Below are 72089 nucleotides of genomic sequence, written 5' to 3'. Positions count from 1 at the left end.
GCTGAACTGGGCATTTGGCGCGCCGCGCGGCTGACAGATTTTCTCTTCTTTTTAAATTATATATTTTGAGGGCAATTTGGTAAAATCACTTAAGGGCCGAATTTAGTTTTGGAGCTTCATTCACTCCATTCCAAACAACCTTATCATCTTCAATTCAATTCTTGAGAGAGAGTGCATTTCTAGAGTGAGAAAGCTCCATTAAAGGAAGAAGGAGGTTGAATCGGGTCTTAGTGCGAGTTTTAAAGTCGTTCATCTAGTCGATAGCTACGTGGTGATTGTGTTGGTAAGTTATAAAACCCAATTTCTTACTTTAATTGCTTTAAGGGTTAGGTTTTGGGCTAGTGATGAACCAAAGACCCATTTTGTTAGTATTTTGGGTGATTATGGGTTATGAAGACTCATTGATGACTAACCTAGGGTTTGAATGTGTTAATTGGACTTTTGAGTCTTAAATTTGGTTAGTTAGTTGCTAGAACACTTTAATAATATGTAAATGGGTGTTATTGGGTATGAATGACCCAAATGGGTGTGTTGACCTTGAAATGGGTCAAATGAGTCTTTAATGACCTAAGTGGCCTAGCAAGTATGAAAACGAGTTAGCCTTGTGACCTAAATGTGTTTTAAACCCATCTTGACGAATGATTAGGGTTTTGGTGTGTGTTGACCCAAATTAGGGTTAAGGGTGCAAATGGGTTGAAATTGCACCTTGGGTCAAAATGGCTTAGAATGGTGAAAGGGTTTGGTTGACCGACTTGAGTTTGCGTTTGATGATGTGTATAATATGTTAGGTACGTTACTTTGAGGTCTTGCAAGCTCGGGTATCTTTTCACAAGACTTTGAGGTGAGTGGAATAATTATATGCGTATGTATATAATGTATCTATTTGTTGTAGCGTGAAATGTGTAGTGTCGAGGTGCTAAGACACCATGTTTCACGTGAAGAGTGTAGCATCGAGGTGTTAAGATGCCACTCGGGTGTAGCATCGAGGTGTTAAGATGCCACCTAGGAGTGTAGTGTCGAGGTGTTAAGACACCACTCCGTAAATTAATGAGTGATGCATCGAGGTGTTAAGATGCCACTCAGGGTGATGTGCCGAGGTGTTAAGGTGCCACCCTAGGGGTTAGTGGTGCGAGGTGTTAAGTGCCCTAACGGATGTTGTGAACACCGATGGCGTTTTCGCGAGCGCCGTTCCCTTGTACTATTGGTTAACCATGGTTATTTGTGTTGTAAGCATATTATATTATTCGAGTTATATTCATATGCGGTTATTATGCTAGCTTGTGGTATTGGAGATTTATAGCTTGTTATTGTGACGATAAGCTAAGTGTGTATGCTAGCGTGTTTGCGGTTTAGTGTGTAAGTGTATGCAAGTAGGTATAATTATATATGTATTCGTATAATTATTGCATTCACTAAGCTTTGCTTACCCTCTCGTTGTCAACTACGGATTTTGTTGGATTGTTGGCTCCGGCTTCGAAGTCACCTGACGAGGGCGATGGATTGTCGACTCCGAGGTACTACCACTGTTGTGTTCCTCGATCGACATATTTAGGGTTTGTATTGATTTGGGTTATGATTATGATTAATAGAATTAGGTTTCCTCAATCGACTCGATGATGACATATTTGTATACGTAATTTTATTTGAATATGAACAAGAATGTATATGGTTTCATTAGAATATGAGCTCACCTGGTGGGTTCTACAAAAGAGGAAGATAAAGATAAGGAAGCAAAAGAAGACAAATATGGAAATGACAATTTTACCCTCATGTGCTTTGCACATGTGTAATTTAACTGAAGGATCAGACGTCCGTTAGTGATTTGGGCCCCCCGTGAAACTATTGCAAACCACAGTGACCCCTCAAGGTGAAAAAATTCTTTTGGACTCCACTTGTTATTTCGAACATACCACAGGGACCCCCGGTGCAATTTTGTCTAATTGAAAGGATAAAATTCAGAGGCAATCCACAAATGGATGCTCCCTGCCTAATCAGAGAAGTTGCATAAGCAAACTTCTTGCCCAAGCTACTTTACAGCCGATCACCAAAAGACGTACATCCAAACATGAATCTAACCCTAAATGACACACTAATATATAGACTTTCAATTGGGCTATTAATTATTGTGCTGGACTATTCTCTATCAGAAGGACTTCCAATTTTGAACGTAAGGGAGTGTCATTAATCAAAAGATCTGGCCAAAAGCGAATATCATTCTTGTTACCCAGTTTATTTTTGAATGCGTCTTTGGGAATAATACGGGTGTGTTCAAGAAAAGCATTTAAGAAACATTATCAAAGTTACAATTTATACGAAGTCAACATGTGAAGAAAATCAATATCATTGTAAACTACATAAGCTATTGGTATGACAACTAAAGTTAATAATTAAAAATTATAATCCTCAAAAGTTATCATACACAAATAGAAATACGATAAGTTTAGTTTTATTCCATATATACAATATACAAATATCTCATATATTGGACCAACTGAATAACTTCAGCATGAGACCTTTGAAAGACCATTTAAAATGACTATATTCTACTAACAATCATAACCATAGCAACTATCATACCACACTTGTTATTTAATTTACATAAAAAAGAATATATGATGAGCACAATTATGACCAAAAGCAACAATGATGATCAAACTGGTTAAATTAGCCTTGTGACAAAAAAATACAACCATACCAATCCAATGATTGGTCCTATTGTTTCATTTTACTGTTGATAACTAACCATAAACTTAAGTAAAGTAATCAACAATAAAGAAATGGGTTAAGTTTGTCACCCATAAAAGGGTCGATTTTACTACAATTTTTCATGTAATACAGTTCACAATAATAAAATTAAATTACACATGTAACTTCACTACATTAAGTATGCACACGTAGTTAATATCTCGTATAATACCCATTTGACCCAATTTTAATATATCTCGTCTCAAATTATTCAAACGTAAATGGGTCAAAACACCACGTCTACACAATCCAAATCCAAACAGACATACCTTGAGACTCAATGATTATGTCATATTGTTGGTAAGTAGTTGGCTTCTTGGGGATGCATAGTCAATACAAATGGTTCTGCTTGAACAATAATGGTCGTTCATTGCTCTTGTACTCTCATTCCCATCACCAAACCTAACACATCCATAAACTTTGGAAAATCTAATATATGTATCGATAATATTTTTGCACCTTTGACTCGACAATTGTATATCAGCCTGCAAAGGTATCACACAACAATGTTTCAGTTAGATACATTAAGTGCCAAGTCTTCTATAAATATAGATAGATCTAAGCGTCTGAGCATTTCACACTTGTACTAAAGATTGCCCAGTTCAAACTGAAAGTTTGATCACTATTAGGCATCATAGCCTCTTCAACGACCCAAGTAAATACAAATGAGTCCAAATGAATTCTTAAGCATCACCTGTGACAACCCGGAAATTTCTGACCAAATTTAAACTTTATCTTTATATTATTCTGACACGATAAGCAAAGTTTGTTAAGTTAAATTTCAAAAATCTTAAACTGTGTTCATACATTCATTTAACCTCGACCAAATTCCAACGATTCACGAACCATTATATGAACAGTTATGATTATATATGTATATGTGTATATATATTATAACTTGAAAACATTAACAAAGTATTAGATGTATAATACTTTACATGAACGTATTTGTTTCAAAATATATTTAATATGGTTATCAATGAAATTAGAAAATAATATCAAATGATTGATTTATCAGATTTATTGTACGATTATGAATCTCTGTAAGAGGTCCACTTTGATTTAAGAAACCTTTCCTTTTAGCGGTATTCGGAATATTTGATAAAGTGATTTACATGTAAGAACAAATGTGTCAATTGACGAACGTTAGACAAAAGTTAGTGGGGAATTGGATGTCATAATATTCAACTGGCCTATTTTCAAATGTGAGTAAACGATTTCAAAAAAAAAAAAAAAACTGAATTATTATTATTATAATCTATTATTTTATAAGGATAAATTGATTTTATAGAATTAGAAGAATTTAAGCTTTATATTATAAATATATATATATATATATATATATATATATATATATATATATATATATATATATATATATATATATATATATATATATATATATATAGCGTTTTAAGAACGTAAACGTAATACGACATAGTAAATTCTATTATTTAAATGATTATATATAATAATCTTTGAAATATAATTATTTTGGAAAAACTAAAAATCTTATTATTAGATAAATATTTCAAACATATATATTATGTATAAATTTATAATTCTAAATGAAAAGATAAATATATATATATATATATATATATATATATATATATATATATATATATATATATATACTCATAAAACGTTTCAATTTAAAATAATACATTTTTGACAAAACAACGAAATATTGATTTATAGAAGCAAATGACCAAAACACTCAAATGAATAAGTTACACTTTGAGTGGAATTGTTTTTCATTGATTAAGTCTAATTATTGTTAAAGGTACGAATCACGAAACATAAAGTGCTAGTTTTCTCAGCGTACGAAATGGCGTTTGAAAAACCAGAACCGGCACGTAAGTCGAGCGTCAACGTACTATTCATTGGTGCTAAAATTACAAATCAACTATGCACGAGAATATAATATAATATTTAATTAATTCTAAAGATTAAATATATTATATATTAAATATTATTTATAAAGTTGTCGGTAGTCATAATTTTGCATATGTGAATTGTAATTAGGACTCATGCACTCGCATGAGATCCCTCTCACAAACTCATGTGAGTGCATGAGGGGGTAGGTGAGGATATATCTCTTTAAAAGTCGAACGATTTAGTTTTCTGAGTTCATTTTCATTCTATCTATTTATCTATCTCTCGCATTTCTCACCATATGTATAAATTATAATTATTTTTATTATTAATATTAATATTATTAATTATATTATTATTAGTAGTTTTAGTGTTAATATTATTAGTATTATTATATATAAATTACTATGACGAGGTCATGAGCGAGTTATTTCAAACGGGTTTTTCGAGTGGGATAGGGCTAAGGAAATTATGGGTTATAGCTATGGAGGTGATGGGTAATGTTCGGGTGTATGCTCATGAGGTCGATCTAGTGTTTATCATCTCCGTTGCCTCTACGTACCTTTCCTGCAATATTGAATCTCAATATTGATACGTGAGCACTCATAACTTAACTTTTATATATTAATAGTGTATCCCTGACTAGTGCTCGAGTATATAGGATTATGCATGCTTGTATTTTTGACATTATCGATAGATAGGTTATGTTGAATCCTGAATTAGTTACATATGCAGTTGAGATAAGGTATAAGATATGCATGTCGTTGGAAAGCTAGCGAAAAATTAAGAACTTTTCATTTAGATATCGAATGGTTTCGATGAACGGATTAGAAGTTATAGTCAATTGAATTTTTGTATTATTATTAAAAATGATTATTATTATCGTCGTTATTATCGTCGTTATAATTTTATCTAATTATTATTATTATTATTATTATTAATATTATCAATAAAAGGTATTATCATTAAAAATTGTTATTTTTTTTATTTATTACTATCGTTAAAGTTATAACTAGTATTATTATTATTAATTTCATTAAAATTGTTATTAGTATTATCATTAATATTATCATAATATTTATTATTATTAGTATTAATAACACCTAATTACTATGATTACTATTATTATCATTATTATGAACGCGATATAAAAGACGATTAAAACCTATTAAAAGAATCGATTAGGAAATAATGAGTATGGATATCATGATGAAATTTAAAATATCGTAAGATATTGATTTAGATAAAATTATCGTTTTTTATTATTTTTATCACCATTATTATTAAAAGTATTATTAATATTAAAACTATCATTTTTACAAAATTATTATTCTTAATAGGAATATCGTTGTTAATATAAAATTTCATTATTGTTATTAATAAGAATTATCATTTTATCATAATACCATTTTTCGTAAATAAAAATATTATTATTATTATTATTAGAATAATAATAATTATTATTACAAAATAATATAACGTTTACTTACTATTATTATTAATGATATTATTTTATCAAATAAATATGTGAAACAAAGATATTTTTCTACGTGTAAAATAATTACATTAATAATACCTATCATATTATTTTTATGATATTAAATGAACTCTATAAATTTATTTACTTAAGATATATAAAAGTATATTTTTATCATATATAAGTTTTAAATATAAATTTTATTAACAAATGACTTTTAAAAATATTAAATATATATAAAAACGACGATATTTAAGTTATATAATAATCATGTATGGATTTTGGAAGTCATTTTGGGTCAAATTGATTTTTGTTGACTTTTGAATGATAATCTCGAGCATTAGGATTGTGATACACTACGACTTGACCTGAATTTGTTAGACAAATATTGACCAATATATAAATATATATACTTAAAATAGGTTAGTGAATCCGATGCCAACCTTACACTTGTTCAATGCCGTCATATGTATTTTTACTACGAAATATAGTATTATGAGTTTTATTTGCTCCCTTTTTAAATGCTTTTGCAATATATATTTTTGGGACTGGGTATACATGCGATGCATTTATAATTGTTTTATGAAATAGACACAAGTACTTAAAACTACATTCTATGGTTGGATTATCGAAATCGAATATCACCCCTTTAGCTTGGTAACCTAAGAATTAGGGAACAGTACCCCTAATTGACGCGAATCCTAAAGATAGATCTATGGGCCTAACAAACCCCATCCGAGGTACGAAAGCTTTAGTACTTCGATTTTTATATAAACGAGAGGATTCTGTTATACAGACGAGAGGATTCTGTTTTGGGGATATTCTATATGCATCTTGTTAATGTCGGTTACCAGGTGTTCACCATATGAATGATTTTACCTTAATGCAGACGAGAGGATTCTGCTTGAGGATTATGTTTATGAAAAATAGAAATCTTGTGGTCTATTATATTATTGAAAATGATTTTACCTTTATGCAGACGAGAGGATTCTGCTATTGGAATTATGTTTTAAAAAAATCTTGTGGTCTATTAAAATTATGAAAATGATCGATTATGATAAACTAATGAACTCACCAACCTTTTGGTTGACACTTTAAAGCATGTTTATTCTCAGGATTGAAAGAAATCTTCCGCTGTGCATTTGCTCAATTTAAAGATATTACTTGGAGTCATTCATGGCATATTTCAAAAGACGTTGCATTCAAGTCGTTGAATTCAGTAAAGATTATGATTAAGTAAATGACAGATTAAATCATTTATAGATGGATATTATGAAATGGTATGCATACTTGTCAACTTTCGTTGTAATGAAAGTTTGTCTTTCAAAAAGAATGCAATGTTTGTAAAATGTATCATATAGAGGTCAAATACCTCGCAATGTAATCATATGTTATTGTATTCATTCTTATGGATTAGGACGGGTCTTTACATGTGGTATCAGAGCGGTGGTCTTAGCGAACCAGGTCTGCATTAGTGTGTCTAACTGACAAGTCGTTAGGATGCATTAGTGAGCCTGGACTTCGACCGTGTCTGTATGTCAAAAGTTTTGCTTATCATTATTGTGTCAAAAATCATCTACTTATCATCCTTAGGAAAAATTACCTGCTTATCATTCTTAGTCTAGACACGCCTTGCTGCCTTGATTGCATGAATAGTGTATAGACAAAATTCATATCTTAGCGTATCTGCTAAATCATATCTTATCGTATCTATTACTGTAAACTTTGCCTGACATATTCCGTAAAATCCTCCAAAATTTACGAAATCTTTTGTCCTATATATATGGATATTCTATGTAATTAGAATACCATCCGTTAGCCAGAAAATCATTTCATATCAAAAAATCCTGTATTCAATCGTACGAAATGGAATTCGGCATCAGTTCAAGTCACTCGAATTCCGATATGGAATCCCACTCAAGCTCCGAAAGCAGTGTGACCGGAATGGATCAACCAATAAGTCATCATCTATTCTGGATGAATTAGGGATGGGTTCGTAGACTCCTCAATCATTGGAGACAAGAAGAAGGTGATCCCTTCCATCCACCACATTGCCTTCTTGGCGATGAACCTGAAGCACTTACTGGTGAACCTGTTCGAAACACCATTTTCTCTATCATTTCCAGAGTATCTCGTCACGATTATATACTACATCAAATTTTAGATTTTATTTATCCGCTCGTTCGAACCGACAATCACCCCGGTGTAATAGAGGAAGTTAACGAGCTTCGCGCTCAGGTAGTGGTTTTGGAGAATATGGTGCAAAGGTTACAAACACCAGCAGCAGCACCAGCAGCATAACCAGTACCACCATCATCAATGCCAACAGTACCATTACCACCCCCAACCACAACCGCGTCGTAAACCTCAACTTTACAATCTGTCCCACGAGCATCGACGTCAGATACAAAGGAATACCAACAGCAACACATGATGTAGTGATGATTCATAACTTCATCGAAGAAACATTCTACAACAATTATGTAATTTCTAAAGTTTAGAGATTATCTATTCTAGCCTTAACCATAAATCGGATAGAGTAGAAACCCTGACCGGAATAGTGCGTGATTTACAAACGACACAAGTTACACAAGCATTAACAGTAGTACCGTCGGCATCATCAGCATCAGCAGTACCATCAAAACCACCAGCATTAGCAGTACCGTCGACATCACTAACAGTATTACCGGCATCAGCAATGCCTACTACACCATAAATTCCGTAAACTCTATAACCACCTCAGATATCGACACCACAATCATCAACGGATATATTGTATCAACAAGTTATGAAGTATTAACTCATTTCCTCTGAAGAATTTATATGTATATTTTATATATATGAATTTTTTAAAACCACAATGTATCTTTTCGTACTAAGCTATTATGTATGAATTGAATAAGGGGAGATACTTCTCGGTTAATTCATATTACTAATATGCTATGATATACATCCTTCGTCAGCAACTTAACCATCGTTAACTACAATCTCTGTTTCAATTCAATGAATTCCATTTCATAATAAATCAAGTGTATTATTCAAATATATGTTTGATTTTACACCTTCATTATCGATGCACCCGAAACTTTTCAGACAACACCATTCGTACCTTGCAAAGTTCACAAAATTCCACGAACACTAACACCATTCACTGAAGAAATATCAATAAAAATGAATAATGAAGTATTGATTCATGATTTCATTTATGTTGAAGAAATAATCCACGAAGATTACGTAATTTCTAAAGTTTTAGGAATTATTCAATTCTAATTTCAGCCGTAAATCAAATGAGCTTAAATTAATGTTAACTTATTAAATCTATATTACATCTGAAGAAAATATACATACCTATATATTTTCATAAAAACTGTAATAAAAATTCTTTTGTACAAAATATTAATGGTGAAATTTTTTTAACGGGTAGGTAATATCCGAGAAATATATAAATTCACAATTAATATGTTACATTCTTCAAATATGATTCAACAATCATCAACTATACTCACTATTTTCTCAATGATACACATTATTTCATAAAAATCAAAATAACCATACTCATTTAAATTCAATTACATATTCTGATTTTGAAATCGCAGAGTTCAATTCGAGATATAATCGGTATCATCCCTCTTAGATTTCTAAATCTTTCAAAGCTATACTTTGACTTCAAAACTGTGTTAGAACATCATATGTATATTAACGATTACAATATGCGTTCAAATCCTCCAAAATTCCTGAAGACACTTTAAATAATAAACAATCGAGATGATGATCCAATCACATGTTACCCACAGTTATGTACCTGAAAAACTCTTGAAACCAAAGTAAAAGTTTAAACACGTATCTGCGTCAGATTCTTTGGCATATATTAGCAAAAATAACTTTGCGATTCCTTTTCAAAGTAACCAGTTTTGTCACAGCTCCAGCAAGTCAACTTCGACTTTTCAGTTGAAACATTTTATTATAACCTCGATATATACGTGGCCCTTTCACAATCATTACCGGGGAACCGTTTATGTTCCACCACATTAGCAATAAATTTACCAACAACTCCACTGATCTTTGATTTTTTCGGGAAAAAAATCATTATATTTAAACCCCATCATTTATTCATCTGCACCTTATAACGAGAATTGCCATACGAATCATCGGGAATTAGCAATTAGTATTTTGAAACCTCGCAGCATGTCTACGCCAATAGTTATATGTGTACATATTACGGACTTACACACTTCGAATGTGAAGTTTCTGAAAAACACCCTGAACTGCGGAATAGTTCTTGAAATGTTGATGAAGTAGCAAAAACTATAAATGACCTTAACAGTAAAAAGTTTGATGATAAAGAATAGTGTGTTGGCAAAGCTCAAAAAAAGAGAAGGTTTGGAACTGGAAAACGAATTGAGCAAACTATGAAGGAGGCTGTGGACAAATCACAAAGACGAAATCTACATTCAAAGAATTCAAATGATTCAGTGTCTGCTGAAGTCATTAATGAATACATTTCTCCTGACTCTAAACTCTTGCGGATAATATTCTTCATCATCCTCTGATAATAGAAATTCTAAGATATCGTCGTATCTTTCATTATAAATATCCTCCATATTTCTGAAGATATTTTCATAGCTATTCTTATCTGAAATCAATTATCTCTTCGCGCTATCTGCATTACATCATAAAGGAAACTGTTTAGTTTCTATATCATGTAAACCTTCGAGTTTAAATTTTGAATGTTGAAGTAATGTTGGAGACTGAAGTATGAGTTAGTATAATATAATGACACTTGATCAACGTGATTATATTACAGTAAGTCATGCTGAGTTTCTAATGGAACATGATGATTCACAGACCCTAACGTTATTATGTGCCATTTTACATGACTCTTACATTCTACCTAATCTTTAAACATATCAAGAAATATTTTTCTTGATGATTCGGTCTTTTCCGAATATTCTGGTAATTTGACAAATCAAGACCGTACTATTATAATTTCCTTCTTAGAAAATTAACTATATTCATTTCGAAATCCATACCTACGAATTCTGGACCGTTATTCGATTGACTTGAAGTCCGGAAGAGGAGACAAAAGCATGGAATTCTGAAATACAAGGGAAAATATAAAGCCCGACGGCAATACATAAATTACAAACTGTGTATATCGATACGTATTGCAATGTAAAGATACGGGAGAATTAAAAGCACTATAACCCCAAGGTAATAGTAAAAATAAATAAAATCCTCCGGTGGTAAATGAAAAAGAAGAATGACAAATATGAAAGTTAGGAGTATATCAAGAATCAGAACTGGATGGAGCATATTGACGAATGCTTTAAGGTATAAGTTGAGGGAGAAAGAATAGAAGGTGTGAGTTGTAAGGAAACGAAGGGGGTGGATTTATAGTAAAATATCCGACAGAGCAATCAAAACGGATGATCGCATTTAAAGCGGATCCTAATTCCCTTGATTACCGAAGAATCAAATCTTATTACGAAGATTTTCTCCAAAATCTCTTGAACTTGAAAATTAATCCTATCTACGTCAACAATTATGACGAATCTACACCTACTCATTTCACTCTCTTGTGATAGCTTCATTCGTACTTTTCACAAAATCAAATAGTTTTATCCATATTACCCAATGATGATAAAACTCTCTTTATCAACTCATATTTGTCATAATAACATTCTTACTGTTAGCCATGACAACATCAATCAAATTTCGGGACAAAATTTCTTTAACGGGTAGGTACTGTGACAACCCAAAAATTTCTGACCAAATTTAAACTTTATCTTTATATTATTCCGACACGATAAGCAAAGTTTGTTAAGTTGAATTTCAAAAATCTTAAACTGTGTTCATACATTCATTTAACCTCGACCAAATTCCAACGATTCACGAACCATTATATGAACAGTTATGATTATATATGTATATGTGTATATATATTATAACTTGAAAACATTAACAAAGTATTAGATGTATAATACTTTACATGAACGTATTTGTTTCAAAATATATTTAATATGGTTATCAATGAAATTAGAAAATAATATCAAATGATTTATTTATCAGATTTATTGTACGATTATGAATCTCTGTAAGAGGTCCACTTTGATTTAAGAAACCTTTCCTTTTAGCGGTATTCGGAATATTTGATAAAGTGATTTACATGTAAGAACAAATGTGTCAATTGACGAACGTTAGACAAAAGTTAGTGGGGAATTAGATGTCATAATATTCAACTGACCTATTTTCAAATGTGAGTAAACGATTTCAAAAAAAAAAAAAAAAAAAAAACTGAATTATTATTATTATAATCTATTATTTTATAAGGATAAATTGATTTTATAGAATTAGAAGAATTTAAGCTTTATATTATATATATATATATATATATATATATATATATATATATATATATATATATATATATATATATATATATATATATATATATATATATATATATATATAGCATTTTAAGAACGTAAACGTAATACGACATAGTAAATTCTATTATTTAAATGATTATATATAATAATCTTTGAAATATAATTATTTTGGAAAAACTAAAAATCTTATTATTAGATAAATATTTCAAAAATATATATTATGTATAAATTTATAATTCTAAATGAAAAGATAAATATATATATATATATATATATATATATATATATATATACTCATAAAACGTTTTGATTTAAAATAATACATTTTTGACAAAACAACGAAACATTGATTTATAGAAGCAAATGACCAAAACACTCAAATGAATAAGTTACACTTTGAGTGGAATTGTTTTTCAATGATTAAGTCTAATTATTGTTAAAGGTACGAGTCACGAAACATAAAGTGCTAGTTTTCTCAGCGTACGAAAGGGCGTTCGAAAAATCGGAACCGGCACGTAAGTCGAGCGTCAACGTACTATTCATTGGCGCTAAAATTACAAATCAACTATGCACGAGAATATAATATACCACGTAATATTTAATTAATTCTAAAGATTAAATATATTATATATTAAATATTATTTATAAAGTTGTCGGTAGTCATAATTTTGCATATGTAAATTGTAATTAGGACTCATGCACTCGCATGAGATCCCTCTCACAAACTCATGCGAGTGCATGAGGGGGTAGGTGTGGATATATCTCTTTAAAATTCGAACGATTTAGTTTTCTGAGTTCATTTTCATTCTATCTATTTATCTATCTCTCGCATTTCTCACCATATGTATAAATTATAATTATTTTTATTATTAATATTAATATTATTAATTATATTATTATTAGTAGTTTTAGTGTTAATATTATAAGTATTATTATATATAAATTACTACGACGAGGTCATGAGCGAGTTATTTCAAACGGGTTTTTCGAGTGGGATAGGGCTAAGAAAATTATGGGTTATAGCTATGGAGGTGATGGGTAATGTTCGGGTGTATGCTCATGAGGTCGATCTAGTGTTTATCATCTCTGTTGCCTCTACATACCTTTCCTGCAATATTGAATCTCAATATTGATACGTGAGCACTCATAACTTAACTTTTATATATTAATAGTGTATCCCTGACTAGTGCTCGAGTATATAGGATTATGCATGCTTGTATTTTTGACATTATCGTTAGATAGGTTATGTTGAATCCTGAATTAGTTACATATGCGGTTGAGATAAGGTATAAGATATGCATGTCGTTGGAAAGCTAGCGAAAAATTAAGAACTTTTCATTTAGATATCGAATGGTTTCGATGAACGGATTAGAAGTTATAGTCAATTGAATTTTTGTATTATTATTTAAAATGATTATTATTATCGTCGTTAAAATTTTTATCTAATTATTATTATTATTATTATTATTATTATTATTATTATTATTATTATTATTATTATTATTATTATTATTATTATTATTATTATTATTATTATTATTATTATTATCAATAAAAGGTATTATCATTAAAAATTGTTATTTTTTTATTTATTACTATCGTTAAAGTTATAACTAGTATTATTATTATTAATATCATTAAAATAGTTATTAGTATTATCATTAATATTATCATAATATTTATTATTATTAGTATTAATAACACCTAAATATTATGATTACTATTATTATCATTAATATGAAAGCGATATAAAAGACGATTAAAAGCTATTAAAAGAATCGATTAGGAAATAATGAGTATGGATATCATGATGAAATTTAAAATATCGTAAGATATTGATTTAGATAAAATTATCGTTTTTCATTATTTTTATCACCATTATTATTAAAAGTATTATTAATATTAAAACTATCATTTTTACAAAATTATTATTCTTAATAGGAATATCGTTGTTAATATAAAATTTCATTATTGTTATTAATAAGAATTATCATTTTATCATAATACCATTTTTCGTAAATAAAAATATTATTATTATTATTATTAGAATAATAATAATTATTATTACAAAATAATATAACGTTTACTTACTATTATTATTAATGATATTATTTTATCAAATAAATATGTGAAACAAAGATATTTTTCCACGTGTAAAATAATTACATTAATAATACCTATCATATTAATTTTATGATATTAAATGAACTCTATAAATTTATTTACTTAAGATACATAAAAGTATATTTTTATCATATATAAGTTTTAAATATAAATTTTATTAACAAATGACTTTTAAAAATATTAAATATATATAAAAACGACGATATTTAAGTTATATAATAATCATGTATGGATTTTGGAAGTCATTTTGGGTCAAATTGATTTTTGTTGACTTTTGCATGATAATCTCGAGCATTAGGATTGTGATACACTACGACTTGACCTGAATTTGTTAGACAGATATTGACCAATATATAAATATATATACTTAAAATAGGTTCGTGAATCCGATGCCAACCTTACACTTGTTCAATGCCGTCATATGTATTTTTACTACGAAATACAGTATTGTGAGTTTCATTTGCTCCCTTTTTAAATGCTTTTGCAATATATATTTTTGGGACTGAGTATACATGCGATGCTTTTATAATTGTTTTACGAAATAGACACAAGTACTTACAACTACATTCTATGGTTGGATTATCGAAATTGAATATCACCCCTTTAGCTTGGTAACCTAAGAATTAGGGAACAATACCCCTAATTGACGCGAATTCTAAAGATAGATCTATGGGCCTAACAAACCCCATCCGAGGTACGGAAGCTTTAGTACTTCGATTTTTATACAGACGAGAGGATTCTGTTATACAGACGAGAGGATTCTGTTTTGGGGATATTCTATATGCATCTTGTTAATGTCAGTTACCAGGTGTTCACCATATGAATGATTTTACCTTAATGCAGAAGAGAGGATTCTGCTTGAGGATTATGTTTATGAAAAATGGAAATCTTGTGGTCTATTATATTATTGAAAATGATTTTACCTTTATGCAGACGAGAGGATTCTGCTATTGGAATTATGTTTAAAAAAAATCTTGTGGTCTATTAAAATTATGAAAATGATCGATTATGATAAACTAATGAACTCACCAACCTTTTAGTTGACACTTTAATGCATGTTTATTCTCAGGATTGAAAGAAATCTTTCGCTGTGCATTTGCTCAATTTAAAGATATTACTTGGAGTCATTCATGGCATATTTTAAAAGTCGTTGCGTTCAAGTCGTTGAATTCAGTAAAGATTATGATTAAGTAAATGACAGATTAAATCATTTATAGATGGATATTATGAAATGGTATGCATACTTGTCAACTTTCGATGTAATGAAAGTTTGTTTTTCAAAAAGAATGCAATGTTTGTAAAATGTATCATATAGAGGTCAAATACCTCGCAATGTAATCATATGTTATTGTATTTGTTCTTATGGATTAGGACGAGTCTTTACATCACCCACATTAATATATAAAGATACTTGTAACAACTAACACAATTTTCATGTTGATAGGAGATTAAGATGTGGCAAAAAAGACCAACCGATGCTATCATGTTTTTTAGGGAGATTAAGAAGATGTGCCATTTGCTATTTCATCTGTAATAACATACAAACTAAATACATCTTAAATAAATATATTATTTTGCCACAGTTCTAAATATAAGTATAAAAAAGTTAACTTTAACTTATGTCTTCATATTATAACTTTTAAATCATAACACCTAGATAAAACTAAACAATATGAAAATCAATAAACTGTAAGGCCATTTATTATACTTCTTGATTTATCATTTATATAAATCTTGAGACACATTATCATAATCCAATCTCTACTAAGATCCTCTGGCGTACCAAGCTCATTAGAACCTATTCACTTAAGTTCGGATAACTTAAGTGAATCACACGTACTACATATTCATCCACTTTGTTGATTATTCTTTAGCTTCTCACATAGAAACGGACTTTTCTTTGCTTGAATCTTTATGAATTGTGACTCAATAAATTTTTTGATTAGAATGATCTAGCGTTTCTCTATAACGTGCACCTAAAATGAAAAGGCTTTAATTGTCACCTACAAACAAAATTCCACACATTCAAAACAATATTATGAATTCAGAATATTTCATCGCAAATGATTCCCACTATAGAAGAGCATAAAAAGATCAAACTAAAATTATATGAAGATAGTTAAGAAATCTACTATATGCTTTATCTCATTATTTAAATAACTATTTAAAATATGCAGTCTATGACATTAGAGCCTAACTCACTGCAAACTCTAATTTAAAAAAAATAAACATAAAACATAAAAGAAAAGTAAAAAATCAAAACCCTAATTTCAATAAACATAAAACAGATAAAATAATCTAAAGTAAATCAACTAACATGTATTTGGAATAATTCTTCAAAAAGTAAATATTAGGGCAAATCGACTAATCCAATACTAACATGTTATTGAGGCTTCTCTGAAAGAATGATGAAGAGTTTGTCTAGTTATTAAGGCATTTGTAACAATCAGAAGTGAAGATGATGATTTTTTGGATAGAATGAAGATCAATCGTCTGGATTGAAAGCAGAGGTACGATAATGTTAAATTGTACAGCTGGAGGTGAAGAGTGAAGAGGAAGAGGAGGCGTGTTTTTTGTCTAGGGTTTTTTTGAATGAAGCGTGCAAAATTCTAACCAGGTGAATAGAGAAAGATGATGAACAATTCGAAAATTAAATTATTGAATGAAGAGAAGGAACCCTAACCTAGAAGGAAAAAAGAATAAGCTGTTGAGGATTCGTTAGGAGCAGTGTACAACTAAAAAAGAAACCCTAAAAGGAAAAAGAAGAAGAAGAATCTGAAGAGAGGCGGCGTGATAAAGAAGGAGGCGTGAGAGAAGGTGTCAGACTGTACTCATGCTTTTTATATATCTGAAACAGAAAATTACGGAGTAATAATTTATTTAAGTTATTAAATAATTGTTACAATAAGTACAATTTTTTTTAATTATAAAATACTTAGGATTAATGACATTATCTAAGGACCTAGATTTTTTTCTTTTTATTTTTGATTTTTTATTAACAAAGAAATTAACTTAATAATGACATCATCATTACAGAATTCTAATAGAAACTATAGATAGATAGCCTTTGAGCTACCAATATTTAGACCCCTGATATTGCTCGAATTATACACGTTTTACCTCGCAATATCTACCTCATTTCAATCGGTTTTGAGGATCATTGAGCCTGAAAGTTGAGTATTTGTGCAAAAGTGTCGGTTCAAGGCTAAAAGCTAATATTGGTGCAATAATGACCAAAATCTAGCCTAATTCGTGAACCAAAGTGCAGGGCATGGTCCAAAGTGCAAAGGAATTGTAAAATGTGCAATTCCAAGTGAAAAACATGAATTCTTGAAGTGCAGTTATGTGGTGCGGCGCACCAGATCCAAAAAGCGGCGCACCTGAACACTAAAAATTCAAAGTTCCAATTCAGAACTTGAAGAACAAATTTCCAGTTATATGGTGCGGTGCACCACCCATAGGGTGCGGCGCACCTGGCTTTCACGTTATATGGTGCGGTGCACCATCGTTGTTTTGGGTGCAGATTTTTGCAAACTATAAAAGGATTTAGATAGGGTTTCAAAAAAGAGAGTTGCTGTTTTTGTCACGAATCTCATCCTAAAAACCCTAATTTCATCATCCAAGTGGAGATTAAGACTGATTTGGAGGATCAAGCAAAAGCTCAAGCAATCTTATCATTAGATCTACTTAGTTTTATCATTTGGGTTGTAATCTCCACCTTTATTTCTCTTGTTTTGAGTTAAATACTTGCAATAGCATAACATGAAGTTAGTTTGTGATTATTGACTTTGATTAGTGTAATCTTAGCCATGCTTGACTAATTTGATTGCGTTTGCTTATCTATGAATCTCTAGTGTAAGAATTTTGCCCCAATTCATTGAATAAAAGTTGTTCGAATGAAATATATGAGTAAGTGTTATTGTGTTATCTATAGATCTATTGCTATGCATTTGTTTTAGGCTTTACTTTGATTACATAGATTATCTAGCTTTTCTAAGTGATTTGATAAGTGAAACAAATTGTGCTTCAACACCTTGAGTGATCTAGACAACCAAATTGGGGATTTCAAGTGATTGTGTTCTTAGTTGGAGTTAGTTTTCAATTGGCTTTTAGTCAACATAGTTTTGTTCGGTTATCCTAAGTGATTTCGATAATTGAAGGATTTTAAATGATTTCAATCCAAGCATAATCTCAACGACCACTCATGATTAACTTGATCTTATAATATAATGCTTATGTGAGTTTGCAAAGTGTGATTTGATTAAGGTTTAGTAGTGATGCCAAACATCTAATAGTTCAACAACGAATGCGATAGCAAATTGGGTAAAACAGGGCAATTCAAACATAAGAGTGGATTAGATAAGTGAACACTACTTAGTTAATTGATTTAGATTTAGATATTTCGTTACTTGCTACTTGTTGCTAGTTATAATTGTTAATCTAAACGTTGTTTATTTGTGCGAGTTTTAGTAGTTAGTTAAAATCAATCAAAACCCCCCAATCAAACAAACCCTGGGACAATTATTAGTTTTAATTATTCGACTTAGACCGCTCTCTTGAGACGAACTTGAAACGAATATTTACATGAAAAGTGCTATAATGACCGGGTCTTAGTTGCTTGTTAGTTGTGTGTGCCTATTTGTAGTGTTTGAATCTTGTTATAAATTTGAGGGTAATTGGTGTATTGTACCACACGCATCAACCCCCTTTATCGAACGAAGCCAATACATATTCCCATTTAACCTAGCTCATTTTCCTCGCGTCAGCACTACTCATTTAAAGAAATTTGCACGAATGGAATCCAAAGATTTAATTAATTTCTCCGGGCAAATAAAGTAGTATAATCCAAGAGACCCCTTTACGGACTTAACTAAAGTCAATCGAGCACCACTAGAAAGTAACTACACCTTACAAGAAGCTAGCATATTTCTTAACTTGGACAATAAATCATTCTAATAAGTGATACGATTCCTCATAAGACCAAGATATTTCGTAGGAAAAATGCCAACTTTACATCCCGAATCTGATGCAAACTCCTCAACACCATCTTGAAAAATGCCAATACCAAAAAGTTGCGACTTACTTACATTGATTTGAAGGCACAACGAGAGATTGAAAATGTTAATAATACGAATAACATATTCAAGTTGACCTCGGTTCCAATCTGACATAAGTAGTACGTCGTCTGCATACATAAGATGAGAAATTAGTAGGTTTGAATCGCCAATATTCACACCCTTACATAAAAATTAACCCGCAAGCCTTATCCATCGCACAATGCAAATGCAACATCACAATAATGAATAAATACGGACTTAAGTGATCACATTGTCTTAGCCCTCTTTTATTCGGGAACTCACGTGTAGGACTTCTGTTAATTAAACTAGAGTACAGGTTGATAGCAAACAACCACAAATCCACGTCTCCATCTCACCCCAAATCCAAGGCATTTAAGCATATGGTCCAGAAACGTCAAATCTACTGAATCATAAGCTTTTTCGAAATCAAATTTAAATAACATCTTCTTCTTCACCCACGAAATAATCCCGCTCAATCGGCCCATCCAAAATCTATCCTCCTTTGATGAATTTAGACTGTTCCGACCGGACTGATTATTTTATTGATAACTTGATACAAAGGTGATTAGTAAGAATCTTTGATGAGAGGCGATTAATCTTAGATACAATCTTGTATAAAGAACCTACTAATGAAATGGCCATGTATTCCGCAATAGAAATAGGATTTGGCTTCCTTAGAATAGAAATAGGATTTAGTTTCTTTGGAATAAAGAGCAAAAATGCAGAATTTGCAACCCTTAGAAGCTTCGAAGAGTCCATGACATCTTTCATAATATGAGGTTTGATACGATTCCAAAATCTAATAAAGCAGAAATCAAAACCATTCGGACCCGGCGCTTAAAAGCTATTGCAATCCCAAACTGCCACCTTAACCTCATTTTTTGTAATCGACTTGATATACTTCGATTTGTCAAGTTTTTACGAGTCGTTAAGCATAAGGGTAATCTTGGGTATGTCAAGCAGAGTTTTAATATTTGTAAGGCTCGGGCCTAACTATCACTTTTGTTCCTAAAAGGGTAGTAGCGGTAGTATGACCTAGGATCGTTCTTTAAATAGCTGCGAATTTTAAGTTAGGCGATTCATAAATCTTTGATTAATTACATGGGGTTTGAAAAGTGAGGTTTTGTAGAACTTTTAATTCAATAAAATAAAATTCATAAAAGTAAATAAGGTGGAGGTTTCTCAAGGTATGCTTCGGTGGGGGGCATGGTTGCTATGACAGTGATCTGTCGGGGCTACATAGTTAAGTATCTTAAAGGCTAAGGAAGAGATGAGTTTATCCTAGAAGATGAGTCAATATAACAAGCCTATAAAACTCTAGTTTGAAGGTTGTCCAGAACTTAGGGCCATGTATGTCACTTAGCTCTTTATAGATTGAATAAGGCATTAAGTTAACGCTTACTCCTAAATCTGCTAAGGCATTACTAATTTGGGTGTCTTGAAGGTAGAAGGTACTATAAATCTTTCAGTCTCCTAACTTATAACAAAACTTCAAATATCATACAAATCAACCTTCATATTAGCTTTAATTCTCGGCTTAAGTTTTCTAAAATACGAAAAATACTCTTGTTAGTGTACATTAACCCGTTTACATATAAAAAATTTAATTTAAATTATTAGCATCTAAAATTAAAAAAAAAATAAAACAAAAAATGTAAAACTAGGTTAACAACGCAATGAATACCCACAACCAAACCTATGGTATATCATTGTTCCCAAAACCACCCAAAATAAATAGAGTGCAGACACCACACTTACCCTAGGTACTACTCCGTATATATATAACTAGATTTATGAGCTCGTGCGTTGCACGGGTACTCATCCGCAAAACATTATCGAATCTATTAAAACTAAATGAATTGCAGATGTAACGTATACAGTGTCCAAAGTACTATTGTAGTTGAATTAGAAAAGTATAAAGAATATTTTCTAATTCAACTACAACAATACTTTTGGCAATGCATGCATTACATCTGCAATTCATATAGAATTAAGATTCGATAATGTTTGCCGAAGAGTATCCGTGCAACGCACGGGCTCATAAATCTAGTTGACTTATAAGCAGTGGCATCAATAGCCCGTGTTGCATGCAAACTCAACAATTTACTTAATTTTTAAAGATTTCTTACTTAAATCATTAACCAAAACTGTTATACCATCATTTTATTAGTTATTTCAACCACAACATGCAACAAAAGATGTGTCAATTTCGGCCCAATAGTCAATGATGAGTCAATATGGAAAATTTGCAATCTCTAATGGTTGAAGTATGTTAAATAACTATTTGAGCAAAAAAAGTAACAGATCATCAGCCGCATAAAGTGTCTAATTCAGAAAATTTATCACAAAAATAATATAACAAAATAATATTTTGGAAAAAAAAGAGTTTCACTCCAAACTGACTAATTAAAAACTATATGTAACCAAACCTCCAAAAAAGTTACATGTAATACAGCTTACACACAAAAAAAACATGAATTAGCAGATACACCATGACCTGTTTCAACCCGTTACCCAACTCGACCAATCGGACCCATGGTGACCTGTTTGAAAATTTGACTTGTTCTACCCATGACCCATTTCAACCAAAAAACGTTTTCACCCATTACCCAAGCTAACCCACCCAGGCTGACCCGTTTGCTAGGTGCAATCAAGATCATGATTTGAAAGCCTAGAAAAATTATCAAAACATCTATAATAAATAATAATTAAGTGAATTAAGATCGGGTAAAATATGAAAAACAAAGCTGCCCTTTTGACTTAGTTTGTGGTGTTTACACCTTTACCAATTATGTTTATATAAGCATCCGAAATAAATATAATAGATCCTGCTTCAGGATTCTCATAGATCTGCAAGTATATGTATATATAACATTATAACTTTCCTCTTGTAATAAATCGATATAGCTTACATAAATCTCTTAGTAGTATTGATTTTCAGACTTCGATGGCTAATAAAGAGGCAGAGCATAATGTTTCTTAAGATCATCCAGCACTCAATTATAAGATTCTAAGGAATTTGAAAAGAGAGATATATCTACTAACGTAAACATATTAACAATCATTCAATAAGCAGACAGAAAAGCAAAAAAAAATGCAGCAATATAAAAAGAAACTCAAATCGTTTTAATGGACATCCCAAGTCCATACAACTATTCCTAAGCTAATAAATATTACTGAGTCATATTTTACAAAACATATTGCTATGGCCAAAGTTATTACAAAATGAAGTATAAAAAATAAAATTCTCTAAACTCAACCCACTTGTTCTTGAGCACAGCAGACGATGATCCTCACAAGACTTTTCAGGTTTAACATATACACATAAACCATACTTAATAACCAGTCCATGATGACTATAGTACTTAAGTATAACAACCCTCACTTTTTGACTTCTGAAATTACTGAAATGACCCTAGGGTTTACTGTCTGACTATACGTATTAATTATTTAAGGGTTGTTATATACACAATCAATTTAAGGTTGACCAAATAATAAACTTTTATTCGACACTCACTGCTAATTAAAATTTATGCATTTCAATAATATTATTTATAACTATTAATCTATAAGTAATAAATAAAAAGTGACATTTATATCAATAATAAAACAATTGGGAACTAAATAAAAATAAATACAAGTCATGAATTAGTAAAAAGAAAATAATACTTATCATGTAGTAAATGTAAAAATAATAATAAACATAATAATAATAATAATAATAATAGTAATAATAATGAGACTAAAGAATCTTAAACAATTACATCCTTATGTTGACTAAAAATAAAGTATAAACTAGTACATCCTTATATTGACTAATTATAAACTAGTACCACCTTTTGTTGACTAAAAATTATAAAACAAAATAAAATCATTAATTAGAACATCCTTATGTTGACTAACACTCTAATACTTGCACTATATAAACACTCCTAGACTCCTAGTTTCTCATTCACAAATCACACCAAAATCCTCTCTCAAAAACAATCTCTCCCTCTCCCTCTCTTGTGGTATTCGGATCTTCAAGCTTGTTCTTCGTGTTCTTCAAGAATCTTCAAGGAGTTCTTCAAGATTTTTAAGGCTTTGATCTTCCATCTTCATCGTGTTCATCTTTTCTTTGTTAATTATCTTAAATCTTCAAAGGTATAACATAAACCCTAAACTATTTACATAAACTTTAATCTTTGTTAATTCATATTCATATTATAAACTTGTTATTCATAAGTATATACATAAACACTCCTAGATTTATATATATATATATATATATATATATATATATATATATATATATATATATATATATATATATATATATATATATATATATATATATATATATATGTAAAAAAAATATTTTTATGTATATATACGAATTATATATACATATACATATTAAAACCTTAAACCCTAATACTACTTATACTAGTACTTAACATGTATACACTATTACTATTACTAGCACCTATAACCTACTACTTATATCGTAGCACAAAAACATTTTGGGATATGTATTAGAGATGTATAGATCTTCGAACTTTCTTGACGAATGGTTTCTACGAGATTCTAGGCAGAGGGTTTGGATTTCCGATTTAAAGGGTCCTATGGCTCAAGCCCCTAGATCTAAATTAGCCATTCGAAGGGAAATGGGTGATTGGAAGCTTATCTAATACGGCAAGTATCCTAAAATGAAAAACACACATAAAAGTAGAAACTCTCTAGTCATAGAAACTTAGTAAAATAAGAAACTTTCTAAAAATGGAAACTTTATAAAAATAGTAACTTACTAGGAATAGAAACTTAGTAAAACAAACTATACTTAAACACATACTTAAACTTAAACATGGGCAAAACACTTAACTACTCTTAAATGTCAATAGGTTGACTTTCCTGCTCACTCGTTCAACTCTTTATTCCGTTACAGATTGGTATCAGAGCATAACCAGGCTGTTATAGAGAACCAGGATTGCATTTTTATGTGTGCCTTACTTGCTAGCTAGGGTGCCTTAGCAATCTAGGAGACTATAACCTTTCCTGCCTTAAACTTAAATCATTTAGAATTGCCTTATAATCTTAACAATCATGCTTTACCAAACTTGACTTAAAGATTCTAATCAAAGTCTCTTTCCTAATGTAGGACTACAACTTTCCTTGACCATAGTGCCTTTAATTGTTGCCTTTATGTAATACCCCGTCCTTATCCACCTGGACGAAGTCATCAACATTTGGTCCCATTGCGATGATCGACTCCAAGTAATGTCCTTAAAATGAGCTAATGCACAGCGGAAGACTTAATTCGTACCTGAGAATAAACATGCTTAAAAGTGTCAACCAAAAGGTTGGTGAGTTCATAGATTTATCATAACAATCGTTTCAATATATTAATAGACCACAAGATTTCCGTTTATAAATATATGTACACTCGCAAGTGTATAAAAGTATTCTATAAGTTGTAGGCACCCGGTAACAAGCCTTAACGTTCATGTTTTACCCTCTGAAGTACACCAGATCAGGTGTGTTTAAAATAACCTCGAAGTACTAAAGCATCCCATAGTCAGGATGGGGTTTGTCAGGCCCAATAGATCTATCTTTAGGATTCGCGCCTACCGTACATAGACAAGTAGTTTAATGTTACCATGCTAAGGGTATATTTCTGGTTTAAACCCACATAGAATTAGTTTTAGTACTTGTGCCTATTTCGTAAAACATTTATAAAACAGCGCATGTATTCTCAGCCCAAAAGTATATTGCAAAAGCAATTAAAAAGGGAGCAAATGAAACTCACCATATTGTATTTTGTAGTAAAAATATATATGACGACATTTAACAAGTGTAGGGTTGACCTCGGATTCATGAACCTTCTAATGTGTATGTTAGTTTTGCAAAAGAACGAGAACCAGACATATTCGATAGTTTTGTTGCAAGTACGGCCCACCAGGAAAAAAAAATCTCGGCCCAGCAGAAACAAGAAAGGAACCAGGCCCAAAACAGTTTCATAAACGCAACAATTTCATAAGCCCAACTTGTTTATTTATATGGGAACCCATTTATCAATTCATTAAACCCAATAGCTTTTGTGGCCTAACTGAATTCGAACCGCAATAGAAGTGTAAAAAAAAAAAAAATAGGCGATCATCATCATTCTACTTCGTGTCAACATCCTTGTTCACCACATCACGCTAGTCATCATCTTGATTATCACTTTCCTTCGTTTTTAAAAAAAAAAAAAAATAGAACACGTTCCAAATCATTTGTTAAATGACTCGGTTCCAAAAATAGAACAGACCAATCAGAAAAAGATTCAACAGGCCTCGGCCCACAATACAAAATAGTTTAATCGAAACCCGATCACATTTTGCAGTCCAAAACAAGTTGACCCAAGAAATAATTAACAAAGTCCAATATACACAATTTGTGGTTGTCTGGTACTTTTCAAATAGAAATCGAACAAGGAAAAGAAAACAAATATCACATCTCATCCAAGACTTTGTTTTCCCATTTGTCTGCCAACGAATCTTGTATTGTCCCACTTTATTCTTTTAAATGTCGGCCATTAATGATAAAGGAATATGGGACAAAAGCAACAATTTTATTTGCATTAGTCAATATGAGACTTTATTATATTAACTACTTTGATAAGGGTCTCATGCATCATTAGATGTCGGCCACAAAAAATGTACGCGATATCTGTTTTAAGTTCTTGTTGGGTTTTTCAGAATAGAAGCAAGGGAGGGGGAGAGAAGAGAGATATAAAAAGAGAGAAGAGGTTGTGGGTGTCGGTCTGAATATGGTGATGGTTGAGTTGATCATGGATGAGGGTGACATGGGTTTTCAAAGGTGACATGGTGGTGGTTTATTGGATATGATGGTGGCGGGTGTGGTTATAAAAGGTGATAGGGATTGGGTGGTGATAGATGGGGTGGAGATCAAGTAGGAATAATGAAGGTGGTAGTTTGTATAAAACCTATATCTCATATATATACATATTCATATATATATATATATATATATATATATATATATATATATATATATATATATATATATATATATATATATATATATATATATATATGTGTGTGTGTGTGTGTGTGTGTGTGTGTGTGTGTGTGTGTTTTTGTAAATAGAGATATTAAAAAGATAAAAAGGGAGGATGGTTTAATTTATCTCTGTATGTGAGTTTAGAATGATGAAAGGTGGTCTCAAAACTTCTCAAGTACGTCCATATATATAAAGATAGTAACAGTAATTGACTGGTAGATAACATTGATTAGATTGAGAAAATATCATTGAATTATATTAATTAAATATTTAAGATTTTTAAACGTGTAAACACCTTTATTGGTTCAATGCATCTCGTGAACATTTCTTGTTATAATGACACCGACAGTTTTATTTTGAATATTATATCGTATTCCATTGTTAATTAGTGGCAGATAAAAGTATTCAGAAAAACCCCATATTTTTAAATTAACTATATTTATTTATTTTGGTCATTATGATATAAAATTCAATCATTAACTATTAAATAAAAATTACATTAACTGTCCCTCTCATTTATGGGTGAAATATAAAAATGTTAAAATTAAATAATTAGATCCTAAATATATTTTTAATAAGCCTATAACTTATATAATTCATTTTCGGATCACCTTTTATTTTAAAATCATATAAGTTTGTTTTTAACTTGATTAATAACCATCAAGATGATAAATGAGTACTACGAGCGTTTATTGAATAAATCCTAAATTATATATATTCAATGTATTTTTCATATATAGATATATTTATAGTAATGTCATGTATTATTTTATTTACATAAATAAACTAACTCATATAAGTTTCTATTTCAAATTAATATATATATATATATATATATATATATATATATATATATATATATATATATATATATATATATATATATATATATATATATATTTACAGATAGTGGTTCGTGAATCGTCGAAAGTCAAATAGACATCTGAAACAGTTCAAAAATTTTGAGGTTCAACCTAACAGACTTTTCATATCATGCCAGAAATATGATATCATATCGAGAGTTTGGTTTAAAATTAGTCGAAAATTTCTGGGTCGTCACAGTACCCACCCGTTAAAGAAATTTCGTCCTGAAATTTGATCGCGGTCGTCATGGCTAACAATAAAAATGTTTTCATGACAAATATGAGTTGATGAATAGAATTTCATCATTATTGAGTAATATCTATATATATTCGATTTTTGTGAAGCATAAGAGTGAAGCTGTCACAAAAGAGTGAAATGAGAAAATAAAGATTCGCCTTAGTTTTTGATGTAGTCACGTATGAATTTAGAAAATAAGGTGCGTCTTAACTCTTGACGTTGTCTTGGTTGAATTCCGAAATTTAAGGGATTTGAAGAAAATCTTTGAAAATTTATAAGATCTGATTCTTCGATGAATAAGGAAATCAGGATCTCTCTAATTAAATGCGGAGATCTGCCTTGATTGCTCTGTCTGGTATTTCCATTATAAATTAAACTTTTCCGTTTCATTATTCTCACCATTCCTATACTTTCTTTCTTCGTTCATACTTCTAAAAGATTTTGAAAATACTTAATCTAGTTCTAATCCTTGTTCTCATTCTGACTATCGCAACAATCATTCTCCTTTTTCAATTACCACCGGAGGAATCTGTTTTCTTCTACTTCGCCCTTGGGGTTATAATGTTTTTAATTCTCCCGTGTCTTTATGTTGCGATAAACATTGATACACATGGTTTGTAATTTCAGTGTTGTTGTCGGGCTTTATATTCTCCCTTATATTTCGGAGATCCATGCTCTTGTTTTCTCTTCCCGACTTCAAGTCAAGCGAATAATGGTCCAGAATTCGTAAGTATGGAGTTTCGAATGAACTTAATGTTCTAAGCAAGAAAGAACGTAATAGCACGATTTGATTTGTCAAAATACCAAAATCACTGAGGATAGAACTATCAAAATTATACTTCCTTGATATGTTCAGAAGTTAAGTAGAATGAAAGAGTTATGTAACATAGCACATGATAATGGTATGATCTACTGTGAACCATCATCACGTTTCATTAGAAACTCAGCATGACTTACTGTAATATAATCACGTTGGCCGGGCGTCATTATATTATACTAACCCATGCTTCAATTCCCAACACTTCTTCACAATTCATTCATAATTTATACTTAGATTTTACAGAAGTTTCTAATATAATGGAATACAGAAAGCACGAAGAGGTAGAAAATTTCGGACAAGAATATCTATTAAATATCCTCAGAAATATCGAAGATATTTATGATGATATTTTGGAGTTTCTAAGTTCGAAAGTTGATGAGGAAAAATTTTTCGTAAGATTTTAACATGACTTCGGAGCAAGGTATTTTCTAAAGATTTCATCAGATCAATTACCTGGATTCTTTGAAGTCCAACTTATTCTTTGTGATTTGTCCATGGCTTCCTTCATAGTTTCGCATAATCCATTTTTCGGTACTAAATTTCCTATTGAGTGTTTCCAACACTCCATTCTTGATCATCAACTCTTGGCCATTAAGACCATTTACTACATGTTGCTTCGTCAGCATTTTCAAAGTTAACGGATCTGGATCATTGATTATCAAATCGAGGTATTTTCAGGAGAATTGTATTTTTTTTTTAGATGATTAAATGCTGATGGTAGTATGGTGGAATATAAAAGGTTCTCCAATAGCAATAAAAGAGCACGCATATACATCAAGGTTATAATAAGGTTGTTTCGAATGAAAAGTTGAAATTGACTTGCTGGAGCTGTGACAAAATTGTCTAATTTGAAAAGAAAAAAAATGGAAATGTTATTTTGGTTAATAATAACACTAAGGAATTAGCACAGCTATGTGTTAAACGTTTACTCAGTTTTTGAGAGTTTTCCAGGTGCAATACTATATGTATCAACCTTTTCTTTCGTAGATGAAGTGCAGTTGGTTCATCCTATCAATTGAGGTGTTTTTAAGAATCATGAAAGATTTGAACATGGATTGGAATCGTCAAGATTCAGATGAGGTTTAAGAAGAAATCAAGTGGCAAACTTGAAGAATTGTTTAGTTTCATATGTTATAATCAATATTTTAATTCATTTTTAATTGTCCAATCTTGATAGTCCACAGTCGATAGTCCACAGTTAACAGTCCAATAATTCATATATAGTTTAATTTATAATATTCGAATTAATTAATACGTTTCGTGACCCGTATACGTCTCAGACTCGATCACAACTCAAACTATATATATGATTGTAGAATCAACCTCAACCCTGTATAGCTAACTCCCGCATTACTGCATATAGAGTGTCTATGGTTATTCCAAATAATATATATAGATGCGTCGATATGATATGTCGAAACCTTGTATACGTGTCCCGATATTTAAAGTGCGTAAAAATAAATAACAGAAATTAAATGACGATAAATAAAGTGCGTAGAGTAAATAACAGAAATTAAATGATGATAAATAAAGTGCGTAAACTAAATAACAGAAATTAAATGATGATAAATAAAATTGCGAGAATGTAAATTGCGATAAATAAATTGCGATAAATAAAATGTAATCAGTTAGCTAGGAACAATTAGCTAGGAACAGTTAGCGTGGATTCTTAACAATATTTTTCTCGTAGTTAATTTGTTTGTTTCTAATAAATTTTTATTTGTCCAATGTTTTCTTCATTATGCCACTTGTTGAATTTTGATAGGTCAAAATCCAAATATGAAATTGAATTTGAATGGAAATAGTTGTTCTTTGGTGAACAGATACGTATATATGTAGATTTGAGCAGTATTGTTAATGACTGCTGAATCTGAATTGAAGAATGTACAGTGTAACTCATTAATGTGAAATCTAAATATTCCTCAGGTATTACCTACCAGTTAAAATATTTTCACCATTAACAATTTGTACGAAAGAATTTCCAATTACAATCTTTATGAAAATATACATACATATATATTTTCTTCAGATGTAATCATGGATTTAATGAGTCAATAAGATATTAAACTCATTTGATTTATCGTTAGTACTAGATTACATAATCTCTAAAACTTTAGAAATTACATAATCGACATGTCGAGCGAAGATAATCGATGTAGAATGATATGTAGAACGAAGATAAAGTATAGATAGAATGATACGTAGAACGATGATTATGCTCGAGGTACGGAATGAGATGTTGAGGCATGTGATGTTGAAACTTGGGTTGTTGGTGGTACTGGTGTCGTTATTGATGGTAATGTTGGTGCCGGTGATGTTGCTGAAGCTGGTAAATTTTGCACCATATTCTCCAAATTGATTTCTCGAGCGCGAAGTTCGTTGACTTCTTCTATTATTCCGGGATGGTTGTCGGTTGGAATGAGCGGATGAATAAAGTTTAAAATTTTAGATAGAAGATAATTGTGACGAGCTACCCTGGAGATGAGGCTAAAAATGGTGTTTCGGATAGGTTCACTGGTAAGGGCTTCAGGTTCTTCGCCAATAGGGCAATATAGTGGGTAGAGAGGATCGTCTTCTTCTCATCTCCATTGATTAAGTCGACTACGAACCTATCAGATGAGTTGGGGATGGCTGATTGGTTGACTCATTCTGGTGACGCTGCTTTCGGAGCTTAGGTGAACATCCATGTCGGAATAGCTGTCGGAATTCGAGGAATTTGAACTAGTTGCGGGTTTCATCTTGCACGGTCTGATAAAGTATTTTCGATAGGTAATAGATTATAGAATTTAGTTTGGTATGCTTCAATACATAACTTACATATGTATATACAATACCAGAATCCCATAAGTCACGGAGGAATCTTCGGAAGCTGTCAGGCAAAGTTTATAGTAACAGATATGCTAAGATATGAATCTGTCTATACATTATCTATGCAATAAAGGTAGTAAGATGTGTCTAGACTTAGGAATGCTAAGCAGGAAGTTTTCCACTAGGAATGATAAACAAAACTTATAATATGCAGCTAAGGTCGAAGTCCAGACCCACTAATGCATCCTAACAACTATCAGTTAGACACATTAATGCAAGACCTGGTTCGCTAGGACCAACGCTCTGATACCACATGTAATACCCCGTCCTTATCCACCTGGACGAAGTCATCAACATTTGGTCCCATTGCGATGATCGACTCCAAGTAATGTCCTTAAAATGAGCTAATGCACAGCGGAAGACTTAATTCGTACCTGAGAATAAACATGCTTAAAAGTGTCAACCAAAAGGTTGGTGAGTTCATAGATTTATCATAACAATCATTTCAATATATTAATAGACCACAAGATTTCCGTTTATAAATATATGTACACTCGCAAGTGTATAAAAGTATTCTATAAGTTGTAGGCACCCGGTAACAAGCCTTAACGTTCATGTTTTACCCTCTGAAGTACACCAGATCAGGTGTGTTTAAAATAACCTCGAAGTACTAAAGCATCCCATAGTCAGGATGGGGTTTGTCAGGCCCAATAGATCTATCTTTAGGATTCGCGCCTACCGTACATAGACAAGTAGTTTAATGTTACCAAGCTAAGGGTATATTTCTGGTTTAAACCCACATAGAATTAGTTTTAGTACTTGTGCCTATTTCATAAAACATTTATAAAACAGCGCATGTATTCTCAGCCCAAAAGTATATTGCAAAAGCAATTAAAAAGGGAGCAAATGAAACTCACCATATTGTATTTTGTAGTAAAAATACATATGACGACATTTAACAAGTGTAGGGTTGACCTCGGATTCATGAACCTTCTAATGTGTATGTTAGTTTTGCAAAAGAACGAGAACCAGACATATTCGATAGTTTTGTTGCAAGTACGGCCCACCAGGAAAAAAAAATCTCGGCCCAGCAGAAACAAGAAAGGAACCAGGCCCAAAACAGTTTCATAAACGCAACAATTTCATAAGCCCAACTTGTTTATTTATATGGGAACCCATTTATCAATTCATTAAACCCAATAGCTTTTGTGGCCTAACTGAATTCGAACCGCAATAGAAGTGTAAAAAAAAAAATAGGCGATCATCATCATTCTACTTCGTGTCAACATCCTTGTTCACCACATCACGCTAGTCATCATCTTGATTATCACTTTCCTTCATTTTAAAAAAAAAAAAAAAAAAATAGAACACGTTCCAAACCATTTGTTAAATGACTCGGTTCCAAAAATAGAACAGACCAATCAGAAAAAGATTCAACAGGCCTCGGCCCACAATACAAAATAGTTTAATCGAAACCCGATCACATTTTGCAGTCCAAAACAAGTTGACCCAAGAAATAATTAACAAAGTCCAATATACACAATTTGTGGTTGTCTGGTACTTTTCAAATAGAAATCGAACAAGGAAAATAAAACAAATATCACATCTCATCCAAGACTTTGTTTTCCCATTTGTCTGCCAACGAATCTTGTATTGTCCCACTTTATTCTTTTAAATGTTGGCCATTAATGATAAAGGAATATGGGACAAAAGCAACAATTTTATTTGCATTAGTCAATATGAGACTTTATTATATTAACTACTTTGATAAGGGTCTCATGCATCATTAGATGTCGGACACAGAAAATGTACGCAATATCTGTTTTAAGTTCTTGTTGGGTTTTTCAGAATAGAAGCAAGGGAGGGGGAGAGAAGAGAGATATAAAAAGAGAGAAGAGGTTGTGGGTGTCGATCTGAATATGGTGATGGTTGAGTTGATCATGGATGAGGGTGACATGGGTTTTCAAAGGTGACATGGTGGTGGTTTATTGGATATGATGGTGGCAGGTGTGGTTATAAAAGGTGATCGGGATTGGGTGGTGATAGATGGGGTGGAGATCAAGTAGGAATAATGACGGTGGTAGTTTGTATAAAACCTATATCTCATATATATATATATATATATATATATATATATATATATATATATATATATATATATATATATATATATATATATATATATATATATATGTTTGTAAATAGAGATATTAAAAAGATAAAAAGGGAGGATGGTTTAATTTATCTCTGTATGTGAGTTTAGAATGATGAAAGGTGGTCTCAAAACTTCTCAAGTACGTCCATATATATAAAGATAGTAACAGTAATTGACTGGTAGATAACATTGATTAGATTGAGAAAATATCATTGAATTATATTAATTAAATATTTAAGATTTTTAAACGTGTAAACACCTTTATTGGTTCAATGCATCTCGTGAACATTTCTTGTTATAATGACACCGACAGTTTTATTTTGAATATTATATCGTATTCCATTGTTAATTAGTGGTAGATAAAAGTATTTAGAAAAACCCCATATTTTTAAATTAACTATATTTATTTATTTTGGTCATTATGATATAAAATTCAATCATTAACTATTAAATAAAAATTACATTAACTGTCCCTCTCATTTATGGGTGAAATATAAAAATGTTAAAATTAAATAATTAGATCCTAAATATATTTTTAATAAGCCTATAACTTATATAATTCATTTTCGGATCACCTTTTATTTTAAAATCATATAAGTTCGTTTTTAACTTGATTAATAACCATCAAGATGATAAATGAGTACTACGAGCGTTTATTGAATAAATCCTAAATTATATATATTCAATGTATTTTTCATATATAGATATATTTATAGTAATGTCATGTATTATTTTATTTACATTAAGAAACTAACTCATATAAGTTTCTATTTCAAATTAATATATATATATATATATATATATATATATATATATATATATATATATATATATATATATATATTTATAGATAGTGGTTCGTGAATCGTCGAAAGTCAAATAGACATCTGAAACGGTTCAAAAATTTTGAGGTTCAACCTAACAGACTTTTCATATCGTGCCAGAAATATGATATCATATCGAGAGTTTGGTTTAAAATTAGTCGAAAATTTCCGGGTCGTCACACTTTAACTGTTAAATGCTACACTATACTTTAGAAACTTTACTTATCTTAGAATGCCGAGCTAATCTAAGAACTCTGCTCACTTTCCTGAGTACTATCCAATTACACCACCGCATCTAAATGCGACACAATGATTTCAGAAATTCTTGACATTCATAAGTCATCTATCATGGTTATGTGTATTACATATGTATTACATGAAATATTATCCATGATTTTGAAATTCTTATAATTGTTACTACTCACACTCAAACGTATATAACTCTCTGTTATATCACGTACCTATATGCCTTATGCCTTTATGCATCGGTTTGCGAATTGAAAAATGTCATTGGGTTATCACGGTATACGAATTGAAAGTCTTTAATCAAAAGATTATTAGATTACATACTTATCACTTTATGATCTCGACACGTCATACTGCCATTATTAAAGTAAAGACACATCATATCTTATTATATCTTATCGTATCTATCCTAATAGATTTTGTCTAACACTTTTCCTAAATTCCCTCCATAAATTACGGAAATCTTTTTGCTATATACACGTATTCGAGGAGACGAATATATCATCCAGTATTCAAAACTAATCTCATATCAAAAACCCTAATTCCAAACACATAATATGGATTCCTCGAACTCTTCGAGCTCCAATGGCAGTGTAACCGGAATGAACCAACCAATCAGCCATCATCTATTTTGGATGAATTGGGGATGGGTTCGTAGTAAACTTAATCAATGGAGACAAGAAGAAGGTGATCCCTTCCACCAACCGAATTCACCTCTTGGTGAAGAACCTGAAGCACTTACTGGCGAACCCGTTCGGAACACTATTTTCACCCTCATTTCCAGGATATCCAGTCACGAATATATAATATCTAAAATTTTAGATCTTATTCATCCACTTGTCCGAACCGCCAATCATCCCGGAATAATAGAAGAAGTCAACGAGCTTCGCGCTCGAGTAGTGGCTCTGGAGAATATGGTGCAAAACCTACGAACACCAGCAGCAGCACCAGCAGCATAACCAGTACCACCAGTACCATCGGCATCACCACCAACATCACCAGCTTCACCAACGAAAACATCCGCATTCCACGCCTCAACATCACACTCAGTACCTCAAACATCAACATCATACGCCCCATAGATACCAAGGAATATTAGTAATAATGAGTTAAGATGTATTGACTCATTCTTCCGGAAGAATTACATATGTATACTTTATATATATGGATTGGAACAATAATAAATCTTTTCATACTAAGCTATTACGTGTGAATCTTAACTAGTATGTACTACTTGATTAATTCATATCATTAATATGCTATGATGTACATCCTTCGTTAATGACTTAACAATCGTTAATCACTGCTTCAACACAATAAACTCCATTTCATAATAAACCAAGTGTATTACTCAAATACATGATTGATTGTATACTTTCATTTTCGATGTACTCGAAACTTTCTAGAAAACATCATTCGTGCCTTATGAATTTCACAAGAATTCCACGAGCACCAACATCATATACTGAGGTATATCAATAACAATGAATGATGAAGTATTGATTCATAACTTCATTAGCGAAATATTTCGCGACAAATATGAAACCTCTAAGGTTTTGGAGATTATTTATTCTCGTTTCAACCGCAAATCAAATGAGTTTAATATTATATTAACTCATTAAATCTATATTATATCTGAAGAATACATATATGAACGTATATCTTCTCTTTTGTACAAACTGTTAATTGTGAAAATATTTTAATGGGTAGGTAATGTAGTGACCCGAACTTTTCCATGTTTATATATATTAATTGAGATTGATATTTAAATGATTAAATGTTTCCAACATGTTAAGCAATCAAACTTGTTAAGACTTGATTAATTGAAATATGTTTCATATAGACAATTGACCACCCAAGTTGACCGGCGATTCACGAACGTTAAAACTTGTAAAAACGACATGACGATATATATATGGATATACATATGGTTAACATGAGATTATGATAAGTAAGTATCTCCATAAGTATATTAACAATGAGTTATATACATATAAACAAGACTACTAACTTAAGGATTTCGAAACGAGACATATATGTAACGATTATCGTTGTAACGACATTTAAATGTATATATATCATATTAAGAGATATTCATACATGATAATATCATGATAATATAATAATTTAAAATCTCATTTGATATTATAAACATTGGGTTAACAACATTTAACAAGATCGTTAACCTAAAGGTTTCAAAACAACACTTACATGTAACGACTAACGATGACTTAACGACTCAGTTAAAATGTATATACATGTAGTGTTTTAATATGTATTCATACACTTTTGAAAGACTTCAAGACACTTATCAAAATACTTCTACTTAACAAAAATGCTTACAATTACATCCTCGTTCAGTTTCATCAACAATTCTACTCGTATGCACCCGTATTCGTACTCGTACAATACACAGCTTTTAGATGTATGTACTATTGGTATATACACTCCAATGATCAGCTCTTAGCAGCCCATGTGAGTCACCTAACACATGAAGGAACCATCATTTGGCAACTAGCATGAAATATCTCATAAAATTACAAAAATATGAGTAATCATTCATGACTTATTTACATGAAAACAAAATTACATATCCTTTATATCTAATCCATACACCAACGACCAAAAACACCTACAAACACTTTCATTCTTCAATTTTCTTCATCTAATTGATCTCTCTCAAGTTCTATCTTCAAGTTCTAAGTGTTCTTCATAAATTCCAAAAGTTCTAGTTTCATAAAATCAAGAATACTTTCAAGTTTGCTAGCTCACTTCCAATCTTGTAAGGTGATCATCCAACCTCAAGAAATCTTTGTTTCTTACAGTAGGTTATCATTCTAATACAAGGTAATAATCATATTCAAACTTTGGTTCAATTTCTATAACTATAACAATCTTATTTCAAGTGATGATCTTACTTGAACTTGTTTTCGTGTCATGATTCTGCTTCAAGAACTTCGAGCCATCCAAGGATCCATTGAAGCTAGATCCATTTTTCTCTTTTCCAGTAGGTTTATCCAAGGAACTTAAGGTAGTAATGATGTTCATAACATCATTCGATTCATACATATAAAGCTATCTTATTCGAAGGTTTAAACTTATAATCACTAGAACATAGTTTAGTTAATTCTAAACTTGTTCGCAAACAAAAGTTAATCCTTCTAACTTGACTTTTAAAATCAACTAAACATATGTTATATATCTATATGATATGCTAACTTAATGATTTAAAACCTGGAAACACGAAAAACACCGTAAAACCGGATTTACGCCGTCGTAGTAACACCGCGGACTATTTTGGGTTAGTTAATTAAAAACTATGATAAACTTTGATTTAAAAGTTGTTATTCTGAGAAAATGATTTTTATTATGAACATGAAACTATATCCAAAAATTATGGTTAAACTCAAAGTGGAAGTATGTTTTCTAAAATGGTCATCTAGACGTCGTTCTTTCGACTGAAATGACTACCTTTAAAAAACGACTTGTAACTTATTTTTTCGACTATAAACCTATACTTTTCTGTTTAGATTCATAAAATAGAGTTCAATATGAAACCATAGCAATTTGATTCACTCAAAACGGATTTAAAATGAAGAAGTTATGGGTAAAACAAGATTGGATAATTTTTCTCATTTTAGCTACGTGAAAATTGGTAACAAATCTATTCCAACCATAACTTAATCAACTTGTATTGTATATTATGTAATCTTGAGATACCATAGACACGTATACAATGTTTCGACCTATCATGTCGACACATCTATATATATTTCGGAACAACCATAGACACTCTATATGTGAATGTTGGAGTTAGCTATACAGGGTTGAGGTTGATTCCAAAATATATATAGTTTGAGTTGTGATCAATACTGAGATACGTATACACTGGGTCGTGGATTGATTCAAGATAATATTTATCGATTTATTTCTGTACATCTAACTGTGGACAACTAGTTGTAGGTTACTAACGAGGACAGCTGACTTAATAAACTTAAAACATCAAAATATATTAAAAGTGTTGTAAATATATTTTGAACATACTTTGATATATATGTATATATTGTTATAGGTTCGTGAATCAACCAGTGGCCAAGTCTTACTTCCCGACGAAGTAAAAATCTGTGAAAGTGAGTTATAGTCCCACTTTTAAAATCTAATATTTTTGGGATGAGAATACATGCAGGTTTTATAAATGATTTACAAAATAGACACAAGAACGTGAAACTACATTCTATGGTTGAATTATCAAAATCGAATATGCCCCTTTTTATTAAGTCTGGTAATCTAAGAATTAGGGAACAGACACCCTAATTGACGCGAATCCTAAAGATAGATCTATTGGGCCTAACAAACCCCATCCAAAGTACCGGATGCTTTAGTACTTCGAAATTTATATCATATCCGAAGGGTGTCCCGGAATGATGGGGATATTCTTATATATGCATCTTGTTAATGTCGGTTACCAGGTGTTCACTATATGAATGATTTTTATCTCTATGTATGGGATGTGTATTGAAATATGAAATCTTGTGGTCTATTGTTACGATTTGATATATATAGGTTAAACCTATAACTCACCAACATTTTTGTTGACGTTTAAAGCATGTTTATTCTCAGGTGAATATTAAGAGCTTCCGCTGTTGCATACTAAAATAAGGACAAGATTTGGAGTCCATGTTTGTATGATATTGTGTAAAAACTGCATTCAAGAAACTGATTTCGATGTAACATATTTGTATTGTAAACCATTATGTAATGGTCGTGTGTAAACAGGATATTTTAGATTATCATTATTTGATAATCTACGTAAAGCTTTTTAAACCTTTATTTATGAAATAAAGGTTATGGTTTGTTTTAAAAATGAATGCAGTCTTTGAAAAACGTCTCATATAGAGGTCAAAACCTCGCAACGAAATCAATTAATATGGAACGTTTTTAATCAATAAGAACGGGACATTTCAGTTGGTATCAGAGCGTTGGTCTTAGAGATCCAGAATTTTGCATTAGTGTGTCTTATCGAGTTTGTTAGGATGCATTAGTGAGTCTGGACTTCGACCGTGTTTACTTGAAAAATGATTGCTTAACAAATTTTGTTGGAAACTATATATTTTTAACATGTGAATATTATGTGATATATTAATCTCTTAACGCGTTTGATATTATGTGATAGATGTCTACCTCTAGAACAAGTCCCATTGACTCACCTAATAATAATGAAGAGTCAAATGTAAATTGGAATGATTCGTGGACTGATTCACAAGTTCCCGAAGAGGAACCGGAAGAAGAGTCGGAACCGGAAGAAGAATCGGAACCGGAAGAAGAATCGGAAACGGATGAAGAAATAGAACCGGTGGGGGAAATAATAAAACGGTTAAGTAAAAGAAAATCCTCAATCAACCGACCAAGGTTAATTATGGTCAATGGTGTTTCCGCCAAGGAAGCAAAATATTGGGAGGATTACCAATTCTCCGATGAATCGGATTCCGACGAGAATTCCGATGATGTTATAGAAATTACCCCAACTGAATTTAAAAAGGCAAAAGAAAATAATAAGGGAAAGGGCATAAAAATAGAGAAATCTAATTCCAACCCCGATGAACTTTATATGTATCGTCAACCCCCGAAGTCCTTAAGTTGTAACAATGACCCGGGAACCTCTAAACCACCAGGTTTTTCTAAACCAATGTGGAAAACGACGGCTCGTATTAGGGGAACATCATATATCCCTAGAAACTTGGCAAAACGAACCAAAACCGAAGAAGAAGAAACAAGCGAGTCGGAATAAGATAGTTGTATTCGTGTGGTGTAATATATGTAATATAGTATGCTTATGCTTTATGATATATGTAAAAATTGCTTGTATTAATAAGTATTTTTTTTATGAATCTAACTCTTGTCTATTTTACAGTATAAAAACACAAAATGGATAGACAACCCAATATTTTAAGAGACTTACCCGGAGACATGATTGATGAAATCTTGTCTAGAGTCGGTCAGAATTCTTCGGCACAACTATTTAAGGCGAGATCAGTTTGTAAGACATTCGAAGAACGTTCCAAGAATGTCTTGGTTTATAAGAGACTTTCGTTTGAAAGATGGGGGATATCACATTGGGAAACCCATAAGTTACGATGTGTTTACTTTGACGCATATATTGCGGGGAACCCAAATGCTATTTTACGCAACGGGTTAAGAAATTATTTTGACTCAATATATCCGAATATTGGACTTCGTGATTTAGAAAAAGCGGCTAACATGCAACATAAAGAAGCATGTTATGCTTACGGATTAGTAATGTTCGCTTCTCACCAAAGTGAGAACAAGAACATCGGGCTACAACTATTAAACAAAACGTTCCCACAAGTGACGGAGTCGGTAATTGGGGTAAGAAATGAGGTTTTTAGATTGTTACGGGACTGTTGGACATTACGTAACCCTCGTCCCTTTGACGACGTTACAACACGTTGTCTTATCAACGGCCATAACGGTTATGTTCCACAAGACCAAGGATGGGAAGTAATCCTAGTAAAACCAGAATGCATGACTTGTTTCTGGACGTATGAATTACGTGTCTTTATTGCCTTTGCTGAACGACTTGTGTACTAGCTAGAATTATCTTCACAACTATCTTGTATCAAAATTATTGTGTGCTATATTTCATGCTTTATGTAAAATAAGCGGTATTGTAAGTTTGTAAAATATTGTATAAAAGTTTGAACGCGAAATATTATTATAATCAGTTTTTCATATAGAATTGTAGTAGTTGAATTGTATATTAGCTACTAAGTATGAACTTAACGGGTAGGTACTACCCGAATTTAAAATTATAAAACGCTAATATGAAGAAAAAGATTTTATAAATGAGTTCATATTAGGCTATGAAATACTATTAACTACTCTTAATATTCTGTATGATTAACTTGTTCCATTTGACTATTTTGAAGGAAATGGCACCGACTACTCGACACACCGTGAATATGAATGAAGAGGAATTCCGTACTTTTCTAGCTTCAAACATAGCCGCAGTACAGGCTGCGCTACATACCAACAATAACCTTGGATCTAGCAGTACAGGAAATCGTGTAGGATGCACCTACAAAGAATTCACTGCCTGCAAACCTTTGGAATTTGATGGAACCGAAGGACCGATCGGATTGAAACGGTGGACCGAGAAGGTCGAATCGGTGTTTGCCATAAGTAAGTGTACTGAAGCGGACAAAGTGAAGTACGCTACGCATACCTTCACAGGTTCTGCGTTGACATGGTGGAATACCTATCTAGAGCAAGTGGGACAAGACAATGCGTACGCACTACCGTGGTCAGCATTCAAGCACTTGATGAACGAGAAGTACCGTCCCAGAACCGAGGTCAATAAGCTCAAGACAGAACTTAGAGGGTTACGAACCCAAGGATTTAATATCACCACGTACGAAAGAAGATTCACAGAATTGTGCCTATTGTGTCCGGGAGCATTCGAAGATGAGGAAGAGAAGATCGACGCATTTGTGAAAGGATTACCGGAAAGAATCCAAGAAGATATAAGTTCACACGAGCCCGCCTCTATACAACAGGCATGTAGAATGGCTCACAAACTAGTGAACCAGATTGAAGAAAGAATTAAAGAACAGACTGCTGAAGAGGCCAATGTGAAGCAAGTCAAAAGAAAGTGGGAGGAAAACGGTGATAAGAATCACCAATACAACAACAACAGCAATTACAACAACAATCGCAACAATTATCCCAACAATCGCAACATCAATCGCAACTACAACAAACGGCCCAACAACAACAACAACAACAACAACAACAACAACAGCAACTACAACAATCATCCCAACAACAATAATAACCGCAACAACAACAACAATCAGAAGCAGCTATGCCAAAGGTGTGAAAAGAATCACTCGGGGTTCTGCACCAAATTTTGCAACAAGTGTAAAAGAAATGGTCATAGCGCGGCGAAGTGTGAGGTTTACGGACCAGGGGTTAATAGAACGAAAGGAACAAATGGTGTCGGAACGAGTAATGGCGAAGCAAGTAGTGTCGGAGCAAGTTATGCCAATGTAGTTTGTTATAAATGTGGAAAACCGGGCCACATTATTAGAAATTGCCCGAACCAGGAGAACACGAATGGACAAGGCCGCGGAAGAGTTTTCAATATTAATGCGGCAGAGGCACAGGAAGACCCGGAGCTTGTTACGGGTACGTTTCTTATTGACAATAAATCTGCTTACGTTTTATTTGATTCGGGTGCAGATAGAAGCTATATGAGTAGAGATTTTTGTGCTAAATTAAGTTGTCCATTGACGCCTTTGGATAGTAAATTTTTACTCGAATTAGTAAATGGTAAATTAATTTCAGCAGATAATATATGTCGGAATCGAGAAATTAAACTGGTTAGCGAAACATTTAAGATTGATTTGATACCAGTAGAGTTAGGGAGTTTTGATGTGATAATCGGTATGGACTGGTTGAAAGAAGTGAAAGCAGAGATCGTTTGTTACAAAAATGCAATTCGCATTATACGAGAAAAAGGAAAACCCTTAATGGTGTACGGAGAAAAGGGCAACACGAAGCTACATCTTATTAGAAATTTGAAGGCACAAAAACTAATAAGAAAAGGTTGCTATGCTGTTCTAGCACACGTCGAGAAAGTACAAACTGAAGAAAAGAGCATCAATGATGTTCCCATTGCAAAAGAATTTCCCGATGTATTTCCGAAAGAATTACCGGGATTACCCCCACATCGATCCGTTGAATTTCAAATAGATCTTGTACCAGGAGCTGCACCAATAGCTCGTGCTCCTTACAGACTCGCACCCAGCGAGATGAAAGAACTGCAAAGCCAATTACAAGAACTTTTAGAGCGTGGTTTCATTCGACCAAGCACATCACCGTGGGGAGCTCCTGTTTTGTTTGTCAAGAAGAAAGATGATACATTCAGGTTGTGTATCGACTACCGAGAGTTGAACAAACTTACCATCAAGAACCGCTACCCACTACCAAGAATCGACGACTTATTTGATCAACTACAAGGCTCGTCTGTTTATTCAAAGATTGACTTACGTTCTGGGTATCATCAAATGTGGGTGAAAGAAGATGATATTCCAAAGACTGCTTTCAGAACACGTTACGGTCATTACGAGTTTATGGTCATGCCATTTGGTTTAACTAATGCACCAGGTGTGTTCATGGACCTTATGAACCGAGTGTGTGGACCATACCTTGACAAGTTTGTCATTGTTTTCATTGATGACATACTTATTTACTCAAAGAATGACCAAGAACACGGTGAACATTTGAGAAAGGTGTTAGAAGTATTGAGGAAGGAAGAATTGTACGCTAAGTTTTCAAAGTGTGCATTTTGGTTGGAAGAAGTTCAATTCCTCGGTCACATAGTGAACAAAGAAGGTATTAAGGTGGATCCGGCAAAGATAGAAACTGTTGAAAAGTGGGAAACCCCGAAAACTCCGAAACACATACGCCAGTTTTTAGGACTAGCTGGTTACTACAGAAGGTCATCCAAGACTTTTCCAGAATAGCAAAACCCTTGACTGCATTAACGCATAAAGGGAAGAAATTTGAATGGAATGATGAACAAGAGAAAGCGTTTCAGTTATTGAAGAAAAAGCTAACTACGGCACCTATATTGTCATTGCCTGAAGGGAATGATGATTTTGTGATTTATTGTGATGCATCAAAGCAAGGTCTCGGTTGTGTATTAATGCAACGAACGAAGGTGATTGCTTATGCGTCTAGACAATTGAAGATTCACGAACAAAATTATACGACGCATGATTTGGAATTAGGCGCGGTTGTTTTTGCATTAAAGACTTGGAGGCACTACTTATATGGGGTCAAAAGTATTATATATACCGACCACAAAAGTCTTCAACACATATTTAATCAGAAACAACTGAATATGAGGTAGCGTAGGTGGATTGAATTATTGAATGATTACGACTTTGAGATTCGTTACCACCCGGGGAAGGCAAATGTGGTAGCCGATGCCTTGAGCAGGAAGGACAGAGAACCCATTCGAGTAAAATCTATGAATATAATGATTCATAATAACCTTACTACTCAAATAAAGGAGGCGCAACAAGGAGTTTTAAAAGAGGAAAATTTAAAGGATGAAATACCCAAAGGATCGGAGAAGCATCTTAATATTCGGGAAGACGGAACCCGGTATAGGGCTGAAAGGATTTGGGTACCAAAATTTGGAGATATGAGAGAAATGGTACTTAGAGAAGCTCATAAAACCAGATACTCAATACATCCTGGAACGGGGAAGATGTACAAGGATCTCAAGAAACATTTTTGGTGGCCGGGTATGAAAGCCGATGTTGCTAAATACGTAGGAGAATGTTTGACGTGTTCTAAGGTCAAAGCTGAGCATCAGAAACCATCAGGTCTACTTCAACAACCCGAAATCCCGGAATGGAAATGGGAAAACATTACCATGGATTTCATCACTAAATTGCCAAGGACTGCAAGTGGTTTTGATACTATTTGGGTAATAGTTGATCGTCTCACCAAATCAGCACACTTCCTACCAATAAGAGAAGATGACAAGATGGAGAAGTTAGCACGACTATATTTGAAGGAAGTCGTCTCCAGACATGGAATACCAATCTCTATTATCTCTGATAGGGATGGCAGATTTATTTCAAGATTCTGGCAGACATTACAGCAAGCATTAGGAACTCGTCTAGACATGAGTACTGCCTATCATCCACAAACTGATGGGCAGAACGAAAGGACGATACAAACGCTTGAAGACATGCTACGAGCATGTGTTATTGATTTCGGAAACAGTTGGGATCGACATCTACCGTTAGCAGAATTTTCCTACAACAACAGCTACCATTCAAGCATTGAGATGGCGCCGTTTGAAGCACTTTATGGTAGAAAGTGCAGGTCTCCGATTTGTTGGAGTGAAGTGGGGGATAGACAGATTACGGGTCCGGAGATTATACAAGAAACTACCGAGAAGATCATCCAAATTCAACAACGGTTGAAAACCGCCCAAAGTCGATAAAAGAGCTACGCTGACATTAAAAGAAAAGATATAGAATTTGAAATTGGAGAGATGGTCATGCTTAAAGTTGCACCTTGGAAAGGCGTTGTTCGATTTGGTAAACGAGGGAAATTAAATCCAAGGTATATTGGACCATTCAAGATTATTGATCGTGTCGGACCAGTAGCTTACCGACTTGAGTTACCTCAACAACTCGCAGCTGTACATAACACTTTCCACGTCTCGAATTTAAAGAAATGTTTTGCTAAAGAAGATCTCACTATTCCGTTAGATGAAATCCAAATCAACGAAAAACTCCAATTCATCGAAGAACCTGTCGAAATAATGGATCGTGAGGTTAAAAGACTTAAGCAAAACAAGATACCAATTGTTAAGGTTCGATGGAATGCTTGTAGAGGACCCGAGTTCACCTGGGAGCATGAAGATCAGATGAAGAAGAAATACCCACATCTATTTCCAGAAGATTCGTCAACACCTTCAACAGCTTAAAATTTCGGGACGAAATTTATTTAACGGGTAGGTACTGTACTGACCCGAACTTTTCCATGTTTATATATATTAATTGAGATTGATATTTAAATGATTAAATGTTTCCAACATGTTAAGCAATCAAACTTGTTAAGACTTGATTAATTGAAATATGTTTCATATAGACAATTGACCACCCAAGTTGACCGGCGATTCACGAACGTTAAAACTTGTAAAAACGACATGACGATATATATATGGATATAAATATGGTTAACATGAGATTATGATAAGTAAGTATCTCCATAAGTATATTAACAATGAGTTATATACATATAAACAAGACTACTAACTTAAGGATTTCGAAACGAGACATATATGTAACGATTATCGTTGTAACGACATTTAAATGTATATATATCATATTAAGAGATATTCATACATGATAATATCATGATAATATAATAATTTAAAATCTCATTTGATATTATAAACATTGGGTTAACAATATTTAACAAGATCGTTAACCTAAAGGTTTCAAAACAACACTTACATGTAACGACTAACGATGACTTAACGACTCAGTTAAAATGTATATACATGTAGTGTTTTAATATGTATTCATACACTTTTGAAAGACTTCAAGACACTTATAAAAATACTTCTACTTAACAAAAATGCTTACAATTACATCCTCGTTCAGTTTCATCAACAATTCTACTCGTATGCACCCGTATTCGTACTCGTACAATACACAGCTTTTAGATGTATGTACTATTGGTATATACACTCCAATGATCAGCTCTTAGCAGCCTATGTGAATCACCTAACACATGTGGGAACCATCATTTGGCAACTAGCATGAAATATCTCATAAAATTACAAAAATATGAGTAATCATTCATGACTTATTTACATGAAAACAAAATTACATATCCTTTATATCTAATCCATACACCAACGACCAAAAACACCTACAAATACTTTCATTCTTCAATTTTCTTCATCTAATTGATCTCTCTCAAGTTCTATCTTCAAGTTCTAAGTGTTCTTCATAAATTCCAAAAGTTCTAGTTTCATAAAATCAAGAATACTTTCAAGTTTGCTAGCTCACTTCCAATCTTGTAAGGTGATCATCCAACCTCAAGAAATCTTTGTTTCTTACAGTAGGTTATCATTCTAATACAAGGTAATAATCATATTCAAACTTTGGTTCAATTTCTATAACTATAACAATCTTATTTCAAGTGATGATCTTACTTGAACTTGTTTTCGTGTCATGATTCTGCTTCAAGAACTTCGAGCCATCCAAGGATCCATTGAAGCTAGATCCATTTTTCTCTTTTCCAGTAGGTTTATCCAAGGAACTTAAGGTAGTAATGATGTTCATAACATCATTCGATTCATACATATAAAGCTATCTTATTCGAAGGTTTAAACTTATAATCACTAGAACATAGTTTAGTTAATTCTAAACTTGTTCGCAAACAAAAGTTAATCCTTCTAACTTGACTTTTAAAATCAACTAAACACATGTTATATATCTATATGATATGCTAACTTAATGATTTAAAACCTGGAAACACGAAAAACACCGTAAAACCGGATTTACGCCGTCGTAGTAACACCGCGGGCTGTTTTGGGTTAGTTAATTAAAAACTATGATAAACTTTGATTTAAAAGTTGTTATTCTGAGAAAATGATTTTTATTATGAACATGAAACTATATCCAAAAATTATGGTTAAACTCAAAGTGGAAGTATGTTTTCTAAAATGGTCATCTAGACGTCGTTCTTTCGACTGAAATGACTACCTTTACAAAAACGACTTGTAACTTATTTTTTCGACTATAAACCTATACTTTTCTGTTTATATTCATAAAATAGAGTTCAATATGAAACCATAGCAATTTGATTCACTCAAAACGGATTTAAAATGAAGAAGTTATGGGTAAAACAAGATTGGATAATTTTTCTCATTTTAGCTACGTGAAAATTGGTAACAAATCTATTCCAACCATAACTTAATCAACTTGTATTGTATATTATGTAATCTTGAGATACCATAGACACGTATACAATGTTTCGACCTATCATGTCGACACATCTATATATATTTCGGAACAACCATAGACACTCTATATGTGAATGTTGGAGTTAGCTATACAGGGTTGAGGTTGATTCCAAAATATATATAGTTTGAGTTGTGATCAATACTGAGATACGTATACACTGGGTCGTGGATTGATTCAAGATAATATTTATCGATTTATTTCTGTACATCTAGCTGTGGACAACTAGTTGTAGGTTACTAACGAGGACAGCTGACTTAATAAACTTAAAACATCAAAATATATTAAAAGTGTTGTAAATATATTTTGAACATACTTTGATATATATGTATATATTGTTATAGGTTCGTGAATCAACCAGTGGCCAAGTCTTACTTCCCGACGAAGTAAAAATCTGTGAAAGTGAGTTATAGTCCCACTTTTAAAATCTAATATTTTTGGGATGAGAATACATGCAGGTTTTATAAATGATTTACAAAATAGACACAAGTACGTGAAACTACATTCTATGGTTGAATTATCAAAATCGAATATGCCCCTTTTTATTAAGTCTGGTAATCTAAGAATTAGGGAACAGACACCCTAATTGACGCGAATCCTAAAGATAGATCTATTGGGCCTAACAAACCCCATCCAAAGTACCGGATGCTTTAGTACTTCGAAATTTATATCATATCCGAAGGGTGTCCCGGAATGATGGGGATATTCTTATATATGCATCTTGTTAATGTCGGTTACCAGGTGTTCACTATATGAATGATTTTTATCTCTATGTATGGGATGTGTATTGAAATATGAAATCTTGTGGTCTATTGTTACGATTTGATATATATAGGTTAAACCTATAACTCACCAACATTTTTGTTGACGTTTAAAGCATGTTTATTCTCAGGTGAATATTAAGAGCTTCCGCTGTTGCATACTAAAATAAGGACAAGATTTGGAGTCCATGTTTGTATGATATTGTGTAAAAACTGCATTCAAGAAACTGATTTCGATGTAACATATTTGTATTGTAAACCATTATGTAATGGTCGTGTGTAAACAGGATATTTTAGATTATCATTACTTGATAATCTACGTAAAGCTTTTTAAACCTTTATTTATGAAATAAAGGTTATGGTTTGTTTTAAAAATGAATGCAGTCTTTGAAAAACGTCTCATATAGAGGTCAAAACCTCGCAACGAAATCAATTAATATGGAACGTTTTTAATCAATAAGAACGGGACATTTCAGGTAATACCCGAGAAATATTTATATCTCACATTAATATGTTACATTGTACATTCTTCAAATTTTGATTCAATAATCAGTAACTATACTACTTACATCCACATATGTATCCGCGCACCAAAGAACAACCATTTTCATTCAAATCAAATTACATATTCTGAATTTGACATATCAAAATTCAAGTAAAGCTATAGCAGATGTTATCTTCCTAAAGATCACTACATTCATGAATTATATTCATTCGTATTCTATGATGAATTATCACATCAAACCACCAAAATTATCATTCATTACTTTTGAAATCAACAACGCCTATTCGTCAACCATTAGATCCTTTGACGATTACAATCAGCGTTTAATCATCTAAAAATAAAATTTCTTGAAACCATCTCGGGTTGTCAATCAATGATTCAGATTCGTTAACCTTGAGAATGCTGACGAAGCAGCAAATGCTATAGATGTTCTTAAGGGCTAACAGTTTGATAATAAAGAATGGTACGTTGGAAAAGCCCAAAAGAAAATTTGGAACTGAAAAACGGATTGAGCTAACCATGGAGGAGACCAAGGACAAACACAAGGGCCAAACCCTATATTCAAAGAATCCAGGAAATTCTGAATCCGGTGAAATCTTTAGAGAATATCTTGCTCCAAAGTCATGTTAAAAGCTTGCGAAAAATTTTTCTTCATCAACTTTCGAACTTAGAAATTCCAAAATATCATCATAAATATCCTCTATATTTCGGAAGATATCTTCATAACGATTCATGTCAGCAATTAAGTATCTCTTTGCGATATCTTTATAAAGGAAACTGTTTTAGTTTCTATATTCTGTAAAATTCGAGTTTAAATTATAAATGCTTTGAAGAAGTGATTGGGAATTGAAGCATGAGTTAATATAATATAATGGCGTCAGGCCAACGTGATTATATTACAGTAAGTCATGCTCAGTTTTTAATGGAAGATAATGATTCATAGATTTTATAATCATCATTTGCCATGTTACACGACTCTTACATTCTATTTAACCTCTAAACATATCAAGAAAATATTTTTCTTGATGATTCGGTCTTTTTCGGATATTCTGGTAATATGACAAATCAAATCGTGCTATTACCTTTCCTTTCTACTTTATATATTATGATCATTCAAAATTTCATACCTATGAATTCTGGACCATTACTCGCTTGACTTGAAGTCGGGAAGAAGAAACAAAAACATAAAGCTCCGACATATAAGGGAAAATATAAAGCCCGATAACGACTCAGAAATTACAAACCGTGTATATCAATGTGTATAGCAATATAAAGACACGGGATAATTAAAAACACTATAACCCCAAGAGCATAGAAGAAGTAAACAGATTTCTCTGGCGGTAAAAGAAAAAGAAGAATGACTGCATAGATGGTCAATATAATAACCAGGATCAGAACTGGATTTAGCATTTTCTTAATCTTTTGGAAGTTTGAATTGAGAAAGAAAGTATAGAAGTGGTGAAGATAATGAAACGGAAGAAGCTAATTTATAGCAAAATTCCAAACACATCAATCGAGGCAAATCACCGCATTTAATCAAACAAATCTCAAAATTTCGTAAATACCGAAGAATCAAATCTTATAGATTATGAAGATTTCCTTTAATTCCTTGAATTCTGGAAATCAATCGTGACTACGTCAAAAGTTAAGGCGAACATTTAATTTTCTCATTTCACTCTTTTATGATAGCTTCGTTTATACTCTTCCTATAAACGAATCGTTTTATCCATATTATTCAATAGTGTTAAAACTTTATTTTTCAACTTATATTCATCATTAAAATATTCTTGTTGTAAACAATGAAGATCTCTATCAAATTTCATGACTGTGGTTTTCACGAACTCCTCTCTGTTTGTCTGCCCTAATATTGTGGCATAAAATGCTCAAGGTTTTAAATGAGCTCAATACCATTCATAACACATTTCATGTATCCAATTTACTGAAATGACTTGTATAACATCATCATTTTGAATGATCGTCGCATTAATGATAAAATGCACTTCGTTGAAGAACCTATAGAAATCATGGAAGGAGAGGTCAAACAAACGTGTAAAAGCAACATACCTATCATTAAAGTCTGTTGGAATTCGCGTAGAGGCCCCGAATATACCTGGGAACGCAAAGACCATATGAAACGGAAATATCCCCATCTCTTCTCAACTGCTGATGCATCCGAGAAGTCTACCTAAAACTTCGGGACGAAGTTTTTATTAACGGGGAGGTACTATAACAACCCTCACTTTTTGACTTCTGAAATTACTGAAATGACCCTAGGGTTTACTGTCTGACTATACGTATTAATTATTTAAGGGTTGTTATATACACAATCAATTTAACGTTGACCAAATAATAAACTTTTATTCGACACTCACTGCTAATTAAAATTTATGCATTTCAATAATATTATTTATAACTATTAATCTATAAGTAATAAATAAAAAATGACATTTATATAAATAATAAAACAATTGAGAACTAAATAAAAATAAATACAAGTCATGAATTAGTAAAAAGAAAATAATACTTATCATGTAGTAAATGTAAAAATAATAATAAACATAATAATAATAATAATAATAATAATAATAATAATAATAATAATAATAATAATAATAATAATAATAATAATAGTAATAATAATGAGACTAAAGAATCTTAAACAATTACATCCTTATGTTGACTAAAAATAAAGTATAAACTAGTACATCCTTATGTTGACTAATTATAAACTAGTACCACCTTTTGTTGACTAAAAATTATAAAACAAAATAAAAATCATTAATTAGAACATCCTTATGTTGACTAACACTCTAATACTTGCACTATATAAACACTCCTAGACTCCTAGTTTCTCATTCACAAATCACACCAAAATTCTCTCTCAAAAACAATCTCTCCCTCTCCCTCTCTTGTGGTATTCGGATCTTCAAGCTTGTTCTTCGTGTTCTTCAAGAATCTTCAAGGAGTTCTTCAAGATTTTTAAGGCTTTGATCTTCCATCTTCATCGTGTTCATCTTTTCTTTGTTAATTATCTTGAATCTTCAAAGGTATAACATAAACCCTAAACTATTTACATAAACTTTAATCTTTGTTAATTCATATTCATATTATAAACTTGTTATTCATAAGTATATACATAAACACTCCTAGATTTATATATACATATATATGTAAAAAAAAAATATTTTTATGTATATATACGAATTATATATACATATACATATTAAAACCTTAAACCCTAATACTACTTATACTAGTACTTAACATATATACACTATTACTATTACTAGCACCTATAACCTACTACTTATATTGTAGCACAAAAACATTTTGGGATATGTATTAGAGATGTATAGATCTTCGAACTTTCTTGACGAATGGTTTCTACGAGATTCTTGGCAGAGGGTTTGGATTTCCGATTTAAAGGGTCCTATGGCTCAAGCCCCTAGATCTAAATTAGCCATTCGAAGGGAAAGGGGTGATTGGAAGCTTATCTAATACGGCAAGTATTCTAAAATGAAAAACACTCATAAAAGTAGAAACTCTCTAGTCATAGAAACTTAGTAAAATAAGAAACTTTCTAAAAATGGAAACTTTATAAAAATAGTAACTTACTAGGAATAGAAACTTAGTAAAATAAACTATACTTAAACACATACTTAAACTTAAACATAGGCAAAACACTTAACTACTCTTAAATGTCAATAGGTTGACTTTCCTGCTCACTCGTTCAACTCTTTATTCCGAGGAATAACTCTCTCTCTACTTACTAAGGTGACTTTCATAGCCCCACTCTTATTGCTATAGCACTTTTTATACTTACTGGGGTGAGACACATGCTGCTTTTATACTTTAAACAACTTAGACACAAGTACGAACCTAAACTGTACTATGACTAGCTTATGCTACTAAGACCCCACAGTGATATTTTTTAATTGCTTTCAGGATAAGGCATTCTTAATTATTGGGGGTAGGCCTATCGGGAGTAACGTCCCCGATACATTTGACCGTGATGTCTTTGTATTACTTAATAATAATTTAAACATGGTGATAAGGTACTGCCAACTTATCATCGGGGCAACAAAACAAACGTTTAGTCTAAAATATCACGAATCAGTACTACTTTTGGATCTGCGAGATCTACTTTTTGATCCTTCGGGAGATCAACTTTACAACTAAATCTTGTGGTCTAAAAACAACGATAACTACTTTTGTTAAACCTATGAACTTCACTCAACCTTTTTGGTTGACACTTTAGCATGTTTTGTCTCAGGTGCTGTTTGATTCAAGCTTTCTTATCTACTACTTATGTGATGCTACTTGGACTTAGGATCAAGAGATATCGCATTTATTACTTCTGCATATGAACAATTACTTTATCGTTATTTCCATTATTGTAACGACATTTCATTTTCCGCTGCGTACTCAATAAAGTTAAATTTTCTCATTTAGTATTGTTCTCGTATTATAATATGTTGGTTTATTTGATATTAGTAACGTTTCTTCCAGACCCTATTGGGAGGACGTTACATTAAGTCCAAACAATCTTGAATTCATCCCACCAATATAATGATATAAACTTCGATACCACTTCTCTGTATTGTTACAATCATATTTGCAAAAAAATTCCTCATAACAACAACAATAATATAAATGATCCTGTATAACCAAAATCCAAAAAAAAGTAACATCAATTCAAAGTTCGTACCAGCTCAAATGATGACACATAACATCTCCACAATAATAACATTGACCCATTAAAAACCACTAGCAGTGATGTTGACTGAATCCCAAGCAGTATGACCACAATTGAACCAAAATCAACTTGCCTTGATGACATAACCCAAATGAAAGTTGAGTCTGCAAACCTGACCCAAATAAAAGTAGCAGCAACAATCATAACCCATACTCGATATCTAATAGCAATTATGAAATGAATTTAGTACGCAAATTAAATAGAAACATTATGGAACTAAGTTTATAACCTCATCTGAATGTTCATAAGCATTTGATACTCCAAAGCCTACAAAATATGAATATTTCCATAAGTTTGATACTCTAAATTTTAATAGTAACCTTATCTTCACGTTAATATCTCTAATCTTTTTACCATGTATTATTGTTTAGAAATTAGTAGCAATAAACCTTAGTTTTTAAAGAAGAAAAACATGTAAAATAAGTCAAAACCTGAGAATTTTCAACTTATGAGCCCGCAAAGTAGGCTCGAGAGTGATTTTGACACATTTTACCCAACATGTTTTAGCCTGTTATCCAACCATTTCAATCCGTCATTAGTCCCAAAACTACTAACTAATTGTCATATGGGACATCAAGAGCAACATTAACATATACATAAATATTTATAAAGGTTTATATATAAAAATCAAATTGCCAAAGATGTCAAGAGTACACTAACTTTTAATTAGCGGACATACACGTTTTCTTCATCTTCCACGTTACTAAGTACATACACATAACAAATTTGAACAAACAAAACTCTAAACCCATTATCATCATGATCATGATTTTATATATAATGATAATGCTAGAAATCTTGGTCTTTTAATAAAGAATTCGTAAAGAGTAATAACTAACAATAGATAAATATTAAAGAATCAGGTTGGGTCGACTTCCACCATTTATCTCTGTTCTTTTGTACGAAAGAGCCTACATAACAATTTTGTGTGTGTTTAAAATATGTTTTGGAAGCTACTTGACTTGTTTGACACATTTATGGCTAATGATCTACCATAATTACTTCAAATATAATGAGTCTAAATTGCCACCAATATATCAACCTTTCATAAATTAAAGGAACGTACCTGATGCTTATCATTACTTATTGTCTCAAAGATTTGCATATTCCTATTGATCAACTTCAACAACAAACTGTAAATGGGCATACAATAATAAATTAGAATAAAAGGTAGGCAAATGACACAAAAAAAAAACACGTATCACACCCGTCATGTCCTACTTCCCACAAGCAAGATAGTATCATACTTGATCTGAGTAAATTTTTGATGAAGTATTGTTGCAACAATGCACCTGTCTAGCCTACAGAAATTTAAAGGCAACCCCTATGGAGTCTTGTTTAGCCTAATTTTAAATAAAGACTTTCCCTACATTTCATTTATTATTAAAATTTAACCAATGATTTTATATAGTTATTCTCACATACAGTGGAAGTTATTAAGTCATTGCAACCTGTTTATAAAATTTAGCATGAAGTCAAGTTGTGAAGGCACAAAACATCAACATTTTACATGCTTATTCTACCAAACAAAGTTGTTTCCTAAATAACAATTTTAAACTACTAAGAAACTGAAAGAGTATAGGAAAGAAGAGTTGGAAGTTACATTGACCTTTCAGTAAGTGTATGCAGCCATGTTCTTTAATGTTAGGAGCCGTTCCTGCATATATTACCTGTTTATTGACATCTCAAAATACTTAGCACGTTATTTTGATTCTTCCCTTTTTATGTACTTTCATGGAAGTAAAAATAAAAATATTTATAATACACACAATTAGGGTCTACTGAAAACTAAATTAATATAAAATCAATAAAAAATCATAAATCAAATTCCACAATTCACGATTCAAGATAATAATATTTGAAAAAAACTACATACCTGATCCGAAATCATCGAAAGAAAAGCTGATAAGGATTGCTGAAATCGAAAGAATATTGATAACCGGATCGTTCGATTGATGATGAAAACGTAACTGGTAATATGAAACCATCTTCTTGACAGTAATCGAAGCCCTAATTTCTCAATAGTATGCAGTTGTCGATGGTATGCTGAAATCACTGCCCTAATCGAAGCCCTAAGATCTTGACGATGGTACCCGAGATGATCAGATGATATTGATGGTGATGGTGGTTTTCTAGGATTTTCCAATTTTGAGAGACAGAAAGAGTGTGAACGTGATTGAATCGTCATTTTGATTTAATCCGTTGTTTGTGGGACACGTGTCATTTTCTTATAATTAGTTAAAATAATCCAAAATTAGGAGAAAAAAGGATTAGCTGAGGATGAATGTGGTTGCCACACGTGGACTTACACTACCAGATTAGTAATATAGAAGATTAGTTGTAATCTTTGGAGCTTATATCCGGAAGAAAACTCCACCCCAAATATTTAGCATATAATCATGCTCATAAGGACAAACGGTGTAAAACGGGTGAAAGGTCAAACATTTTGCATTAAGAAGAGTCAAATTTAGTAAAATACTAGTTAAATGACTCGTGGAATCACGAGATTTTAAAGGAAATTTTTTTTAATGATATAACGTAACACAACTTCCTTATCCAAAATAAATAAATTTTTCAATACTCATGCTCCTAAACATGAGTCAGTTTGCCTCATATAAAGCATTAGAAAGTTGAGTCCAAAATTCTTTAACCGTGCATGATATGAATTCTCACCACGTATACCAATCCTAAAACAACAAATTCTTTAACCGTGCATGATGGATTGAGGATGTACCAGATAGTTGAATGAGATTTGGGATGGAAGCAGAGACTTTTATGTGCCGTGTTTAGGGTGGTGGAAAGAAGTAATAAAATTTGGGGTTGTCTAAACTCACCCATATTTTTTACTGAATCTACCCAACTACACCTAATAATTACATAATCATACTTTTTATTTATTTATTAATGTACAATCATTATTTTTAATATTATTTTATTTAATAATGATTACTTAATCATTATTTTTAATAATCATTAGTTTATTTTTAATAATCATTATTTTTCATATTATTTTACAAAGTATTTTGTTATTTATATTTTAGGTAACTAAAACATTTTAATCAATTTATAATTATATCAATAACAAACTAAAAATCTTTAAAGAACACAACATTTAATCATAACACAACAATTAATCCTGATCGACAGACTCGCTTTCACGGGGATAACATTATCTAAACAGTTGTAGACGTGACCTATAAATAGTTCCCATGTAGCTGAAGACGGGTCAATATTGCGAGGATGCCAAAAAGGTGTAATACGTGGCATCGGGTACTCTCCTTGTAATTCCACCATGACAAAATGTTTCTTATCATTTGAACCCTTCATAACTGGAAGTCGTCCTGAACTATCGTGTTTTCACTCCTGAACTCATATGGAACCTCATTCAAGTCTATCACCGGTTCTTTATTCAAATCTATCTCAAATGAACTATGTCTTTGTGACGATCGCTCCAAATCCATATGGACGAACACGTCATTCATCGATTTCATTGCGAGGTATTTGACCTCTATATGATACGTTTTGTAAACATTGCATTCTTTTGAAAAGACACACCTTAAATGAATATTTATATCAAAGGTTTTCGACATCTGATGATTTCTACATATAGACAATCACCGTAAATAATAGTTTACAATAGTAATTCCGTTGACAATGCAGTCAAAATAAGATACATGGTGATGATTTGGTGAATGCAACGTTTCCTTGATAAATATGTCATGTAAGACTCCATGCACATAGCTTGTCTAACATATAAGCAAATAGCGGAAGACTTCTAGGGAACCTGAGAAAAACATGCTAACAAGTGTCAACACAAAGGTTGGTGAGTTCATAGTTTTAGTGTTTCGCATAATCTGTATATAAAGGTGGATCACAAGATTTTAGTTGTTTCATCTAGAAACGTTTATCAAAATATTCTACGAAATTGAGCATCCTGGTAACTAAACTTAACGTATATATAATTTGTACCCTTTGTATAATCATCTTAATAATATACGCAAACCAACGTGTACGCTTCTCAAATAGCATATGGCCGTTAAAAGGCTAGTGCTCTAGCTCGGACGGGGATATCAAGCCCTATGGATCCATATACTACTACTCGCGCCCACCAGTTCTTATAACTGGCAGTTACTAGTTACCAAAGCTAAGGAATTTTCGGTTCAAACTCAGTGTAGAATTTAGTATGTACTTGTATCCATTGCGTTTAAAATAAAATGCATGTATTCTCAGCCCAAAAATATAGATTGCAAAAGCAATTAAAAATGGAGCAAATGAAACTCACCTTAGCAGCATATAAAGTCGTTCACCAAAATGAGACCGAAACTCGGAATGCAAAATTAACCGTAGATCTCAACCTAGAGAACATATATTGGTCAATAAATGTCTATCAAGCTAGGTCTGGTCATAGTGTATCACAATCCTAATGCTCGAGATCGACATACAAAAGTTATCCAAAGTCGTTTCAAAAAGTCAATTTTGACAATAGTTCAACAAAACGATACGTGTTTTATATAAGAATTCATTTACTCGGCTGGTAATATTTAAAAATCCATTTTATCAATCTCGTAAACAAGTTGTTTAAATCTTAATTGCAGATTCAAAAGCAATTTGAATTAACGTCAATCATAATTCAGTTGATCATATCTTTTAATCCGTTCATCGAAACTATTCGATATCTAAATGAAAAGTTATTGATTTTTCACCAGCTTTCCAAAAACATGCATATCATATACCTTTTATCATTAATATATGTATTTAATTAGTGATTCATCATAAACTGTTTAACGACGAAATTTGGCATACAAGCATGCACAAATATATATACTCGAGCACTAGACATGGATACATAATTAATATATAAAAGATAAAATATGAGTGCTTACGTATCAATATTGAGATTCAATATTGTAGGACAGTACGTAGACGTAACAGAGATGATAAACACTAGGTTTGACTTGCGAACAATACCCACGAAGATTACCCATAACCTCCATAGCTATAACCCATAATTTCCTTAGTTCTATCCCGCTCGAAAACCCATTTTGAAGGTGACACGCTCATAACCTCGTCGTAGTATTTTATGTATAATACTAATTAATAATACTAATAATAATAAGATTAATAATAATATTAATCTTAATAATAATAATAATAATAATAACAATAATAATAATAATATAAATAAATACTTACAGAGTAATATTAAGAGTGTCAGAAAAACATAACTGAAATCGTGCAATTTATAGAACCTTTTCTGAAAAAGCACCCCATGCGATCGCATGGGATTTGTGCTTCAAGGCCATGCGATCGCATGGCCCTCTGATCCAGCTCACAAATTTTTGTTTTCTTGTTTGTCGACATATTTATTTATTAATATATAATATATATAATATATATTAATTAATTATATATTATATTATATTCTCGTGCATAGTTGACTTGAAATTTTTGTTCTGATGTCTCGTACGTTGTCACTCGACTTATGCCCGGGTTCCGGTTTCTCGAACGCATTTTTGTATGCTTAGAAAACTATCACTCTACGTTTCGTGACTCGTACCTTTGTCAAAATATAGTCTTAAATTATCAATAAACTATACCACTCAAAGTATATCTTAATCTTTCGAGTGTTTTGGTCATTTACTTCTATAAATCATTGTCTCGTTATTTATTAATATAATAGTATTTATCAAACGTTTCATAACCAAGTTAATATCTATTCTTAATATTTATAAACACGTTTTAAAATACACATCGCAATTTATTCATATATCTAATTCTAACAGTTAATATTCCTTATTATTGTATGTGTCCAAATTACGTTATTTAAACAAACACTTTACCATTTATTCCGAATACCGTTAAACATGAATGTTTTCCCAAATCGACGTGGACCTCACAACAGAAACTCGTAATAATATTATAATTCTTAAGGGACTCAATAAATATCTTTTAATTCAATCGATTGGCATAATCTTTTAACTCAGTAGTTAAATATATCAATCAGATATTCAAACCAACAAGTTTAATGCACAGTACCGTATACTCAACACTTTGCTAAGTTTTCAAGTTATAGTATATGTATCTATTTACATATAATTGTTCTCGAATCGTTGAGAACAATCGAAGGGTAATTGAATAGTTCAAAAGTTTTGAGATTCAGTTTAACAGACTTTGCTTATCGTGTCAGAAATATTAAACCATATCGAGAATTTGGTTCAGAATAAGTCAAAATTTTCCGGGTCATCACAGTACCTACCCGTTAAAGAAATTTCGTCCCGAAATTTGAGTGAGGTTGTCATGGCTAACAATAAAAATATTTTCATGACGTATATGAGTCGATAAATAAAGTTTTATCACCATTGAATAATATGGATAAAGCAATCCAATTACTCGAAGTGTATGAGAGAAGTTATCGTAATAGAGTGAAATAGGAATTCGTCTTATCTTTTGATGTAGTATCGATTAATTTCCGGAATTCAAGGATTAAAGAAGATCTTTGTAATCTAGATAAGATTTGATTCTTCGGTGATTAAGAAAATTATGCTTTCCTTTGATTAAATGCGTAATCTGCCTCGAGTGTTATGTCTGATATTTTTCTATAAATTGACCTCTTCCGTTTCATTTATTTTTACCACTCCTATAATCTTCTTCCTCATTTCATACTTCCAAAAGATTGTGAAATGCTTCATCCAGTTCTGATTCTTGATATACTCCTAACTTTTATATCTGTCATTCTTCTTTTTCATCTACCACCAGAGGAAGTTATTTTCTTCTACTATTACCTTGGGGTTATAGTATTTTTCATTCTCCCGTGTCTTTATATTGCTATACGCATTGATATAAATGGTTTGTAATATATGTGTTGTTGTCAGGCTTTATATTTTCCCTTATATTTAGGAGTTCCATGCTTTCGTTTTTCCTTCCCGACTTCAAGTCAAGCAAATAATGGTCTAGAATTTGTAGCTATACATTTCAGAATGAACATAGTTAATGTTCTAAGAAAGAAATTGTAATGACACGATCTTGATTTGTCAAATTACCAGAATATCTGGAAAAGACCGAATCATCAAGAAAAGTATTTTCTTGATATATTTAGAGATTAAATAGAATGAAAGAGTTATGTAACATGGTTCATGATGAGGGTGTGATCTGTGAACCTTTATCACGTTCCATTAGAAACTCAGCATGACTTACTGTAATATAATCACATTGATCAAGTGTCATTATATTATACTAACTCATGCTTCAGTTCCCAACATTACTTCAAAACATCCATTTTTTCGAAATTTTCAGATTTTAGAAACTAAAATAGTTTCTTTTATGATGTAACACAGATAGTGCGAAGAGATGAATGATTTCCGATAAGAATAGGTATGAAGATATCTCTATAAATATCGAGGATATTTATAATGAAAGTTACGATGATATCTTAGAATTTCTAATATCAGAGGATGATGCGGAAAATCTGTCTGTGAAGGTTTAGAATAAGAAGTAAGGTTCTTACTAATGGTTTCAGCAGTCACTGAATCATTTGGATTCTTTGAAGACAGGTTCAGTCTTTGTGATTTATCCACAGCCTCTTTCATACTTTACTCAATCCGTTTTTCAGTTCCAAACTTTATCTTCTTTTTTCAGCTTTACCACCATACTATTCTTTATCATCAAACTTTTGACTGTTAAGGTCGTTTACAGTTTTTGCTGCTTCATCAACATTTTTCCAAAATTCGGAGAACTAGTTTCGTAGTTTGGGGTGTTTTTCGGAAAATTCACATTCGAAGTATGTAAGTCCAGGAGGTAGACGTTATATGTACACATATAACTGTTAACGTAGATGTGATGCAAGATTTCAAAATACTGATTGCTAATTCCCGATAGTTGGTATGGCAATTGCCGTTACAAGATGTGAATGAGTACATGATACGGTTTCAATGAGTTTAAGGATTTTTCGTAAGATCAAAGATCAATGAAGTTGTTGGTAAATTTACTGCTAATGTGGTGGAACATGAAAGGTTCCCCAGTAACAAAAACGTATATGCCAAAGTTACAAGTCTGAAAGGTCGTCGTTGACTGGTTGAATGGTTGATAATACTGGATACTTTGAAAAGGAATTGCAAGGTTATTTTTGTGATGACCCGGGAATTTCCGACCAAATTTAAACATAATCTTATATGATTCGACTCGATAAGCAAAGTCTATTAAACCGAGTCTCATTATGTTTGAACTATTTCATGATAACATTTGACCTTTAACTATTTCCGACGATTCACGAACCTTTAATTGTAACTAAGAATGTAAATATAAATAATTATATATAAAACTAATTATATTAGTATTAATGAACTATTAAGTAATTTTGTTATTATAAAAGATAACATTTAATAACTAAAGATTTTCATTTTGAATATATATAGTATATTGTATATAAATGATTCAAACATATTTTACCAACGTTATCAAAATATTAAATGTACAATGTTATACTTTGTAGTTAATTGTTTAATATACATAATTAATCATCTACTCAACATTTAAAACATGATTTTATATATATGGTAGTATACATATATACATAAATATAACTATATATATATGATTTTATACATAATTATTATATTATGTATATGTAGAAATTTATAATATATCTATGATGAAATAATGTACTATTTTAATAAATATATATAATACTTACATATATAAAACATTTATATTTTTCATAATTACATACATAAGTATAATATAATTAGTATGTAAATAAATATTATAATATATTTATATTAAAATGCATAAATATATAATATTCAGTATATGTTACAATACATATTACATAATTATTAAATATTACATAATAATAGATGATATTAATAAATTAAATTTAAATACAAATATAGTTGTTGTAGTAATGTTATTTGTATCGTCAAATATCAATATTTGTATTCATAATATCACTTTATATCATATAAAGATGAAATTGGATGTATAAATTAGATTATTATTACTAATATTATTATTATCGATAAAATATTAATATTATCATAATTAGTATGGTATTATTATTATTATTATTATTATTATTATTATTATTATTATTATCATTTTTACAATTATTATTATCATTAATATTATATTTATCATTATTATTAATTTTATTAATATTATTAGATATTAATAGTATTGTTATTATATATTATTATTATTAATTAAAAAAAAACAGTAGGGATCTATATTATACGCTTGACCTCTGTATCCTTTATCTCTATTATTATTATTTTTTTTGTTTCTTTCCTGCTCCAAACTCGTGAACCTGTGTTGACATTTTCTCCATTTTTTATCAACCGATCTCTATTATTACAAAATGATTATGTATAATTGCAAATCAAATAAAAAGGAAATCCAATGGGATTAAAGAGCACAGCGATATTTTTTTTTTCTTCTTCTCTGCACGCTCCAATTTTTTTTTCTCTTAATTCAATTTCGAATAAAGTTTCAAAATCTAAAAATGCAGAAAGGTTAGAAATCTTTCTTTGAATCTATCTGCAAAATCTCAACTCTCAAATCTTTATATCGATCTTGAATTTTGAAGTCAAAGTTTAGTTTAAAAAAAGTCAACAATTGTTCTTGAGACAAATTCGCGTTCGTGTATATGTTTCTGATCAAATTGACGATTCCAGTAGTTTTTATACATGTTTAGAAAACTATTTCGTGTTATAAACATTATCTATAATGTTATCTATTACGAAATCAATTTTTTTTTTGTTTTGTTCCAAGAACCGACGCTGCAGTAGGCCTTTAGTGTTTTTTTTTTTTTTTATTTTAGAACCCAAATTATTTTTTTTCTGTAATGTTTTGAAGCTTTAAAAGGAACCCTGATTTTTTTTTTTTTTTTTTTTTTTTGGTTATTGATGTTTTGTTGAATCCATGAGACTTGTGGAGAAGAAGAGGAATAGAAGAAAAACAGTTTATATATAAAATTTAAATTCGATATTAGTACAGAGAATCAGAATTGGTGGGATGGTCGAGAGTGTTTGCGTGTGAGCATGTGGTCACGAGATCGAGTCCAGAGGACGGTAGTTTTTTTTTTTTTTTTTTTTGAAACTCTTTTCATGTGAGGTAGTTTTCTTTTCTAATTTTATTATTGTTATTATATATTAATTATTATTAGTATTATTATTATTATTGTGATTGTTTTGATTGTTATTGTTATTGTTATTATTAGTATCATACTTGTTATCATATTTGAAAGTATTATAGACATTACTATTATTATTATGATAGGTATTAATAATATTATTATTAGTAATAAACTTATCATTTTAGTATTTTATCATCATTAGGATTATGATTATGATTATCATTATTATTATTATTATGAAGGAAATAAAAATATATTATTATCATCAATATTAGAATTTGTACCGGTTTATAAATAATAGTATCATCAGTACATTTACAATTAATAATATCATATTTATCAGTATCATCATTAATATTTACTAGTATTATTATGATTATCATTTATCATTTTATAAATATTAGAACCCTTATTATTAACATAAGTATGGTATTAGTATTAATATTATTTTAGAGTTATTATTATTAGTATCATTAACAGTTATCATTTTTATTTTTTTTGCTATTAGTATTATCATTATTAATAAAATTATTATTATTATTAGTAAATCATTATTATCTAAATTATTATTTTAACAAATAAATCTTTTGTACACTATATATATACTTATGGTATATACTAGGATTGTATTAATAATTCACATAACAAACTAATAAAATTTTATAAATACAATACTAACCACAAATATATGTATATAAATATATTAATGTCACTATTTATATAAACGTAAATCATTATAGATATATATACATAAAATCGATATATATATATAAAATATAACTTAAAATATAATATAAGTATACGTTTTAAAATAAAGGTTAGAATAAATTCTACAAAACTATAATATATAAATAATACATATTAATAAATGAAATTTTGTAACTTACATTATACGTATTAATATATACACAATTGATATAGGTTCGTGAATCCGAGGCCAACCCTGCATTGTTCAATGACGTCATATGTATTTTTACTACAAAATACAGTATCGTGAGTTTCATTTGCCTTTTTACCCTTTATATTTTTGGGCTGAGAATACATGCGCAACTTTTATAACTGTTTTACGAAATTGACACAAGTACGTGAAACTACATTTTATGGTTGGATTATCGAAGTCGAATATGCCCCTTTTTATTAAGTCTGGTAATCTAAGAATTAGGGAACAGACATCCTAATTGACGCGAATCCTAAAGATAGATCTATCGGGCCCAACAAGCCCCATCCAAAGTACCGGATGTTTTAGTACTTCGAAATTTATATCATGTCCGAAGGAGGATCCCGGAATGATGGGGATATTCTTATATATGCATATTGTTAATGTCGGTTACCAGGTGTTCAATCCATATGAATGATATTTTTGTCTCTATGCATGGGACGTATGTTTATGAGAAATGGAAATCTGAAATCTTGTGGTCTATTAAAATGATGGAAACGATTGTTTAAGTTAAACTAATGAACTCACCAACCTTTTGGTTGACACTTTAAAGCATGTTTATTCTCAGGTACGAAAGAAATCTTCCGCTGTGTATTTGCTCATTTTATAGATATTACTTGGAGTCATTCATGGCATATTTCAAAAGACGTTGCATTCGAGTCGTCGAGTTCATCAAGATTATTATCAAGTCAATTATAGTTGGATATATTATGAAATGGTATGCATGCCTGTCAACTTTCGATGTAATGAAAGTTTGTCTTTTCAAAAACGAATGCAATGTTTGTAAAATGTATCATATAGAGGTCAAGTATCTCGCGATGTAATCAACTGTTGTGAATCGTTTATAATCGATATGGATTTCGTCCGGATGGATTAGGACGGGTCTTCACAGTTGGTATCAGAGCGGTGGTCTTAGCGAACCAGGTCTTGCATTAGTGAGTCTAACTGATAGTCGTTAGAATGCATTAATGAGTCTGGACTTCGACCGTGTTTGCATGTCAAAAGTTTTGCTTATCATTTAGTGTCGAAAAATTATTTGCTTATCATCCTTAAAGTCTAAGACACGTCTTACTGCCTTTATTGCATAGACAGTGTATAGTTAAATTCATATCTTAGCGTATCTGTTATTGTTACCTTTGCCTGACAGCTTCCGTAGATTCCTCCGTAGCTTATGGGATTTTAGTATTATATATGCATATGTAAATTATGTATTGCAGGGTACTAATCTACATCCTATAATCTATTTCTTATCGAAAATCCTTCATCTGATCGTACGAGATGAATCCCTCAACCAGTTCGAGTCCATCTGATTTCGATAGCTATTTCGATAGTTATTCCGACAGCTATTTCGATATGGATTTCCACTCGAGCTCCGAAAGCAGAGTAACCGGAATGAATCGATCAATTAGCCATCATCTATTCTGAATGAATTGGAGATGGGTTCGTAGTCGACTTAATCAATGGAAACGCGAAGAAGGCGATCATTTCCACTAACCAAATTCACCTCTTGACAATGGACCTAAAACGTTTACCGGCGAACCTGTTCGAGACACCATTTTCTCTCTCATTTCCAAAGTATCTCATCACGATCATATACTATCTCAGATTCTAAACCTCGTTCATCCGCTCGTCCGAACCGACAATCATCCCGGTGTAATAGAAGAAGTTAACGAACTTCGCGCATAAGTTGTAGTCTTGGAAAATATGGTGCAAAACGTACCAGCTTCATCCAAATCACCGGCACCAACGGTACCACCAACAACCCAAATTTCAATATCACATGCCTCAACATCTCAATCTATACCTCGAGTATAATCATCATTCTACATGACATTCTACATCAGTTATCTTCGTTCGACATGGTGATTATGTAATCTCTAATGTTTTAGAGATTATTTATTCTAGTTCCAACTGAAAACTAAATGAGTTTAATATCATGTTAACTCATTAAATTCATGATTACATCTGAAGAAAATATATATGTATATATGTTTTCATAAAGATTGTAATTAAAAATTCTTTTGTACAAACTGTTAATAATAAAAATATTTTAACGGGTAGGTAATACCCGAGGAATATTTAAATTTCACATTAATAAGTTACACTGTATATTCTTCGAATCTGATTCAACAGTTATTCACTATCCTATTTACAACCACCGGGATACTTATCCGTTCACCAAAGAATAACTATTTTCATTCAAATTCAATTTCATATTTGAATTTTGACCTATCAGAATCCAACAAGTGGCATAATGAAGAAATAATGGACACAATAAAAATTGATTAGAAACAGACTAATTAACAATATTAAATTTTATTAAGAAACCACGCTAACAAAATCCTAGCTAACTGTTCCTAGCTAACTGTTAATTCCGTATTACATTTTATTTATCGCAATTTATTTATCGCAATTTATTTTATCGCAATTTATATTCTCGCAATTTTATTTATTGTCATTTAATTTCTGTTATTTACTTTACGCACTTTATTTATCGTCATTTAATTTCTGTTATTTATTTTACGCACTTTAAATATCGGGACACGTATACAAGGTTTTGACATATCATATCGACACATCTATATATATTATTTGGAATCACCATAGACACTCTATATGCAGTAATGATCGAGTTCTCTATACAGGGTTGAGGTTGATTCTATAATAATATATATACTTTGAGTTGTGATCGAGTCTGAGACATGTACACGGGTCACGATACGTATTAATTAATTCAAATATTATATATTAAACTATATATGAATGATTGCACTGTCAACTGTGGACTATCGACTGTGGACTAATAACATTGGACAATTAAAATGAATTAAAATATTGAATATAACATATGAAACTAAACAATTCTTCAAGTTTGCCACTTGATTTCGTCTTAAACCTCATTTGTATCTTCACGATTACATTCTGCGTTCAAACCTTTCATGATTCTTGAAAACACCTCAATCGATAGGATGAATCAACCGCACTTCATCTACGGAAGGAAAGATTTATGCATATAGTTATGCACCTGAGAAACTCTCGGCAATTGAGTAAAAGTTCAACACGTAGCCGCGTCAGATCCTTTGGCATTTATTAACAAAAACAACTTTGCGATCCCTTTTCAAAATTAGCCAATTTTGTCACAACTCCAACAAGTCAACTTCGACTTTTCGTACGAAACAACCTTATTATAACGTTTATATATACGCGTGCTCTTTTATTGTTACCAGGTAACCTTTCATATTCCATCATATTACCATCAGCGTTTAATCATCTAAAAACACAATTCTCCTGAAACCACCTCGGATTAATAACCGATGATTCAGATATCATAGCATTAAATGCAGAGGAAACAGAAAAATGGTAGATGGTCTAAACGGACAAAAGTTTGATGATAAAGAAAGGAGTGTTAGGAACGCTCGATAGAAAATTGGGTATTGAAAAACAGATTGAGTTACCCATGAAGGAGACCAAGGACAAATACAAGGACCAAATCCTATATTCAAAGGATTCAGGTAATTCTGGATCCGTTGAAATCTTTAGAGAATATCTTGCTCCGAAGTCATGTTAAAATCTTGCGGAAAATCTTTCTCCATCAACCGTCGAACTTAGAAATTCCAAAATATCATCATCAATATCTTTGATATTTCTGAGGATATTTTCATAAATATTCTCGTCCGAAATTATATACCTCTTCGTGCTTCCTGTGTATCAATATATTGGAAACATTCAATAGAAAATATAGTACCGAAAAGCAGATTATGCGAAACTATGAAGAAAGCCGTGGATAAATCACAAAGAATAAGTTTGACTTCAAAGAATCCAAATAATTCAATGTCTGCTAAAGTCTATAGTGAATAACTTGCTCCTTACTCTAAACCCTTGCAGACAATAGTTTCTATCATCCTCTGATCTTTAGATATTCTGAGATATTATCGTACCTTTCATTATAAATATCCTCCATATTTCTGGAGATATTTTTATAACTATTCTTATCTTAAATCATTAATCTTTTCGTGCTATCAGTATTACATCATATAGAAACTGTTAGTTTCTATATTCTGTAAATTTTCAAGCTTAAAATATGAATGTTATTGTAGTAATGATGGGAACTGATGCAAGAGTTAGTATAATATAATGACACTTGATCAACGTGATTATATTACAGTAAGTCATGCTGAGTTTCTAAATGAAACGTGATGATTCACAGATCATAACGTCATCATGTGCCATGTTACATAACTCTTTCATCCTACTTAACTCCGTAACAAATCAAGAAAATGTATTCTTGATGGTTCTATCTTCCGTGATGTTGATAAATTTGAAAATCAAATCGTGCTATCACGTTCCTTCATGCTTAGAACATTATAATCATTCGAAACTCTATATCTATAAATTCTGGACCATTATTCGCTTGACTTGAAGTCGGGAAGAGAAAACAAAAGCATAGAGCTTTGAAATATAAGGGAGAATATAAAGTCCGATAACAACACATAAATTACAAACCGTGTATATCAATGTTTATCGCAACATAAAGACACGGGAGAATTAAAAACATTATAATCCCGAGGGCGAAGTAGAAGAAAGCAGATTCCTCTGGTGGAAGTTGGAAAAGGAGAATGATTGTTGCGATAGTAAGGATGAGGACAAGGATCAGAACTGGATTAATCATTTTCAGAATCTTTTGGATGTATGAACTAAGAAAGAAAGTATAAGAATGGTGAGAATAATGGAAAGGAAGAGCTTAATTTATACTGGAAATATCAGACGTAGTAATCGGGGCAGATCACCGTATTTAATTAAAGAGATCTTAATTTCCATAAATCCCGAAGAATCAGATTTTATAGATCTTCAAGATTTTCTTTAAATCCCTTAAATTCCGGAATTCAACCAAGGCAATGTCAAAAGTTAAGACGCGCCTTATTTTCTAAATTCAAACCTGACTACGTCAAAAGTTAAAAACAAATCTTTGTTTCTCATTTCATCCTTTTGTGAATAGCTTCATTCGCACTCTTCGAATAATTGAATTATTTTTATCCATATTACTCAATGATGATAAAACTCAAGTTATCAACTCATATTCGTCAGGAAAACATATTTATTGTTAGCTATGACGACCTCACTCAAATTTCGGGACGAAATTTCTTTAACGGGTAGGTACTGTGATGACCCGGGAATTTCCGACCAAATTTAAACATAATCTTATATGATTCGACTCGATAAGCAAAGTCTATTAAACCGAGTCTCATTATGTTTGAACTATTTCATGATAACATTTGACCTTTAACTATTTCCGACGATTCACGAACCTTTAATTGTAACTAAGAATGTAAATATAAATAATTATATATAAAACTAATTATATTAGTATTAATGAACTATTAAGTAATTTTGTTATTATAAAAGATAACATTTAATAACTAAAGATTTTCATTTTGAATATATATAGTATATTGTATATAAATGATTCAAACATATTTTACCAACGTTATCAAAATATTAAATGTACAATGTTATACTTTGTAGTTAATTGTTTAATATACATAATTAATCATCTACTCAACATTTAAAACATGATTTTATATATATGGTAGTATACATATATACATAAATATAACTATATATATATGATTTTATACATAATTATTATATTATGTATATGTAGAAATTTATAATATATCTATGATGAAATAATGTACTATTTTAATAAATATATATAATACTTACATATATAAAACATTTATATTTTTCATAATTACATACATAAGTATAATATAATTAGTATGTAAATAAATATTATAATATATTTATATTAAAATGCATAAATATATAATATTCAGTATATGTTACAATACATATTACATAATTATTAAATATTACATAATAATAGATGATATTAATAAATTAAATTTAAATACAAATATAGTTGTTGTAGTAATGTTATTTGTATCGTCAAATATCAATATTTGTATTCATAATATCACTTTATATCATATAAAGATGAAATTGGATGTATAAATTAGATTATTATTACTAATATTATTATTATCGATAAAATATTAATATTATCATAATTAGTATGGTATTATTATTATTATTATTATTATTATTATTATTATTATTATTATTATTATTATTATCATTTTTACAATTATTATTATCATTAATATTATATTTATCATTATTATTAATTTTATTAATATTATTAGATATTAATAGTATTGTTATTATATATTATTATTATTAATTAAAAAAAAACAGTAGGGATCTATATTATACGCTTGACCTCTGTATCCTTTATCTCTATTATTATTATTTTTTTTGTTTCTTTCCTGCTCCAAACTCGTGAACCTGTGTTGACATTTTCTCCATTTTTTATCAACCGATCTCTATTATTACAAAATGATTATGTATAATTGCAAATCAAATAAAAAGGAAATCCAATGGGATTAAAGAGCACAGCGATATTTTTTTTTTCTTCTTCTCTGCACGCTCCAATTTTTTTTTCTCTTAATTCAATTTCGAATAAAGTTTCAAAATCTAAAAATGCAGAAAGGTTAGAAATCTTTCTTTGAATCTATCTGCAAAATCTCAACTCTCAAATCTTTATATCGATCTTGAATTTTGAAGTCAAAGTTTAGTTTAAAAAAAGTCAACAATTGTTCTTGAGACAAATTCGCGTTCGTGTATATGTTTCTGATCAAATTGACGATTCCAGTAGTTTTTATACATGTT

This window comes from Rutidosis leptorrhynchoides, chromosome 6 (genome assembly GCF_046630445.1).
Source record: "Rutidosis leptorrhynchoides isolate AG116_Rl617_1_P2 chromosome 6, CSIRO_AGI_Rlap_v1, whole genome shotgun sequence".
In the NCBI taxonomy this organism is placed as follows: Eukaryota; Viridiplantae; Streptophyta; class Magnoliopsida; order Asterales; family Asteraceae; genus Rutidosis; species Rutidosis leptorrhynchoides.
The sequence above is the reverse complement of the archived record's forward strand: the minus strand, read 5'-3'. Positions refer to the sequence as shown.